General features: G+C 41.8%; 1 protein-coding gene across 2 annotated transcripts; it reads right to left on the reverse strand.

Annotated features, from left to right (window-relative positions):
• Nucleotides 1–23,993: 23,993 nt before the first annotated feature.
• On the reverse strand, nucleotides 23,994–34,907 carry LOC118552722 (uncharacterized). 2 transcript variants are annotated; one of them, XM_078065570.1, is made up of 4 exons: nucleotides 34,799–34,907; nucleotides 28,743–28,834; nucleotides 28,299–28,425; nucleotides 23,994–26,455 (listed from the first exon to the last, which is right to left on the reverse strand). In XM_078065570.1, exons 2-4 carry the CDS (start codon nucleotides 28,755–28,757, stop codon nucleotides 25,002–25,004), a joined length of 1,596 nt encoding a protein of 531 aa, XP_077921696.1. In that variant the 5' UTR covers nucleotides 28,758–28,834; nucleotides 34,799–34,907; the 3' UTR covers nucleotides 23,994–25,001. The 2 variants fall into 2 exon arrangements, with proteins under 2 accessions (XP_077921696.1, XP_035975231.2); XM_036119338.2 differs by having other exon boundaries at nucleotides 23,994–26,452; nucleotides 34,799–34,899.
• Between the last annotated feature and the right edge of the window lie 17,759 nt (nucleotides 34,908–52,666).

Consider the following 52,666-nt stretch of genomic DNA (forward strand, 5'->3'; position numbering starts at 1 on the left):
AAAAAAAAAAGAGTCTCTTATGGCTGAGGAGGGGGGAAAGATGACGGAGGAGTAGGGGATCCTATTTCAACTGGTCCCCGGAATTGAGCTGGATATCTACCAGACCACTCTGAGCACCCACGAAACCAGCCTGAGATGTAAGAAAATCTGGATCTCTACAAATAGAATATCGCAGGCGGTTGGTTTTGAGGTACGAAGCGGAGAGCCGTGATTCTGCGGGCAGATATCGGAGGATAAACGGCAGCGGGAGGGTGCCTGGACGTGAGGATCCTGCACCGCCGGTGAGTGACAGCCTTGCGTGCTGCGGACAGGGCACAGACTCGCAGACCGGTAGCATCAGGAAAGGACTTTAGGGCAGCCACCGGGGTGGAAAACCAGACCGGCAGGGTCGCGCGCACACGAACTGCAGCCCCCCGGACAGAAACCCGGAGCGACAGAGTCACGCGCATGCGAACTGCAGCCTCCCAGACGGAAACCCGGTGTGCCGGTCCCGCCGGTGAACTGCAACCCACCGGGTGGAAACCCCCAGCAGCGGAGTCACGCGCACGTGAACTGCAGTCGCCGGGACAGAACCCCAAGCGGCGGAGTCGTGCGCGCACGCGAACTGGGAGCGGCTGGCGGTTTTAGAAGCACAAAAGGCAGAGATGTGCCCCATCCTGGAGGCAGGACTGGGAGCGCTGTGAAGGGGCGCACAACCCAGGACGCTGCAGTTTATAGCAGCACGGACAGAAACGGAGTCGGTGTGGCCTGGAGAGCTCACTGAAGAACAGACTGAGGTCTCTCTGCTCTGAGGCAGAGGGTTGGAAACGGTCTCTTCTGCTCTGACTCACGGAAGAGACACGGAAAGCCGCCAGGGAAAGGCGCCAGAGAACAAAAGCCCCAAAGACTGATTCCCACTGAGCCCATCCCCCGCCACAGGGGCGCAGGGCAACTCTGCCCAAACAGGGTTGCCTGAGTAACAGCTCGGCAGGCCCCTCAGCAGAAGACAGGCTGGGAAAACAAGAGGCCAGCAACCCTAAGGTCCCAAGAAAACAGGTGCATCTTGCTTGGGTTCTGGTCAATAATTTGGACTCTATACATTCCCTCAAACACCCATCAACAGAATGACTAGGAGGAGGAGCCCCCAAAACAGAAAAGACTCAGAGATTATGACTTATGCTGCAGATTTACAAATGGATGCAGATATAACCAAGATGTCGGAGATGGAACTCAGGCTAGCAATTGTGAAGACAGTGGCTAGAATGGAGAAATCAATTAATGGCAACATAGAGTCTCTGAGGGCAGAAATAAAAGGTGAATTGGCAGACCTTAAAAATGCTATCAATGAGATCCAATCCAATCTAGGTAATCTAACAGTTAGGGTAACTGAGACAGAAGAGAGAATAAGCGATCTGGAAGACAGTATAATAGATAAAAAGGGAAAAGAGGAGGCCAGGGAAAAACAACTCAGAATCCATGAAAATAGAATCAGAGAAATAAGTGACACCATGAGGCGTTCCAATGTCAGAATCATTGGAATCCCGGAGGGAGTGGAGAGAGAGAGAGGGCTAGAAGATGTATTTGAGCAAATCGTAGCTGAGAACTTCCCTAATCTGGGGAATGAAACAAACATTCGAGTCCTAGAGGCAGAGAGAACCCCTCCCAAGATCAAGGGAAACAGGACAACACCCCGGTATGTAATAGTAAAACTTGTAAATCTTAGAGCCAAGGAAACCATCTTAAGGGCAGTTAGGGGGAAGAGATTCCTTACGTACAGAGGGAGGAACATCAGAATAACGTCAGACCTATCCACAGAGACCTGGCAAGCCAGAAAGGCCTGGCAAGACATATTCAGGGTACTAAATGAGAAGAACATGCAGCCAAGAATACTTTATCCCGCAAGGCTGTCATTTAGAATGGATGGAGAGATGCAGAGCTTCCACGACCGGCAGAAGTTGAAAGAATATGTGACCACTAAGCCGGCCCTGCAAGAAATATTAAGGGGGGTTCTATAAAAGGAGAAAGACCCCAAGAGTGATCTACAACAGAAATTTACAGGGACAATCTATAAAAACAATGTCTTCACAGGCAACATGATGACAATTAATTCATATCTTTCAATAATCACTCTCAACGTGAATGGCCTAAACGCTCCCATAAAATGGCACAGGATTGCAGATTGGATAAAAAGACAGGACCCATCCATATGCTGTCTACAAGAGACTCATTTTGAACCTAAAGATACATCCAGACTGAAAGTGAAGGGATGGAGATCCATCTTCCATGCCAGCGGACCTCAAAAGAAAGCTGGGGTAGCAATTCTTGTATCAGACAAATTAGATTTTAAACTAAAGTCTGTAATAAGAGACACAGAAGGACACTGTATCATTCTTAAAGGGTCTATCCAACAAGAAGATCTAACAATTGTAAATATCTATGCCCCCAACATGGGAGCAGCCATCTACATAAGCCAACTGTTAACCAAAATAAAGAGTCATATTGATAACAATACGTTAATTGTAGGAGACCTCAATACTCCACTCTCAGCAATGGACAGATCATCTAAGCAGAAAATCAACAGGGAAACAAGAGCTTTGAATGATACATTGGACCAGATGGACCTCATAGATATATACAGAACATTCCACCCTAAAACAACAGAATACTCATTCTTCTCGAGCGCACATGGAACTTTCTCCAGAATAGACCATATACTGGGTCACAAATCAGGTCTCAACCGATACCAAAAGATTGAGATTATTCCCTGCATATTCTCAGACCACAATGTTCTAAAACTGGAACTCAATCACAAGAAAAAAATTGGCAGAAATTCAAACACTTGGAAGCTAAAGACCACTCTGCTCAAGAATGTTTGGGTCAACCAAGAAATCAAAGAAGAACTGAAACAATTCATGGAAATCAATGAGAACAAAAACACATCAGTCCAACACCTATGGGATATTGCAAAGGCGGTCCTAAGGGGGAAATACATAGCCATCCAAGCCTCACTCAAAAAAATAGAAAAATCCCGAATTCACCAACTAACTCTACACCTTAAAGAACTAGAGAAAAAGCAACAAACGAAGCCTAAGCCACGCATTAGAAGAGAAATAATTAAAATTAGAGCAGAAATCAATGAATTAGAAACCAGAAACAGTAGATCAGATCGACGAAACTAGAAGTTGGTTCTTTGAAAGAATTAATAAGATTGATAAACCACTGGCCAGACTTATCCAAAAGAAGAGAGAAAGGACCCAAATTAATAAAATTATGAATGAAAGGGGAGAGATCACCACTAACACCAAGGAAATAGAAACAATTATTAGAAATTATTATCAACAACTATATGCCAATAAACTGAGCAATCTGGATGAAATGGAGGCCTTCCTGGAAACCTATAAGCTGCCAAGACTGAAACAGGAAGAAATTGACAACCTGAATAGGCCAATAACCAGTAACGAGATTGAAGCAGTGATCAAAAACCTCCCAAAAAACAAGAGTCCAGGGCCTGATGGATTCCCTGGGGAATTCTACCAACCATTCAAAGAAGAAATAATACCTATTCTACTGAAGCTGTTTCAAAAAATAGAAACAGAAGGAAAACTTCCAAACTCATTCTATGAGGCCAGCATTACCTTCATCCCCAAACCAGGCAAAGACCCCATCAAAAAGGAGAATTTCAGACCGATATCCCCAATGAATATGGATGCCAATATCCTCAACAAAATCCTAGCTAATAGGATCCAACAATACATTAAAAGGATCATCCACCACGACCAAGTGGGATTTATCCCGGGATGCAAGGGTGGTTCAACATTCGCAAATCAATCAATGTGATAGAACACATTAAAAAGAGGAGAGAGAAGAACCATATGGTCCTCTCAATGGATGCAGAAAAAGCATTTGACAAAATACAGCATCCTTTCCTGATTAAAACTCTTCAGAGTATAGGGTAGAGGGAACATTCCTCAAGCTCATAAAATCCATCTATGAAAAACCCACAGCAAATATCATCCTCAATGGGGAAAAGCTGAGAGCCTTTCCCTTAAGATCAGGAACACGTCAAGTGTGTCCACTCTCACCACTGTTGTTCAACATAGTACTAGAAGTCCTAGCAACAGCAATCAGACCACAAAAAGAAATAAAAGGTACTCAAATTGGCAAAGAAGAAGTCAAACTCTCTCTTTTCGCAGACGACATGATACTTTATGTGGAAAACCCAAAAGACTCCACCCCCAAATTACTAGAACTCATCCAGTAATTCAGTAATGTGGCAGGATACAAAATCAATGCACAGAAATCAGTTGCTTTCTTATACACTAACAACGCAACTGTAGAAAGAGAAATTAAAGAAACGATTCCATTTACAATAGCACCAAAAACCATAAGATACTTTGGAATAAACCTAACCAAAGAGGTAAAGGATCTATACTCTAGGAACTACAAAACACTCATGAAAGAAATTGAAGAAGACACAAAAAGATGGAAAAATATTCCATGCTCATGGATCGGAAGAATAGACACTGTTAAAATGTCTATGCTACCCAGAGCAATCTATACCTTCAATGCCATCCCGCTCAAAATTCCAATGACAGTTTTCAAAGTGCTGGAACAAACAATCCTAAAATTTGTATGGAATCAGAAAAGACCCCGAATCGCCAAGGAGATGTTGAAAAAGAAAAACAAAGCTGGGGGCATCACGTTGCCCAATTTCAAGCTATATTACAAATCAGTGATCACCAAGACAGCATGGTACTGGCACAAAAACAGACATACAGACCAATGGAACAGAATAGAGAACCCAGATACGGACCCTCAACTCTACGGTCAAATAATCTTTGACAAAGCAGGAAAAAACATGCAATGGAAAAAAGACAGTCTCTTCAATAAATGGTGCTGGGAAAATTGGACAGCCACATGCAGAAGAATGAAACTCGACCATTCTCTAACACCATTCACAAAGATAAACTCAAAGTGGATGAAAGACCTTAATGTGAGACAGGAATCCATCAAAATCCTAGAGGAGAACATAGGCAATAACCTCTTTGACATCAGCCACAGCAACTTCTTTCAAGATACATCTCCAAAGGCTAGTGAAACAAAAGCAAAAATGAACTTTTGGGACTTCATCAAGATAAAAAGCTTCTGCACAGCAAAGGAAACAGTCAACAAAACAAAGAGGCCACCCACAGAATGGGAGAAGATATTTGCAAATGACAGTACAGATAAAGGGCTGGTATCCAAGATCTATAAAGAACTTCTCAAACTCAACACCCAAAAAAACAAATAATCAAGTCAAAAAGTGGGCAGAAGAGATGAACAGACACTTCTCTGAAGAAGACATACAAATGGCTAACAGACACATGAAAAAATGTTCATCATCATTAGCCATCAGGGAAATCCAAATCAAAACCACACTGAGATACCACCTTTCACCAGTTAGAATGGCCAAAATGGACAGGGAAAGAAACAACAAATGTTGGAGAGGTTGTGGAGAAAGGGGAACCCTCTTACACTGTTGGTGGGAATGCAAGTTGGTACAGCCACTTTGGAAAACAGTGTGGAGGTGCCTCAAAAATTTAAAAATAGAGCTACCCTATGACCCAGCAATTGCACTACTGGGTATTTACCCCAAAGACACAGATGTAGCGAAAAGAAGGGCCATATGCACCCCAATGTTCATAGCAGCAATGTCCGCAATAGCCAAACTGTGGAAAGAGCCGAGATGCCCTTCAACAGATGAATGGATAAAGAAGATGTGGTCCATATATACAATGGAATATTACTCAGCCATCAGAAAAGATGAATACCCAACTTTTTCATCAACATGGATGGGACTGGAGGAGATTATGCTAAATGAAATAAGTCAAGCAGAGAAAGTCAATTATCATATGGTTTCACTTATTTGTGGAACATAAGGAATAACATGGAGGACATTAGGAGAAGGAAGGGAAAAATGGGCGGGGGGAATTGGAGGGAGAGATGAACCATGAGAGACTATGGACCTGAGAAACAAACAGGGTTCTAGAGGGGAGGGGGGAGGGGGGATTGGTTAGCCCGGTGATGGGTATTAAGGAGGGCACGTACTGCATGGAGCACTGGGTGTTATACGAAAACAATGGATCGTGGATCACTACATCAAAAACTAATGATGTATTGTATGGTGACTAACATAACATAATAAAATTAAAAAAATAAAAAAAGAGTCTCTTATGGCTTATTTCCCTCTCTCTTTTTTTCCCCTTCCCATATGTTCATCTGTTTTGTTTCTTAAATTCCACTTATGAGTGAAATCATATGGTATTCATCTTTCTCTGCCTGACTTATTTTGCTTAACATAATACACTCTAGCTCCATCCACCTCATTGCAAATGACACAATTTCATACTTTTTGATGGCTGAGTAATATTCCATTGTATATATACACACACCTCATTTTTATCCATTCATCAGTCAATGGACTCTTTCCATAGTTTGACTATTGTTGATAATGCTGCTATCAACATCAGGTTACCTGTATCCTTTGAATTTGTACTTTTGTGTCCTTTGGGTAAATACCTAGCAATGCAATTGCTGGGTCATAGGGTTGTTCTATTTTTAACTTTTTGAGGAAACTCCAAACTGTTCTCCAGAGTGGCTGCACCAGTTTGCATTCCCACCAACAGTGCAAGAGCATTCCCCTTTCTCCCAATCCTCCCCAACACTTATTGTTTCTTGTGGGTTTTTTTTTTAAAGATTTTTATTTCTTTATTTGACAGAGAGAGCAAGAGAGCACAGTCATGGGGAGCATCAGAGGGAGAGGGAGAAGCAGGCTCCCTGCTTAGCAGCAAGCCTGATGTGGGGCTCGATCCCAAGACCCTGGGATCATGACTTGAGCCCAAGGCAGATGCTTAACTGACTGAGGCACCCAGGCACCCCTCCTGTGTTGTTAATTTTAGCCATTCTGACAGGTGTGAGGTAATATCTCATTGTGGTTTTGATTTGGATTTCCCTGATGCCGGATGACGTTGAGCGTTGTTTCATGTGCCTGTTTGGCCATTTATGTGTATTTGGAGAAAAGTTGGTTCATGTCCTCTGCCCATTTCTTGAGTGGATTATTTGTTTTTTTGGTGTTGAATTCGATAGGTTCTTTACTGGTTTTGGATATTAGCCCTTTATCTGATAAGATACTTCTACCATTTTGTAGGTTGCCTTTTAGTTTTGCAAATATCGTCTCCCATTTTGTAGGTTGCCTTTTAGTTTTGTTGACTGTTTCCTTTGCTGTGCAAAACGTTTTTATCTTGATGAAGTCCCAATAGTTCATATTTGCTTTTGTTTCCCTTGTCTTTGGAGACATGTCTAACAAGAAGTTGCTGCGGCCAAGGTCAAAGAGGTTGCTGCCTGTGTTCTCCTCCAGGATTGTAATGGATTCCTCTCTCACATTTAGGTCTCATATGAAAGACCTAAATCTTTGTGTATGGTGTAAGAGAATGGCCCAGTTTCATTCTTCTGCATGTGGCTGTCCAATTTTCCCAGCACCATTTCTTGAAGAAACTGTCTTCTTTCCATTGTATATTCTTTCCTGCTCTGTTGAAGATTAGTTGACCATAGAGTTGAGGGTCCATTTGTGGGCTCTCTATTCTGTTCCATTGATCTATGTTTCTGTTTTTGTGCCAATACCATGCTGTCTTGATGATCACAGCTTTGTAATATAGCTTGAAATCAGGCATTGTGATGCTTCTAGCTTTGGTTTTCTTTATCAACATTCCTTTGGCTATTCAGGGTCTTTCCTGGTTCCATACAAATTTTAGGATTGTTTGTTCCAGCTCTGTGAAAAATGTCAATGGTATTTTGATAGGGATTGCATTGAAAATGTAGATTGCTCTGGGTAGCATAGACATTTTAATGATATTTGTTCTTCCGGAATGTTTTTCCATCTCTTTGTGTCTTCCTCCATTTCTTTCATAAGTATTCTGTAGTTTCTAGAGTATAGATCCTTTACCTCTTTGGTTAGGTTTATCCCTAGGTACCTTATGGTTTTTGGTGCTATTGTAAATGGAATCGATTCCTTAATTTCTCTTTCTACAGTTTCACTGTTAGTGTATAGAAAAGCAACTGATTTCTATGCATTGATTTTTGTACCCTGCTATGTTGCTGAATTGCTGTATGAGTTCTAGTAATTTTGGGGTGGAGTCTTTTGGGTTTTCCACATAAAATATCATGTCATCTGTGAAGAGAGACAGTTTGACTTCTTCTTTGCTCATTTGAATGCCTTTCATTTCTTTTTGTTGTCTGATTGCTGAGGCTAGGACTTCTAGTACTATGTTGAATAATATGGTGAGACTAGGCATCCCTGTTGTGTTCCTGACCTTAAGGGAAAACCTCTAAGTTCTTCCCCATTGTGAATGATATTCACTGTGGGCTTTTTGTAAATGGCTTTTATGATATTGAGGTATGTTCCCTCTATCCCTATACTTTGAAGAGTTTTAATCAGGAAAGGATGCCGTATTTTGTCAAATGCTTTTTCTGCATCAACTGAGCAGATCATATGGTTCTTGTCTCTTTTGTTAATGTGATCTATCACATTGGTTTTTCATGAATATTAAACCACCCTTGCATCCCAGGACTGAATCCCACCTGGTCATGGTGGATAATCCTTTTAAGGTACTGTTGGATCCTATTGGCTAGGATCTTGTTGAGTATTTTGGCATCCATATTCATCAGGGATATTGGTCTGTAATTCTCCTTTTTGATGGGGTCTTTATCTGGTTTTGTGATTAGGGTAATGCTGGCCTCATAGAATGAGTTTGGAAGTTTTCCTTCCATTTCTGTTATTTGAAACAGCTTCAGTAGAATAGGTATCAGTTCATCTTTAAATGTTTGGTAGAATTCCCCTGGGAAGCCATCTGGCCCTAGACTCTTGTTTTTTGGGAGGTTTTTGATTACTGCTTCAATTTCCTTGTCGGTTATTCGTCTGTTCAGATTTTCTACTTCTTCCTGTTTCAGTTTTGGTAATTTATAAGTTTCCAGGAATGTATCCATATCTTCCAGATTGCATAAATATTGGCATATAGTTTCTCATTATATGTTCTTAAAATTGTCTGTATTTCCTTGGTATTGGTCATGATCTCTCCCCTTTCATTCATGATTTTATTAATTAGGTCCTTTCTCTTTTCTTTTGGATAAGGTTGGCCAGAGGTTTATCAATCTTAATTCTTTCAAAAGACCCGTTTCTAGTTTCCTTGATGTGTTCAACTGTTCTTCTGGTTTCTATTTCATTTATTTCTGCTCTAATCTTTATTATTTCTCTTCTCCTGCTTGGTTTAGGTTTATTTGGTGTTCTTTCTCCACGTCCTTTAGTTATAAGGTTAACTTGTGCATTTGGGATTTTTCTAAGTTTTTGAGAGAGGCTTGGATGGTATTTCCCTCTTAGGACCACCTTTGTGGCATCTCATAGGTTTTGAACCGATGTGTTTTCATTCTCATTGGTTTCAATGAATTGTTTAAGTTCTTCAATTTCCTGGTTGACCCAATCATTGTTTAGTAGGATGCTCTTTAACTTCCAAGTGTTTGAGTTCTTTCCAAATTTCTTCTTGTGGTTGAGTTCCAGTTTCACAGCATTGTGTTCTGAAAATATGCAGGGAACAGTCCCAAACTTTTGGTATTGACTGAGACCTGATTTGTGACCCAGTATGTGGTCTATTCTGGAGAAAGTTCCTGTGCACTCGAGAAGAATGAGTATTCTGGTCTTTTAGGGTGTGTTCCGTATATATCTATGAAGTCCATCTGGTCCAATGTGTCCTTCAAAGCTCTTCTTTCTTTGTTGATCTTCTGCTTAGATGATCTGTCCATCACTGTGAGTGGAGTGTTCAAGTCTCCTACTATTAATGTATTATTATCAATATGTTTATTTTGGTTATTAATTGTTTTTTATGATTGGCTGCTCCCATGTTGGGTGCATAGATATTTACAGTTGTTAGATCTTCTTGTTGGATAGACCCTTTAAGTATGATATAGTGTCCCTCTACATCTCCTATTACAGTCTTTGGTTTAAAATCTACATTGTCTGATATGATGATTGCTACCCCAGCCTTCTTTTGAGGTCCATTAGCGTGGTAAATGGTTTTCCACCCCCTGACTTTCAATCTGGAGGTATCTTTAGGTTCAATATGAGTCTCTTGTAGACAGCATACGGATGGGTCCTGCTTTTTCACCCAATCTGAAACTCTGTGTCTTTTGATTGGAGTGTTTAGCCCATTTATATTCAGAGTAAGTATTAAAAGATATGAATTTAGTGTCATTGTATTGTCAGTAAAGTCCCTGTTTCTGTAGATTGTCTGTTTCTTTCTGGTCTATGTTACTCTTGGGGTCTCTCTTCACTTACAGAATCCCCCTTAATATTTCTTGCAGGGCTGGCTTGGTAGTCACATATTCTTTTATTTTCTGCCTGTCCTGGAAGGTCTTTATCTCTCCTTCCATTCTGAATGACAGCCTTGCTGGATAAAGTATTCTGGGTTGCATGTTCTTATTTAGTACCCTGAATGTGTCTTGCCAGCCCTTTCTGGCTTGCCAGGTTTCTGTGGATAGGTCTGATGTTATTCTGATGTTCCTTCCTCCATACGTAAGGACTCTCCTCTCCCTAGCTACTCTCAGGATAGTTTCTTTGGGTGTAACATTTGCAAGCTTCACTATTATATGTCAGGGTGTTGATTGATTTTTATGGATTTTGAGAGGAGTCCTCTCTGCCTCTTGGACTCGAATGCTTGTTTCCTTCCCCAGATTAGGGAAGTTCTCAGCTATGATTTGCTCATATATACCTTCAAGCCCTTTCTCTCTCCACCCCTTCGGGGATCCCAATAATTCTGACATTGGAACGTTTCATGGCATCATTAATCTCTCAGTGATTTTTTCATGGAGAAACTAGCTGCCTAGTCGCTGCCTATCTCTGTTTTCCTCAACTTCCTTCCTTTCCATCAGCTTATCTTATAGATCACTGATTCTCTCTTCTGCCTCATTTACCCAGTTAGAGTATCCATAGACTGCATCTCATTCATAGCATTTTTTAGTTCGGCCTCTTTAGATCTCATTTCTGCTGTTAGAGTTTCTATATTGTCACTAATGCTTTTTTCAAGCCTTGCTATTGACTTCATGATTGCTATCCTGAATTCTATCTCTGACATCTTGCTTATATCCATATCCATTAGTTCTGTGACAGAGGACATTGTCTCTCGTTCTTTTCTTTATTGAGAGTTCCTCCTCCTAGTCATTCTGTCAAGGGATGGTTGAGTGAGTGAGCAGAGTCCAAAATATCAACCATGACCCAAGCAGGATGCACCCTAGCAAAACCTGGAGTGGTCAGAAGCCACCACCGAAAAACAAAGCCAAAATTAAACACAAGAATAAAATTAAAAAAATTTTTAAAGTGGGGGAGGGGAAGGGGGACTATAATCTCTCAGTGTGGACAAAGCATGGTGTTTCAGTTGTTCCTGGGTGTATTTTGGTCTGTGTGTTAGAGGAAACTACATCCCAAAATTTCAGTGAATATATATATAAAGATAAAATTGAATAGAGTGAAAAAAGGACTAAGATAAAGCATATGTCTATAAAAAATATAGGTGTGAAAAAATACAAGTTAAAAAGCAACTATGAAATGAAATATAAGCTGATATAATAAACATCTGGTTGAAATGAGAAAAAGGTAAAAAGAAAAAAACAGAGAAAAAGCATAAGAAAAAGGAAAAAAAAGAAAAGGAGAATTTTATCTGAAAATAAACAAGTCATGAGTCAACACCTGGAGCTCAATATACTATTTTCCCCTGGCGTTGGGATTTTACAGTCTTGTGGGAGCCATATGCTTGTTGTCCACCTGTTCTTTCAGTCTGTCTTCTTGAGCAAATATTACTCTGTTGTTCTGTGCTGTTTCTCAGGTATCCCTGCTTGGCGGCATTGTCCCACCCCCTTTCAGGGGGATGGGCTCAGTGCAAAGTGGCCCTTTGTGTGCCTCTTGTTCCCCGGAGGCTTTCTGCGCCTCTCCCGAGGGTCAGAGCAAAAATGGCCGCACCCAAACCCCTGGCCCAGAGCAGAAAAATCGCATTCTGCCCTCTTTAATAAACCATCCAGTACAAACAGTCTCCACGTCTGTATGCACCGCCAAAAACCACAGCTTCCCCCAGTGCTCACCCACAGCAACTCTCTCAGAGGTCGTCCCGGGGCCTGGGAGTGCCACTGCCCTTTGTGATTCTAAAACTGCGAACAGCCATGGGCTCGTGCGCACCCAAAGCTCCTGGATCATTTCTGGGTGCCGCTCTAATGTCCTTCCAGGCCGCTACCACCCTGCGAGTTTTTGCCTAGGTGGGCGCAGGTTCCAGATTTTTCAGTCTGCTCAGGATAAGAGCAGTTATTGACAAGCCCAGCTCTCAGTTTATGGCAATCGGAGCTGAGAGTCCCCTCCTGGGCTTGCTGACCCTAACCTGCATCCTGGCTCCAGTGCTCGGGCACTCTACCCATTCAGGCTCCCCCTTACATTTTGTGGCTCTTTGTATCTGGAGACCACAATGCCCTACCTAGAATTCTGCCTTTTCATTTCCAGAGCCCCTTTCAGAGAGGGATGTCTTTCACTAGAGCAGATTTCTAAGGGTTCCAATTTTGTGCTCCAGGGTTTATCACTTTCCAGGAGCCAGCTTATGGAGACTCCCTCCCCCTTCTATTTATCTTCCGATATCTCCCTGCAGATTCATGACTCTGCACTCCTACCTTGCAAAACCAGTCGTTTTTCTGCTTGTAGAGATCCAGATATATATTCTTACATCTCAGGCTGATTTCGGGATGTTCAAAATGGTTTGCTAGATATCCAGCTAAATTCAGGGAACCAGTTGAAATGGAGTCCCCTACTCCTCTGCCATCTTGGCTCTCTCCCTATACTATTTTCACCAGGAGCTGAAGGTCTGCAGCCCTCTATGATCAGTAAACTTGGTGAAAGTGAATTCTTTGTGTTGGTCTTCTGGGGGAGGGGACTATTGTGCTGATTCTCGGTGAACTTGTCCTAGTGAAAAAGCGCCTGAGGAGAGAGGCGGAGCTTGGTGTATGTGGCTCCAGACTCCACTAGGTGGTGCTCTTTTGTTCCCTGAAAGATTTCAGCACTGATGGGCAGGATGGTTAAGGCCATGCCCCCTGGCTCTCTAGCCCCAGAGCTGAAAATTCACACCTCCCCACACACACTCTTCAGTGAGCCCTCACAGAAAAGCAATCAATCACTCTTGTTTCCCCAGTTTCTGTCAGAACTCTATGTTCACCTGGCCTGTAACCAATCATTTTTATCTCAAACATGTGACTGAGTTTCAAGACTCCAAGTTTTATGGCTCATGCAGGGCAGACCTGCGCTGTTCCTCCTGGGGGAGGGGGGCATCTTGCCACGCTTCGGCCTTTTGCTGGACCCCTGCCAGGAAACGGTTGCATGACCATGCAGTGGTGTGCAGACTGTAGCAACACAGAGCAGAAAGCCGGCACCTAGACTCGCTGTTGTCAGCCCCCTTCTCCATTCCTAGGCCTGGGAACTCTGCCACACTCAGGCCCCACCCAATCTTCTTGCAACCCTGGGGATCCTGAGCCCACACTGTCTCACCTGGGATTCTGCCCTGTTTCACCACCTGAGCACCTTTAAAGCCAGGCACATCCCCCATTGTAGCAGACTTATAACAGTTCTGATTTTGTGCTCCACTGCTTATAATACATTGTGGTAGACTCCTTAAGCAGGTTTTCTCCCCTCTGCCTTATCCTCAGCTACATCACATTTGATTCAAGTCTCCACACCTCCTACCTTCCAAACAGTGGTCGCTTTTCTACTGGTAGATTTGCAGCATTTCTTTCTCAGATCTCCAATTGATTTCTAGGGTGTTCAGATTGAGTTGATAACTATCCAATTGTATTCCAGGGACAAGACAAACTTAGGGTCCCCCTACTCCTCCTCCGCCATCTTAACTATTCCCCAAATCATAGTATTCTCTTATAATTGTTTGTATTTCTTCGGTATTGGTTTTGATCTCTTCTCTTTCATCCATGATTTTTATCTATTTGGGTCCTTTCTCTTTTCTTTTTGATAAGTCTGGCTCAGGGTTTATCAATTTTATTAATTCTTTCAAAGAACCAGCTCTTATGTTTGTTGATCTGTTCTACTGTTTGTTTGTTGTTGTTGTTGTTGTTGTTGTTGTTTCTATAGACTTTATCTCTGCTCTCATCTTTATTATTTCCCTTCTTCAGCTGGCTTTAGGCTTATTTGCTTTCCTTTTCTAGCTCCTTCAGGAGTAAGGTTAGGTGTGTATTTGAGACTTTTCTTGCTTCTTGAGGTAGGTCTGTGTTGCAATATATTTCCCTTTTAGGACTGCCTTTGCTGCATCCCAAAGGTTTTGGACTGTCATGTTTTCATTTTCATTTGATTTCCTGTAACTTTTAATTTCTTCTTTACTTTCCTGGTTAACCCATTCATTCTTGAGTAGAATGTTTTTTAACATCCATGTATTTGAGATCTTTCCAAATTTTTCCTTCTGGTTGACTTCAAGTTTCATAGCGTTGTGTTCTGAAAATATGCACAGTATGATCTCAATCTGTTTGTACTTGTTGAGTGCTGATTTGTGACCCAGTATGTGATCTATTCTAGAGAATGTTCCACGTGCACTTGAAAATAATGTGTATTCTGCTACACTAGGATGAAATGTTCTGAATATATCTTTTAAGTCCATCTGGTCCAGTGTGTCAATCAAAGCCCTTGTTTCCTTGTTGATTTTCTGTTTAGATGATCTGTCTATTGCCCTAAGTGGGGTGGTAAAGTCCCCTGTTATTATTGTATTGTCAATGAGTTTCTTATGTTTGTTATTAATTGGTTTGTGTATTAGGGTGCTCCCAAGTTGGGAGCATAAATATTTACAGTTGTCAGATTTTCTTGATGGTTAGACCCCTTAATTATGATGTAATGCCCTTCTTCAACTTTTATTACGGTCTTTGACTTAAAATCTAGTTTGTCTGATATTAGTATGGCTACACTGGCTTTTTTTAAAATTTAAATTCAATTTAGTTAAAATATATTGTATTATTAGTTTCAGGGGTAGAATTTAGTGATTCATCAGTTGCATATAACACCCAGTGCTCATTACATCAAGTGCCCTCCTTAACACTCATCACCCAATTACCTCTTCCCCCCACTCCCCTCCCCTATAGCAACCTTCAGTTTGTTTCCTAGAGTTCAGCATCTCTTCTGACTTGCCTCTCTATTTTCATCTTATTTTATTTTTCTTTCCCCCCATGTTCATCTGTTTTGTTTCTTAAATTCCACATATGAGTGAAATCATTTGGTATTTGTCTTTCTCTGATTGACTTATTTTGCTTAGCATAATACCCTCTAGTTCCATCCATGTCATTGCAAATGGCAAGATTTCATTCTTTCCTATGGGTGAGTAATATTCCATTGTATATATATACACCACATCTTCTTTATCCATTCATCTGTTGATGGACATCTGGGATCTTTCCATATTTTGGCTATCGTGGGCATTGCTGCTATAAACATTGGAGTACATGCACCACTTTGAATCACTATGTTTGTATCTTTTGGATAAATACCTAGTAGTATAATTTACTGGATCATAGGGTAGTTCTATTATTTAACTATGTGAGGAAACTCCATACTGTTTTCCAGAGTGGCTGCACCACTTTGCATCCCCACCAACACTATAAGAGTGTTCCCTTTTCTCCCCATCCTCATCAACATATGTTTTTCCTGACTTGTTAATTTTAGCCATTCTGACTGGTGTGAGGTGGTATCTCATTATGGTTTTGAATTGTATATCCGTGATGCAAGTGATGTGGAGCATTTTTTCATGTGTCTGTTGGCCATTTGTAGGTCTTCTTTGGAGACATATCTGTTCGTCCCCTCTGCCCATTTCTTGACTGGATTTTTTGTTTATTTTGTGTGTGTTGAGTTTGATAAGTTCTTTATTATTTTGGATACTAGCTGTTTATCTGATAAGTCATTTGCAAATATCTTCTCCCATTCTGTTGGTTGCCTTTTAGTTTTGTTGACTATTTCCTTTGCTGTGCAAAAGGTTTTTATCCTGATGAAGTCCCAACAGCTCATTTTTGCCCTTGGAGAAGTGTCTAGCAAGAAGTTGCTGTGGCTGAAGTCAAATAGGTTGCTGCCTCCGTTCTTCTGTAGGATTTTGATGGATTCCTGTCTCACATTTATATCTTTCATCCATTTTGAGTTTATTTTTGTGTATGGTATAAGAAAGAGGTTCAGTTTCATTCTTCTGCATGTGGCTGTCCAATTTTCCCAACACTTTTGTTGAAGAGACTTTTTTACATTGGATAATTCTTTCCTGCTTTGTCAAAGATCAGTTGACCATATAGTTGTGGGTCCATTTTTGGGTTCCCTATTTTGTTCCATTGATCTATGTGTTTGTTTTTGTGCCAGTATCATGCTATCTTGATGATTGCAGCTTTGTAATACCACTTGAAATCCAGAATTCTGATGCCTCAGCTCTGGTTTTCTTTTTAAACATTCCCCTGGCTATTCAGGGTCTTTTCTGGTTTCATACAAATTTTAGGATTGTTTGTTCCAGCTCTGTGAACAATGCTGATGGTATTTTGATAGGGACTGCATTGAATGTGTAGATTGCTCTGGGTAGCATAGACATTTTAATGATATTTGTTCTTCCAATCCATGAGCATGGAATGTTTTCCCATCTCTTTGTGTCTTCCTCAATTTCTTTCATAAGTGTTCTGTAGTTTCTAGAGTATAACTCCCTTATCTCTTTGGTTAGGTTTATTCCTAGGTATCTTATGGTTTTTGGTGCAATTGTATTTGGGATCTACTCCTTGGTTTCTCTTTCTTCTGCTTCATTGTTAGTGTATAGAAATGACTTCTGTGCATTGATTTTATATCCTGCGACTTTGCTGAATTCCTGTATCAGTTCTAAGCAACTTTTTGGTGAACTCCAACTTTCTTTTGACCTGCATTAGCATGATAGATCATTCTGCATCCCATCACTTTGAATCTGCCTGTGTCTTTATGTCTCAAATGAGTCTCTTGTAGACAGCATATAGATGGGTCTTGCTTTTTAAAAATACATTCTGATACCCTATGTCTTTTGATTGGAGCATTTAGTCCATTTACATTCAGAGTAATTTTTGAAAGATATGAATTTAGTGCCATCATATTACCTGTAAAATCACTGTTTTTGTAGGTTGTCTCTGTTCATTTCTGGTCTTTGTTACTTTTGGGCTCTCTCTTCCCTCAAAGGATCCCCTTTAATATGTCTTGCAGGGCTGTTTTAGTGTTCACAAATTCCTTTAGTTTTTGTTTTTCCTGGAAAAACTTTATCTCTCTTTCTATTCTGAATGACTGGCTTGCTGGATAAAGTATTCATGGCTGCATATTTTTCCCACTCAGCATGTTGAGTATATTCTGCAACTTCTTTCTGGCCTTCCCTGTTTCTGTGGACAGATCTGCTGCAAATCTGATCTGTCTTCCCTTGTATGTTAAGGACTTTTTTCCCCTCTTGCTGCTTTCAGGATTATTTCCTTGCCTGTGTATTTTGTGAATTTGACTATAATGTCTTGGCGATGGCTGGGTTTTGTTGAATTTAATGGGAATTCTCTGTGCTTCTTGGATTGTGAGGTGTTTCCTTCCTCAGGTTAGGGAATTTTTCAGCTATAATTTGGCCAAATAAACCTTCTGCCCCCTTTTTCTATCTTCCTCTTGTGGGATTCCTATGATATGAATATTATTACGCTTTAAGGAGTCAGAGTTCCCTAAGTCTACATTAGTGATCCAATACCTTTCTTTCCCTCTTCTCTTCACCTTTATTTTTTCCATAATTTTATGTTCTATATCACTGATTCATTCCTCTGCTTAAACCATCCTCACTGTCATGGCATCCATTTTGTTTGCATCTCAGTTGCAGCACTTTTACTTTGGTCTGAATAGTTTTTAATTCTTTTATCTCTGCGGTAAGGGATTCTCTAGTGTCTTCTGTTTTGTTTTGTTTTTTTCAAGTCCAGCCAGTATTCTTATAATTGTTGTTATCAATTTTAGTTCAGATGTCTTATTTATATCTGTATCAATTAAATACCTGGCCATCACTTCTTGCTGTTCTTTCTTTTTGGGTGAATTCCTCTGTCTTGTCATTTTTGATGCCAAAGAAAATAAAAATAAAAAAAATAGATAAAAATAAAAAAATATATAAAGGAAGCTAGATCCTAGGTGTGTTTTGGTCTGTTTATTAAGGGAAGCTTGATCAAAATTTTCTTTAAAAAACGAAAGATTTTAAAATTAAAAAAATTAAAAACAAATAAATAAAAAATAAAATAATAAAGAAATTGCTTTTTCCGTATCCAAAAAAAAAGGAGGCTAGATCCTGATTTCCCTAGAGCTGAAGCTTTGCAGCATTCCTTGATCACTAGACTTGGTATGTGCAAGGGTTTTGCACTTGTCTTCTGGGGGAGAGGCCTGCTGTTGATTCTCAGGTGGACTTGCCCTAGTGGAGATGCACTTGCAGGGCACAGGGCAGCGGGATTTGATGTAAGCAGCTCTGGCATCCACTTGGTGGTGCTGTTTTCCTCCCCGAGGTTGGTCAGTGCTGGTCGGTGAAAACAGCTCCCCCCCACCCCTTCTCCAGAGCGGGGAGCTTGTGCCCCTCCACTTCTCAGTAAGCCCTCAGAGATGAGCAAACAATCACCCCTTCTGTGTCCCTGGCTTCCATCAGATCCCCACCTTCACCCTGTCTGCGTCAGAGCGTCCGCCTGCCAGGTGGTGCAGCACTCTTGTGTTTTATCTCAGGTGTGGCTGGGTTTCAAAGCTCCAAACTTCAGAGACCCCCATAGTTCAGAACCATGCTGATACTTTAGGGGTGGGTTTTGCTGCACTGTGGCTGGTGCCGGCTTGTCCCAGAAAATGGTCGCACAACTGCACAGCAGTTCAGAGTTTATGGTAAATCACAGCACAAAGCTGGTGCCAAGGTTTGCTGCCCTCAGCCTGCCTCTTTGTTCCTATGCTGGTGAATGGGGCAGCTCAATGGCACCTGCCAGGTCTTTTACCCCTACAGAGGAAGTATCACCTCTACCAAGTGCACTCAAAGCAGGGGAACTATTTCTGCCCATGCAATTCAGGGGATCCTCAGAGCATGCTACCCCCTCTGGGTCTCCACTCTCCTTCCCCACCGGAGCACCACGCAGCTCTCCTGGCATGATCCTGGTGATGGTGCTGACCTTTGAAAATTCAGACTGTGCTCTGCTATTTATAAAAAACTTGCAGGATTTATTTTAGTTTAGTTTGGTTATTTTATTTGTGGTATTTAAATCCTCTCCTTTTCCCCAGTGGTTTTGGGAAAGAGTTTTTCTTGTGCAATCCCCTGCCCATGTTTTCACTTTTTTTCACTCCTTCTCTCTTGCTCCTCCCTCTGTGGTCAGGCATCCCTCCCCTCTACAATGCCTGTGGCTCTTTTCTCCCCCAAATCAACTCTGGGCAGTTCCTGCCTTCCACAAGGTGGTCCCTTTTTCTGCTTGTAGATGTGCAGATTTGTTCTCCTAGTCCACAGATCAATTTCCTGGGTGTCCAGAATGATCTGAAATTTATCTAGCTGTGTGCAAAGGAGGAGGTCTGTTAGGGTTGCCCTACTCGTCTGCCATCTTAACCCTCCCCCTGGTCTCTCTTTTCCAAACAGTCCCTTTTAATAATTCTTGCAGAGGTGGTTTAGTGGTCACGAACACCTTTAGTTTTTGTTTGTCTGGGAAACTCTTTATCTTTCCTTCTATTCTGAATGATAACCTTGCTGGATAGAGTATCTTGGCTGCAGATTTTTCTCATTTGGCACTTTGAATATATCATGCCATTCTCTTCTGGCTTGCAGTTTCTGTTGAAAATCTCCTAGCCTTATGGGTTTTCCCTTGTCAGTTACGACTTCTTTCGTCTTGCTGCTTTTAACATTTTTTATCACTATAATTTGCAAAGCTAATTACAATACATTTTGGTATTGGTCTGCTTTTGTTGATTCTGTTGGGGGTTCTCTGCCTCCTTCCCCAGATTAGGGAATTTTTCAGCTATTATTTCTTCAAGTCAATTTTCTGCCCCCTTTCTCTTCTTCTGGGATTCCTATAGTACAAATGTTATTACGTTTGATGGAATCACTGAGTTCCCTAAGTCTATTCTTGTTTTGCATAATTCTTTCTTTTGTTCAGCTTGATTATTTTCCATTACTCTGTCTTCCAGGTCACTAATTTGTTCTTCTGCTTCTTCTATCCTGCTGTTCATTCCATCAAGTGTTTCTCATTTCATTTATTGTGCTCTTCATCTCGACTATGTTAATTGTTATTCCTGTCTTAATGGCCTCACTCATGTCTTCCACTCTTTTCTCAAGTCTAGTGAGTATCCTTATGATCATTGCTTTAAATTCTCTATTAGGCATGTTACTTATAACTGTTTTGCCTAGATCTCTGGTTGTGGCCTTGTCCTGTTCATTTGGGATAAATTTCTCTGTCTCCTCATTTTGTCTATTTTTCTGTGTTAAGAAAGTCAACTGTGTCTTCTGCTCTTCAAATAGTGACTTTATGAAGAGTTCCTGGAGTGTCCTGCAGTGCAGTGTCCCCTGTTCATCAGAACCTGGCACTTCAGGAGAGTATCCTATATGTATTACTTATACCCCGCTGTTGTGTCTGTCACTTTTCCTTTCAATGCATTCATCTTTACTGGCTCTCTGCCTGTTGTGGGCTGTGCTTGCTCTCTGTGGTGTTAGTGGAACCCAGGCAGGCCACCTCTGGTTGGGGGTGGGGTGTGTGCCTGTGGGGGAACTTGGAGGAGACGGCGATGGTGTTAGCAAAATTTGCAGTGGACCACTAGTCCTTTGCAGGATCCCCTGAAGTGCTGCTTTGGCTAGGGATGTACAGCTGGGTGTGGTGTGGTGTTTGGAAGGCAGCTATGCTCACCACTATACCACCAACGCCGGCTTTGTGGTGTGGTGTTTGGCCCTGATGCAGTGGTTGGGCTAGGCAGAAGCTGTGTACCTGGTGGCTGTGCAAGGTGTGCAACTGCAACTAGGGACACACAACTGTAGCTGGGGCATGCAACTGGGTGTGGTGTGGAATGGTGCCTGGTGGGCCTGGGGGCACACAGCCAGTCATGCAGGCACAGCATGTGACTGTGGCTGGAGGCATGCAGCTGGGTGAAACACATGAGGGTGGTTGGAGGCACACAGCTGGGCATGGCATGGCAGATATGCATGGCACAAGGTGGCACCTGTGCAGCTTGTTGGCTGGGTGCCCCCACAGCTTTAACAAAATTTGCCGAGTCCACGGCCAAGGCTAGCTGGTTTGGAGTGGGTGAGTCCTCAGGAGAACTTGGGCATAGCCCACTGCTAGCAGGTTAGGTAGCAAGTGTCTGTGCCACCCCACCTCCCCCAAGTGTCTCTGTGCTTATACTGGGGCTAGTGGAGGAAAATGACACCTGCCATATCCTGTTTTCATGGTCTCCCAAACACTCCGAAGTCAGTATGAACAGATCTGTCTCCTGTTTGTCACTGGTGTTGTGTAAACTGTTTTTAAGTTCCTCTCTGCACAGGCTGCTGTCTCTTTAAGGGCAGCAACCCAGCTATCATGGCCTCCCAGCTTGCCCAGTGTTTAATCAGCTTACCTCCAAAGCTCCTCATTCCAAAATTCAGCCCTTCTGGTTTTTAAAGCCAATTGCTATGGGGATTAGTCTTTCCCATGTGAGCCTCCTGGTACAAGGGCCCATTTCTCTGCCCTCTTTGTGTGTGCAGTTCCCTCCCTCCTGCACGTAGTCTCCCTCCACCTTTCTGACCATCCTAAACTTTCAGATGCAGCTTCTTCTCTATATTTAGTTGTGGAGTTTGTTTCACTAGCCTTCAGATCACAGTCTAGTTTATTGACTTGGATATGGATATTATCTAGTTGAAAATGTGGTGAGTTCAAGGTCCTCCTACTCCGCCACCTTCCCAAGCTCCCTGGTTACTATATCAACATCGTATGATTGATTGCCTAGTTACATCTTTGCGTCTTTATGTTTCAGAAATTATGTAGACAGATAGATATGACTTAGTTATCATTACTTGATATCCTCCTGTCTTCCCAGATTTACTTCAATTTCCTAATTCTTTCTACCTTAAAGTGCCATTACCATCCAGACCCTTCTTAACAAGGTCCTCTCAAGAATTCCAACAGCCTACAATGTCCTGGTGGCCCCAGTCATACCCGCTCCCTCAGGCCTTCACAAAGGAGCCCAGGTGGGGAACCCTAGCACATGCCAGAGCACCTTCCCTGGCTTTCATTAACAAGAGAGATGGTAACCCATTTTTATAAAATTCTAGAAAATGCAAACAAATCTACAGTGACAAAAAGCAGATCAGTAGTTGCCTGGGACTGGGGCCAGAGCAGGAATGTGCTACAAGAGGACTCTTTTGGGGATGATGAAATGTTCTATATTTTGATTGTGGAGATGGTTTCCTACATGGAGTTATCTATCAAAACTCATTCAATCGTATACTTTAAAGAGATGCAGTTGTTACACATATTTCATGACTCAGCAAAAAAATCTGTTGTCCACTATTCAAAAGATTTTTTTAAATAGTTTTGCTAACACACAACTTAAGTGACATACAGATTGAAAATGAAGAGAATATTAACCATTATTTATTGTATACTTAGAAAAGCTAGAAAATGATACTAAAAAACTATTAAAACTAAAAATAACTTAGCAAGGCAATTGGATGCAGATAAAATTTTTAAAACTCAATACTTTTTTTAAATACTAGCAATAACCAATAGAAATTGAGGTGTGGCTTTCATATATAGCCCATTTTCCTCCATGCAAGAGCCTGAGTACTTTTCAAGGAAGTAAGGACATTCATTCCTACTGAACATGTACACCTGACTGGTGGTGGAGGGTATATACTTATGAATAGTGCTGGCTCTCACCCTCCAGACTCAGAGTGGTAAGAGGATGAGCAAACAACAAACAGAAGGTAAAATTATAGCATACAATAGGCAGGGGGTTCTACTGAAGACATGACTAATAATGTGCAAATCACAGTGGAGGGATGGGCCCTTGTGCTAATATGGGGTTGGGCTCCTTCTCAGGATCTGGGTGCTCCCAAGATAAAACACTTTTAAGAAAGTCCTATCTGCAGATCTTGTAAAGGAAAATGGAAACAAACAGCAAAAATATATCTGAAAACAGAAATTTAATTTAAAACACTTACAAATGGCAAATTTCTAGCTGTACCTGGGCTCCTTCTCAGGATCTGGGTGCTCCCAAGATAAAACACTTTTAAGAAAGTCCTATCTGCAGATCTTGTAAAGGAAAATGGAAACAAACAGCAAAAATATATCTGAAAACAGAAATTTAATTTAAAACACTTACAAATGGCAAATTTCTAGCTGTACCCTTGGTTCAGTAGTTTTACAGATCTCCCCAGTAACACTCTTTCTAATCTTTTCTGAGATGCCTCTCCACAAATCACATCTAATTCTTATTTTCTTGAGCCTCAATTCTCTTCCCTTTCTTCTCCATTGTCTCAGATATAAATCACAGCTCACAATAATCTCTCCCTTCCAGGTTACATAATCTGACATTCCCCCTCTAACCTCCTCCGCCACATTGTCAATCCTACTGTCCTGCTAAGAGATAAGGGGCAGACACCAGAGGCAAAGGCTCCCCTGCACTGGGGCACTCCTGCAATGGTGGAAGGGATAAGGTGTTCAAAGCTAATGTCTCCTATACGACTACTGGACTCTGAAAAGACCTCCTGATGGCACAGAGATAATTATAATAATTAAGGAAATCAGTCACTGTGAGCTCCAATCACAGAAAGCAGGAAAAAGTATGTATCAGTGGAATAATTGCTGACTTCAAAACCTAGTAAACAGCACTAAAACTCCCAGAGGTATATGTAGAAGATATGAATGAGGCCTTTGTCTTTGGTATCCTACGATATCCATCTTTAAAACACTTAGGTCCAGTGGTAGAAGATTGGAAAGGTGAGTTTAAAAAAATTATTAAACAACTAGGGGCGCCTGGGTGGCTCAGTCGTTAAGCGTCTGCCTTCGGCTCAGGTCATGATCCCAGGGTCCTGGGATCAAGCCCTGCATTGGGCTCCCTGCTCGGCCAGGAGCCTGCTTCTCCCTCCCCCACTGCCCCTGCTTGTGTTCCCTCTCTAGCTGTCTCTCTCTCTCTGTCAAATAAATAAAAATATCTTAAAAAAAAAAAATTAAACAACTAGCATATGAAAATTATCTATATGCTAAAAGAAATACATACTCAACCTCAAAGAACCTACATTAATTTGTTATGAAAGTGTACACCTATGCCTTGACAATTGTTCTGAATGCAATTTAATAACAACGGCAAATTGTAGCACAGACTAATTTGAAGCATTGAGGTCATCAAGAGAAGTTTAGGAGGAAAGAAAAAGCATTTCAAGAAGAAAGTCTTTCTGAGATGAGCTGGATCTTACAGGGTCTGAGGGATAAAGATTAGGAAACAGAAAGAAGAAAAGGTTTTCTAGATAGGAAATACAAGTGATGAGAATTTAGATTATAACAGAACTTTTTAAAAGGCCATACCCAAGATAGGAAAAAACCAGAGCATTGGAGAATGACTTTATGCAAATGTGAAATGAATTAGCTAGAAAGAAAGGAAGCATGTAATTACTGTCCTTGAGAAGCACACAATTTGATTATAGGATTCATAACTAAAACCAGATATACATTTTTAAACAAAAAAGAGAGGAGAGAGAAAGAGAAGGAAGGAAGGGAGGGAGGGAGAAAGGGCGGGAGGGAATCTACAAGTCCAAGAAATGTGTAGTCCTTACTTCCCTCATAGCTGGGAAGGAGGGCCCTGTGACTCTCCCACCTTCATTTTCAAGCAGAAAGAATGGAGGGAATGGCTCTCATTGATTAGTGATTCCAAGAGGAGATCAGGGTGAGTATCTTTCTTACAAGGAAAGATTAACTCAAAATATCTTGCTATCTTGGAGAATCATGTCTCAATAAACTGTGCGAGCCAGAGCTGAATGCTTCTCTCCAGTGTGAGTTCGCTGGTGGTGATTAAAAGTGGAACGCTGACTGAAGGCTTTCCCGCACTCAATACATTCATAGGGTTTCTCTCCTGTGTGAACTCTCTGGTGCACAATGAGCTGTGAGCTGTCACTAAAAGCTTTCCCACAATCACTACATTTATAGGGTTTCTCCCCAGTATGGGTTCTCTGATGAACCATAAGGCTAGAATTATGACTGAAGACCTTCCCACACTCATTACATTCATAAGGCTTCTCACCAGTGTGAATTCTCTGGTGTATAATGAGGTATGAGCTCTGATTGAAGGATTTTCCACACTCGTTACATTTATAGGGCTTTTCACCTGTGTGAAGTCTCTGATGTCGAATAAGACATTTACTCAGACTGAATGCCTTACCACACTCATTACATTCAAAAGGTTTTTCTCCAGTATGAATTCGCTCATGGTCAACAAGTTGAGAGATCTGACTGAAGGCTTTCCCACATTCACTACATTTGTATGGTTTTTGCCCAGTGTGTAGGCTCTGATGTCGAACAAGACATTTACTCCGACTGAAGGCCTTGCCACATTCATTACACTCATAAGGCTTCTCCCCAGTATGGATCCTCTGATGGTCAGTAAGATTTCTGTTAGAACAGAAAGCTTTCCCACACTCACTACACTTGTAAGGTTTTTTACCAGTGTGAAGTACCTGATGTCGGATGAGATTTTTACTCCGACTAAAGGCAGCCCCACACTCATTGCATTCATAAGGTTTCTCCCCAGTATGGGTTCTTTGGTGGTCAAAAAGTTTGGAACTCTCATTGAAAGCTTTTCCACATTCATTACATTTATATGGTTTCTCACCATTATGGAGTCTCTGGTGTTGAATAAGATGGGAGCTGTGTCGGTAAGTCTTTCCACACTCACTGCACTCATAGGGCTTTTCCCCTGTGTGGGTTCTGAAATGAACTATGAGCTGAGAGGTCTGCCTGAAGGTCTTACCACATTCATTACACTCATAGGGTTTCTCTCCAGTGTGGATTCTCTGATGCCCAATGAGGTGTGAACTCCAATTGAAAGCTTTACCACATTCATCACATTGATAAAATCTCTGTCCCTTCAGAACTCCTTGATGTTCTGCAGCACTAGAGGACAGATCTGGATGTTTCCCAAGTTCATTATATTCATCACATCCATCTTTTGTGGATTTATCCTTATCCTCGTGTGTTATTTTGAAGAAATCACTTTCCAGTCCACTCCCTTCTTCATCTGAGGATTGCCCTTCCAGCTGCTCTAAAGTACCTTCACAGGCAGCTCGGGTCTCTGGTTCCCCAGAAACTACTCCACAGAGGCCTCCTGATGTCCCATCAGATGACGCCGATCCTTTAGAAACTTCCTGCTTTGCAGGCAACTCTGAACGCCGCATCCTAGTCTCACCTGCTGCCAAAAGAAAGAAGAAAACAACTCTTATTCGTTTCTTGTCCTGCTGATGAAACAGAATCATCAGGAGTCTATGGACCTGAAAAACCTACACATTAAGAGATGACACATTAAGAACAAGAGAAAGATGGAAAATAGCTCAAGCTTTTCTTCAAGGACAGAAAGACAAAGAGGACAAAGGCAGTCAGTGGGGGAGGGTGGAAGAAGAGCTATCAGGACAGAGCTCTGTCGTGAAGCTCTTAATTTCTCCACGTTAATTGTCCAACTAAAAAGAGCAACCGGAAGGCAAGAGCACAGACTGTAAAGGTGGTGTGATCTTACAGAAGTCACTTGTAAAATGATGAACTCTAACGTCCTTTCCAACCATGACACTGTATGGTTCCATGGTTCCCAGTAAAGATACTGGGGAGAGAAAGGAGAGGCAAATACCTCAAATCAAATATGAGAAACAGTATGAGCAAACACAGTTAGGAAAAAACGTACCAAAAAAGTGATTCTCATATGTGAGGACAGTGACAAGATTCAGAGAAGTCACAGGTTCAGAAATGCTGGGGAAAAGTACTGGAAGGGACAGCAGAGCTGTAAAAGTGGGGATTCCCCTAGTCTCTGGTGCACTAGACTGGTAGAAGTCAGTACAGCAAGTACTACATTCCTATAAAAATTAAGAAAGGGATCGATAATTTGAAATAGGAATCAAAATATGTCTTTGGTATCTTGATAATCTGGAATCCTAGGAAACTGAACAGTTAAGTATTTCCTTTTGAATTTGGAACAGGTGGAAGTAGCCAGCAATCAGTCACGTCTAAAACACAAAACTGTTGGTTCCTTTTAATCGTATCTTAACCAGGCCCACAGGCCATCATATGGCATTTCAGCATATAGGGAAGATATAGATATCTGGCTCCTGGACTCCTAAGCCCACCCACCCTCTCTAGAGTTGGCTACTGTGCTAGACTTGCCAACCAGGGAACCTGCCCTGAAAACTCCCCTTTCCAGGAAGCTGTCCTGCCTCAGTCCTTCCCGAAGGGGAAGCTGAGGCAGCCATGCTTTGTGCCAAGTAACTGGTCTCAATACATCTCAGACCACGACTGACTAGACCAGGGCACCAGGCCCAAGTGTAGCTTCTCTGTATGCTACACCTCTGCTGTGGCCAGGGGCAAAGTTCTGCCCAAACAGAGATGATACTTAAAGGCTGAACCACCCTTGGAGTCCCTCTCTAAGTAAAATGTGAGCTGGAAATAGGGCAAAATAAAGAAAACTAAAACAAGAAGGAGCTCTAAACTGAAATGAGGCATGGAGAGAAGCCAAGCCATTAGGAGCCATAGCGTGCAGAAAGTACGTGGGAACGGAAAGTCTAATAAAGAAGCAACTATGAGGGGACAAAAGATACAGAATGAAGAAAATGGGTAGCAGTGGGAGGACAAAACAGATATGCGGGGAGCAACAGCATTACATTCCCTGGCATAAAAATTATTTGCTGTTGTTGCTGAGGGCCCTGTTTCCCAAAGGATGGTCTAGCTGGTGGGTTTGATCAGGGTTTCCATTCCTTCAGCCTTATTGTAAGTAACACAGCTCAGTACTTACAATAATGTGAGTGGCTCCCTATTCCTTACAACTACAAACTCTAACCAAACCACCCTAGGTCAATTAATAATGAAGTAAAGACAACGTTGATAACTTAAGGCTGAGTGATGGGCGCAGAGAGGTTCATTAGAGTATTCTCTCTACTTTATCTCATGTTTGCAACTTTTCATAATAAAAAAGTTGACAAAAAAAAAGAATATAGCAAAGAAAATGTAAAGAAAAGAATGCAGACTGTATTACTGGGGAACAGAATCATTACCCAATGAGGCCATGCTGCAATAATTTTCCGGCACGATGCTCCGGTACACGGCTCTCTGACTGAGGGCCGGACCTTTCCACTTCCTCTCAGTATAGTCCACAGACAGGAACTGGTACGCTGCAGATCCCTGGAATGACAAGCTTCTATTGCTCAGGGATATTCCCGGCCTGAAGGGCAGACACATCAGGGTACCAAGAGCCCAGGTCGGGCCCTGGTGGGGAAAGGGGTGAGGGAGGGAGAGAAGCTGGGATGACACATCTAAAAGGACAAGTTCAGGGCCAGACAGAATCCATGAACTCAGCAGGCAGGGCCCAATTCCAGAGGAAGCAATTAGGCAGGGAAACCGCAGGATTAATCTCAGAATTGGCCAGAGCCCTGGAGATGAGCGCTAGCTACTCCCAGGCCACAGACTTGGGAACTCAGGGAAGACAGAGTCCAGCTCACCTGGGGCCTGACCATCCGAAGCACAGTTGCCACTGCCTGGTCTCCTGACTTCCCAGCTTGGGAAAGGGCAGGCACCTGAGAAGCACACTGACCTGAGGGAGGAAAGAGAGCTATGAGAAGAAGCCCTGCCTTGGCTCCAGTAAGATCTGTATCCCAGTGAGTGGGTTCAAGAGAACCCAGGCAGCTCCACACACTGCCTCTCATCCCCCTTCCATACAGGCGTTATTCTGACTGTGCTGTGAATTTTCCATGCAGATGTTATTCTGAGGGTGCAGAGGGTTCCCTGGTCCAACTGAGTACTGGCCATTCCTCCCAGCCCTCACTCGCTTCAAACTCTCTGAAGGAAGCTATACTTCTGCCCACTTTCTTTCCCTATGGCTTCCCTAGCATCAGCCCAGCCTGATTTGCCCCTCACATTTCTGGCCCCTCATTCCTGATTTCCCTTCCTTCTCTTGGCTTCTCATTATGGACACTGCAGGTGCTCCGGCCACAGAGCGTCCCTTTTTGCTCTGTCAGAGATCTCACGGACTCTCAATGCTCCAATGCTGCTTTCCCAGTTCCAGCTCTCTTCTAGACCCCTATTACAGAATTCTAGTGGCCTACTGGACATATGAATTGGGTGTCCCTCATCACCTTAAATTCAGTCAAAAATGGACGTTCTTACCAACTTGCTTTCCTGACTACCCAAGTTCTGTCAATGATTCTAGACATCTCTCATTCCCTCTCTGTCCTGAAACTCGCATTCATAAATAGTCCCCTAATTAAGCTTTAGTTTCACCATGATCTCTATCAAATTTCCAACTGGCTCATTTTGGAAACTGATAATCTCATAATAAAATTCATATGGAAAATCAAGGAGTTCTAGCTAAGAGAATAGTGGGAAAAAATAAGCAGAGGATTCATAATTCCAATGTCTAGATTTACTTTACTAAGTAGCAGTCATCAAAGTAATGTAGTGCTGACATAAGGACAGACACACAGATCATTAACAGAATAAGCATTGAGTGATAAACCCATATATGCATAGTTACTTATTTTTGACAAAAGGCCCAAGAACACTGAAAGGAGAAGAACAGACTTTTCATCAAGTGGTGCTGGAACAACTAGATGTGCATACAAAAACAATAAACTTGGACCCTAATGCAGACCATTTATGAAAATTATATAGATAGCACAACTTGGCACCTGTTACATCATGGCCTCATAACTCAGTGCACCATGTCAGAAATGATGCTCATCTTCCCCTGAAACCACCCTCCATCTGCCACCATCACTAAGTACATTTAAACAAATCACTACCTTCGCCCAGAAGCCTTCCCCTCTTTGTAGTGCCTATTCAACATCTTCCTATTCAGTACCTATTGAACATCTTCCAGACTCAGCCAATGCTATCAGGACAGACAAAAAATAATGACTAAACACCGACGGAAAGAGGCTCACACCAGAAAGCACGCTGCCATCCCGCTAACAGAAAGAAACTACACTCTTGCTCTCAGGGCATGAAAAGTCAAATAAAGGACTACATTAAGGATCATGCACGCTGAGGAGTCTGCTAAAGTTCTGGCAGAGAAATGAAGCCTTGCTGTGAAAACTAGGGGAGAAAAAGAAGAGTAAGTATTTGAGAAAACAAAAGCAAAGGAAAAGGAGGGAAATGATAAAGTAAGTGGCTGAAGGCCCACAGACAGACTTGAAGACCAGCAACAACAAAAGAAGGCTGAGAGGAAACGGTGCTTCAGGAGCAAGAGGGGCAGGCTCCAGCCTTGCTGAGCCCCAGCAGCACAAACAGGTAGCAGAAACGACTGCTCAGAAGGAAGCTGAAAGTCAAGAGAAAGAGGGACAGAGACTTTCCCCGACAAACTTGTAGGACAGACTGGAGAAGAGAAAGAAACTGAAGTATGAAAGAACTGGAAAGCTGCTCAGGTGACCAGAAACCTGGCAGTGAGCCTAAAGAGAATGAACTTGAGGCCAGAGACAAATATTTTGAAGAAATGCATCCACCAGGAAATGTAAGCGGCAAGACCTATCTCAGGAAATGGAGACCCACAGTGCAATTAGCACCAAAAATAAGCCTCCAAGCAGACCTGTTCTGAAGCAGCTGTTACAGAAATGTTTGAAGAGATCAGTGAAGTATCTGGACAGAGGTGATGAGAAGACTGACAGACAGGAAACTGAGGGCAAAAGCCAGGAATTTGGCAAAGGATTCCAGGCCTTCAACCAAAGAAGGGGTTAGTCCAGCTTCTGCAACCATGAACCCAGAGAAGACCCCCAGGGCCTATTGGATTCTGGATGAAAGATCCAGAGCACAGTAAGGACATGGGGGCCAGTGAGCTGAACCTGCACGGTTAAATTCAGGTATCCTAATGCCTCAGGGCTTCTCCATGTCCCAACTAGCTTTTGAGAACAGAAGAAAAACTTCACTCATCCCAGGCCTAGGAGGAAACCTGAGCTCATCAGGCTTCTTCTCCCAGAGCTTCATACCTTAACCCCAGTCTCAATCCCACAATGAAAATGGCTTTGTAAAGAACAGGGAAAATCCCAAGCAATTACCTGGCCATTTCTCAGGGACATTCCCATCTTTCCTTCCTTCTTTCCTGCCTGCCTTCCTTCCTTCCTTCCTTCCTTCCTTCCTTTCCATCCTTCCTCCCTCCCTCCCTCCCTCCCCCACACCTCCTCCCTCCCTCTCTTTCTTTCTTTATCTTTTGTCATTTTGCTTCTTCAACTCATACACAATGTGATTTTATTTTCTTTTAAAATCCTCATTAAGCAGTCTCTTACTCTTGTGTTTTTCCTACCATTGTAAGGGTACATATGCTTTATTTCATACGCTGGTAAGGAAACAAGAAAGACTGCTTCCAGTACATAATTGGAATGTTACGTTATACTTAAATATATCAATTAAGAAATGACTGTCTGTCCTCAAACCGAGCACGCCAAACTTGGTTTCTCCATACCATTCTCCAATAAACGGAACTAGGGCTCTTTGGAGAAGTGGTGGTCTCCAGGGCTGGGGAAGGGAAGATACAACATGAGTATTCTGTGGTGCCAGAAAGTCAGGGAAAGACAACAAAAAGGATGTGGGCACTTCAAGAGGCAACAGGAGTCAACTGCAAAGAGGTCCCAATGGCCAAGGCTAGAATAATTTAAGCAACAAAATAAGTAATATCAGCACTGCATCATACCTCAAAGAATACATACCCAACATCACACACTGGTATAACTAACTGAATAAATAAAACAAAGGGAAACAAGACACAACTCTTCCTCAGAAAGTATTCCAATTAATAACTGCAGAGGGAATAACAGAAATGAAAGTCACCATTAGACCATTACACTAATAAGATCCACCAGGAAGTATTAAAGAGGCACATTCTGCACGGAGCCCTGGGTGTTATACGCAAATAATGAATCATGGAACACTACATCAAAAACTAATGATGTAATGTATGGTGATTAACATAACATCATCATCATCATCATCATCATAATAATAAAGATCCACCAGGAAGGCTAATTAGTGGGTGAAAGTTAAGGAGAAACAGGATATTGTTATGCAAGGTCTCAAAGTATCTTCCCCCAAACAATCACTAGTTACAAAGAGAAAGACAGTATCTTTACAGTGGTGACACGTGGCAGACACCACTAGATCAAAATTAATATCAACAGTAATAAGACATATCAACACCATCCTCAATCGAAGCAGGAGAAAACGTCCGACAAAACCAAAGTGAGAGGCATTAAAAATACCAGCACAACATACTTCAAAAGCTTCAAGGTCGCAAAAAACAAGGAAAGATGGAGAGAATGTCATATACTAAAGGAAAACAAGGAGACGTGACAACTAAATGGAATGAGGGATTCTAGATTGGATCCTGGAACAGAAAAAGGTTACTAGTGAGAAACTGATGGACTCTAATTAAAGTCAGCAGTTTAATTAATAGTACCGTGCCACTGTAAATTTCTTAAGTTTGATGACTGTACTATGGTTATGCAAGATGTTAACTTTAGGTAAACTGAGTAAAGAATATAAGGGAACTCTGTACAATTTCTGCAACCCCCTGTATGTCTACAATTACTAAAAAAAAAAGGTTTTTTGAATTGAGGAAGCGTGTTATCGTTTTTTTCTGATTTATTTTTTTAGCTTAAAAATTAACTTGGCAATCAAAGATACCATATACTGTCATTCTTATCTCCAATTCAGAGTCATTCTTTTATTAACTTAACAGTATCTACTGAGCACCTACTGTGCCCCAGGCACTAAGGTCTCTGTAGTGAATGAGACTAACTAACTAACTAACTAAATAAATAAATAAATAAATAGAAATACTGCCTTGCAGAGCTCATAGGAAGACAGACAACGAAGTGAAGAAAACACAGGTATGTTAGACAGTGTCCAGAGCGATGCAGTATAATAAAACAAGGAAGAAGGCTAAAAGCTTTAAGATGAGGGAAGGCAAAGTTTAAGCTCAAAAATTCAATCTTGTACAGCAATGATTCACCTGAGGGAGCTCCGTCAGAGCGTTTCTGATACAAAAATACTGAAGACTGCCAAGTAAGATTAAGTTACAGTTACTATACGTTACGTATATTTACTCTGGAGCAACTCTCCGATATCACAGAATGGTTATGATGCACTAAGACTTCCTGGACACCAGGAGCCACAGAAAACTTAAAGTGGCATAGTTAATATTTTTGATGCTGTTCTCAGTTTCCTTTATAAGTCTATATTGAGGTTTATCTTCAAAACATTCCCATCATTTCGACCTACAGGAAGGATTACGGCTTTTAACCAAAATTTGTCTGCCTTTCTCCAGCATTAACATGACATGTAAGAGCACCCTCATTCATCAGACCCTCAATACACACACAGATGCACACACGTCCACCCAGATGCAAGTTCTCTGAAATTCCTTCATCAAATTACAACTAAAACCACTCACTGACATTTCCCTGCAAACCATGTACCTAATACTAATGAGTTTTCCCTCTTGAACTACAAACAGTTTGAAACAGGATGGTGTTCTTTCCTGGCCACCACTTTTAACCTAGAAGGAGACCATTCTCTGGTTTCCGAGGCCTATGCAAGTCTGAGGCAGTACAGTGGTTTTAAGTTGGAGCTGTACCTTCTGTTTAAAAACTCCCCTTTATTAAAACAAAACCTGTAAAAAAAATATATTACAAAAATAAAAACTCCCTTTTTATATACTTCGCTTTCATTTTGAAAAGAGACAATCACCCTAATAAACAAGACTTTACTATTTTTCTGCACAAACGTCATTTGTTGAGCACTTACAGCTTTATGTAATGTGTACTACGGAAAATAAACTGAAAACAAAATGTTTTCTTGTCATTATACTCTCAGAAATATGTCTTAGTGATGCCATGATGCTGGCACCAATTTTGACCACCATGTGAACAAATGCATCCCGCCGGTTTAAAGTATAACTTTCAAGAAGCAAGAGTAGGAATGTACTTAATGCCACCGAATGATGCCACACTTTAAAATGGTTAAAATGGTAAATTTTATTGTATCCTATGGTAAATACTATGTATATCTTAGCACAGTATTTCTGTATCACCATAATACTAAAAGAAGTTTTTAAAAAGCAATGGTATGATCCAATTTCGTAATAAATAAATACATATATTTATGTATACGAGTCTGCATAAATATGAACAAATTTTAAAGTGTCAGGAAGCATCCAGACGAAACTCTGCGGATTGCGGTTACTCTTACTTTTCTGGCACTCACCCGCGTCATCTAATCGTCCATAATGAGTACGCTTTGTTTGCATAATTGGGAGAAAGGATAAAGCGCAGAAGCCATTACTCCCAACTCTGCCCCGGGCTGCAAAGCGCTTCCAGATACGCGCCTCAACGACGCTGGCATCGGATCCCCGGCTAGACCACCGCCCCGGGCGCAGCCTCCAGGCCGGGCCTCAGCCGGCCCCCCGCCCCCTTACTCTCAGCCCGGGAGGGGCCGAACGCCCCCGCCGCCCTCCCGAACCCTGCGCCGGCCAGCGGCCCCCGACTGCCCCGCGCCCCGCCCGGCCGCTCACCGACTCCCCAGGCCCCCGACAGTCGGTCCTCCGGCCACACCACCTGCCCAGGGCCCCCAGCTCCGCTCCGGTCTCTCGGTCGGCGCGGGTCGCGCACGCGCGCCGCCGCCCCGGGCCTCGGCGGCCTCTCTAGGAAGCTGGGAGGGCCAACGTCTCGGCTTCTCCGTGGCGCCAGTGCGTTGCTGGCGGGTCTGTGAGCACCTGGCTGGTCCCCAACACCCCCAGCTCCCCGCCGCAACGCCCTGGGCGCCTGCCCTCCACTCGCCAATGCCCTGTCAGGCGCCAGAGCTCTATGGGCCTTGCCTGATTTGACCACATCCCTTCCAACGTGTGTGCCCCCCCACCCCCACCCCGGGAGGAATAGGATCCAAAACTAGGGGTCAAAATAGGGAGCACTGAGTTCTAGCTGACTGGTTCTGGCCAAAGGGAGAGCTGTTAAGGGGGCCACTCATTACTCCAGGAGGGCCTCTTCCCTCATCACCACCACGTCTAGGGGTACTTGCTGATTTCCAACCACAGGCGCGCAAAACTGTACCTTCCCATGGCTTCCAGTTGTTTTCTCCCCGAACAACATTCAACTGAGTACCTTTTAAAGATCTTATTGGCTTTTATTCAGCAGTGCACCAATTGGGCAGCATCCGGTCTAGCAGACAGAAAGAAAAGAGCTGGAAAAACTATACAAGGCTAGAGATTTGACAGGCAGAAGGGAACAGGAAAAAAAAAATTGTATTAGGCGAAAGGGTAGACTGGTTATTTGCGATGTGACTTTCCTTATAGGGGATGCCAGGGTTTTATCAGGCCGATTACCTAACTCATGATAATGAGGAGAATCTTGACTTGTTAAAGACAACAGGCCCCAAATGGAGTTGCTTATGCTAAGAGAAAAACAAAACCAAAGAACCAAAAAAACAAAACAAAACAAAACAAACAAACCCACAAAAACCCTCAGGAGTGAGCCTATGAGGAAGGAAAAAGGAGACAAATCTTTATTTAGGTTTGCAAACCAGGAAGGGCAACCCAACTCAGTTGGTGTGCCCGTCTGAAGAGGACGAGGGGAGGTGGTATTTTTAAAGCTTAAAACCACACTCGAGGAAAAAATTCAGTTGGTATGGGTTTCTCAGTGATGGGTTGACCTTTTTGGCTCAGTATTGTGCGACAGGGGAACTTTTCAGGTATCTAAACCTCAAGATGCTTATCATGATTCCAAGAAATGTCTGCTCTTCTAAGGACTCCACAAAACAGTGCCTGTTGCAAGATGGAGTCAGAGTTGTCAACCCTTCCCTGGCCCCCTTTCTTCTGCCACCTCATGTCACCAAACTGGAACTTAGTTACAATTTTGGCTATCCCAGAAAGGGAATCTTAAAGCAGTCAATCAGGAATTTCCTGATCAGCATTAGTTACATAATCTGCCTGATAAAAACCCCTGCCATCCCCTATAAAGAAAGTAGCCTTGTAATAACCAATCCACCTTTTTGTCTAATGTAACATCCTTGTTTTTGCTCCCTTCTGTCTATAAAATGAATTGCCTTGTATAACTCTCTGAAGCTTCTTTCTATCTGCTACACTGGGTGCTGCCTATTTATGAGTCACTGAATAAAGCCAATAGGATCTTTAAAATTTGAATTTTGTTCTTTAACAGACTGGTTTCAGATTCCATGTCTGGGAAACCAAAATGTAAGTAAGTCACCAAAACTGTAAGTAAATTAAGTCTCATTTTGATGATGTGGGGCATAGCATAAGCAACTCCGTTTTGGTGTTCTTGTGTTGTCTTTAACAGTTACCCCATTTAAATCAGACTCTCAGCCTAATTGAGAGATGTGAACAAAAATTTAAGGCATTAGCACTACTCCCAGCTACTACTCTAGAATCCTCAAAGTTTTTGCTGAATCTCTGTGTGGTAATCATAGGCGACGATGTCAGGTTCACATTCTTTAAACTGGTTATTCTTTGTAACTTTTCTGACATTATAATATTAGGGAGATTATTCCCTTGGTGGTTAGTGGATGCAAGCATGCATTTAAAGCTTTTGAGTGAACAGAGTGCACCAGGCGGACTACTATGATTACTATAGGTAGAATGATTCCCAATGTCTGGAGTGCACTTTGGAGTCGTCATGGTCCTCAAGACCCAAACCAGTCAGAGTCAAATAAATCAGAGAAAGACCCCACCGAAGGAGTCGCTTTCTTTTTTTTTTTTTAATGTTTTCAAAGATTTTATTTATTTATTTGAGAGAGAGAGAGAGAAGGAGAGAGAGAGCGAGAGCACAAGCAGGGAGGAAGGGCAGAGGGAGAGGGAGAAGTAGGCTCCCCACCAAGCCCAATGCGGGGCTCGATCCCAGGACTTCAGGACCACGACCTGAGCCGAAGGCAGACGCGTAACCGACTGAGCCACCCAGGCACCCCAAGGAGTCACTTTCTTAAACCAATTGGCTGGGTCAGTGGTCTCATGTAGCTGAGACTCAACTTTCCCTAGAAACGTTCATCCAAGTGCAACAGGTGGTGTTGGCCACAGCACAAACACCTCCTTGCTCAGCTAAAAGATAATGAAGGACTATCCTAGTATCAGGAACAACTTTCCCCAGAGAGTTTAGGGATTTTTGTTGGGCAGTTACTGCTTTAACAGTAGAGTCTGCAATATCTTCTGAGAGTTAAATAGAGGTTCATGATCATAGCCTCATTTGCACTTGCTCCCAGCTAGGGGAGTGAGGATCTGCCAAAAGAAGCAAATTCTGAATCATGACTGCCTTCTGGCAATTCCCATTTGTTTCAATAATGCAAGTTGAGAGGAATTGGCCAGTGAGATGTCTCAGTTTGATTGTGGGCAGTTAGGGGTACAATTAGATAACCCAAAAGGCACTGTCTGATTAAGTGCCAGCCACCTAGGCATTCATAAGCCCAAGAAATATGTTTTTCCTCAAAACCGCCACAGAAAATAATGATCCCTGCTAGGGCACACACTCTTCCCATGAAAGTATTATTATTAATGAGTTTATTCACTGGGATTTCTCATTTGCCCAGTTAAGCCTTGGATCAGTTAGGCTTTCATTGCACTTGGGAAGGTAATTTCCTGTTCTACAATAAAAGGTAGTTCTAAAGGCTTTGCGGAGGTGGGTGCATGTGGAGAAATTTGCAGTTCTAGGCTAGGGGCAGTTTATGTTTAGAAAATCGTAAGAACGTGGTGGTGAGAATGTACGGATTTTGTTTTTCTTCTTCTTCCTCTTCTTTTTTAAACTTAAACTCATTTATTTAACATATAGTGTATTATGAGGTTCAGAAGTAGAGTTCAGTGATTTATCAGTTCCACATAATATGAGTGCTCATTACATCAATGCCCATCACTCAGTTGCCCCATCCCCCCACCCACCTCCCCTCCAGCAACCCTCAGTTTATTTCCTATAGTTAGGAGTCTGATATGTTTGTTATCTCTCTCTGATTTCATATTATTTTATTTTTCCTAAAATGTGTATGGAACCAGGAAAGACCCTGAATAGCCAAAGGAATGTTGATACAGAAAACCAAAGCTTGGAGACATCACAATGACTGACTTCAAGCTATATTACAAAGCTGTGATAATCAAGACAACATGGTATTGGCACAAAAATAGACACATAGATCAATGGAACAGAATAGAGAGCCCACAAATGGTCCCTCAACTCTATGGTCAACTAATCTTCAACAAAGCAGGAAAGAATATACATAGAAAGAAGACAGTTTCTTCAAGAAATGGTGCTGGGAAAGTTAGACAGCCACATCCAGAAGAATAAAACTGGACCATTCTCTTACACCATACACCAAGATAAACTCAAAATGGATTAAAGACCTCATTGTGTGACAGGAATCAAAATCCTAGAGGAGAACATCGGCAGTAACCTCTTCAACATTGGCCACAGTGACTTCTTGCAAGACATGTCTCTAAAGGCAAGGGAAACAAAAGCAAAAATGAACTTTTGGGACTTCATCAAGATAAAAACCTTCTGCACAGCAAAGGAAACAAGTCAACAAAACTAAGAGGCAACCCACAGAATGGGAGGAGATATTTGCTAATGACATTATAGATAAAGGGCTAATATCCAAACCAATAAAGAACTTCTCAAACTCAACACTGAAAAAACAAAAAATCCATCAAGAAATGGGCAGAAGACATGAACAGACACTTCTCCAAAGAAAACAAACAAATGCCTAACAGACACATGAAAAAATGTTCAACATCACTAGCCATCAGGGAAATATAACTCAAAACCACAATGAGATACCACCTTACACCAGTTATTTAACAAGACAGGAAACCACAAATGTTGGTGAGGATGTGGAGAAAAGGGAACCCTCTTACACTGTTGGTGGGAATGCAAGCTGGTATAGCCACTCTGAAAAACGTCGGAGCTTCCCCAAAACATTAAAAATAGAGCTACCCTATGACCCAGCAATTGTACTACTAGATATTTACCCCAAAGATACAGGTGTAGTGAAAAGAAGGGGCACATGCATCCCAGTGTTCATAGCAGCAATGTCCACAATAGCCAAACTGTGGAAGGAGCTGAGATGTCCTTCAACAGATGAATGGATAAAGAAGATATGGTTCATATATGCAATGGAATATTACTCAGCCATCAGAAAGGATGAATAACTACCATGTACATGGACGTGGATGGAACTGGAAGGTATTGTGGTAAGTGAAATAAGTCAGGCAGAGAAAGACAATTAAGATATGGTTTCACTCATATGTGGAACATAAGGAATAGGGTGGAGGACCACAGGGGAAGGGAGGGAATACCAAATGGGAAGAAGACAGAGAGGCAGGCAAACTATGAGAGACTCTGGACTCTGGGAAACAAATTAGAAGCACAAAGGGCAGAGAGGTGCCCCGACCTGGAGGTGAGGACGGGGGGCACTGCTGAGGGGCACACAATCCAGGACGATGAAGTTTATAGCAGCACAGACAGAAACAGAGATAGTGTGGCCTGGAGGCTCACTGAAGAACAGACTGCGATCTCTCTGCTCTGAGGCAGAGGGTTGGAAATGGTCTCTTCTGCTCCGACTCGTGGAAGAGATGCGGAAAGCTGCCAGAGAACAAAACCCCAAAAACTGGTTCCCACTGAGCACATCCCCTGCCACAGGGGGGCAGGGCAACTCTGCCCAAATAGGGTTGCCTGAGTAACAGCACGGCAGGCCCCTCCCCCAGAAGACAGGCTGGGAGAACAAGAAGCCAGCAACCCTAAGGTCCCTAGAAAACAGGTGCATCTTGCTTGGGTTCTGGTCAATAATTTGGACTCTATACATTCCCTCAACCACCCACCAACAGAATGACTAGGAGGAGGAACCCTCAAAATAGGAAAGACTCAAAGATTATGACTTATGCCACAGATTTACAAATGGATGCAGATATAACCAAGATGTCGGAGATGGAATTCAGGCTAGCAATTGTGAAGACAATAGCTAGAAGGGAGAAATCAATTAATGGCAACATAGAGTCTCTAAGGGCAGAAATGAAAGCTGAATTGGCAGGACTTAAAAATGCTATGAATGAGATACAATCTAATCTAGATAATCTAACAGCTAGGGTAAGTGAGGCAGAAGAACGAATCAGTGACCTGGAAGACAATTTAATAGATAAAAAGGGAAAAGAGGAGGCCAGGGAAAAACAACTCAGAATCCATGAAAATAGAATCAGAGAAATAAGTGACACCATAAAGCATTCCAATGTCAGAATTATTGGTATCCTGGAGGGAGTGGAGAGAGAGAGAGGACAGGAAGATATATTTGAGCAAATCATAGCTGAGAACTTCCCTAATCTGGGGAATGAAGCAAACATTTGTGTCCCAGAGGCAGAGAGGACCCCTCTCAAGATCAAGGGAAACAGGACAACACCCCGGCATGTAATAGTAAAACTCACAAATCTTAGAACCAAGGAAACCATCTTAAGGGCAGTTAGGGGGAAGAGATTCCTTACCTACAGAGGGAGGAACATCAGAATAATGTCAGACCTATCCACAGAGACCTGGCAAGCCAGAAAGGCCTGGCAAGACATATTCAGGGTACTAAATGAGAAGAACATGCAGCCAAGAATACTTTATCCCGCAAGGCTGTCATTTAGAATGGATGGAGAGATGCAGACCTTCCAAGACCAGCAGAAACTGAAAGAATATGTGACCACTAAGCCGGCTCTGCAAGAAATATTAAGGGGGGCTCTATAAAAGGAGAAAGACCCCAAGAGTGATCTACAACAGAAATTTACAGGGACAATCTATAAAAACAATGTCTTCACAGGCAACATGATGACAATTAATTCATATCTTTTAATAATCACTCTCAACGTGAATGGCCTAAATGCTCCCATAAAACAGCACACGGTTGCAGATTGGATAAAAAGACAGGACCTATCCATATGCTGTCTACAAGAGACCCATTTTGAACCTAAAGAGACATCCAGACTGAAAGTGAAGGGATGGAGATCCATCTTCCATGCCAGCGGACCTCAAAAGAAAGCTGGGGTAGCGATTCTTATATCAGACAAATTAGATTTTAAACTAAAGTCTGTAATAAGAGACACAGAAGGACACTATATCATTCTTAAAGGGTCTATCCAAAAAGATGATCTAACAATTGTAAATATCTATGCCCCCAACATGGGAGCAGCCATCTACATAAGCCAACTGTTAACCAAAATAAAGTCATATTGATAACAATACATTAATTGTAGGAGACCTCAATACTCCACTCGCAGCTATAGACAGATATTCTAAGCAGAAAATCAACAAAGACACAAGAGCTTTGAATGACACACTGGACGAGATGAGCCTCATAGATATATAGAGAACATTCCATCCTAAAACAACAGAATACTCATTTTTCTTGAGCACACATGGAACTTTCTCCAGAATAGACCACATACTGGGTCACAAATCAGGTCTCAACTGGTACCAAAAGATTGAGATTATTCTCTGCATATTCTCAGACCACAATGCTTTAAAACTGGAATTCAATCACAAGAAAAAAATTGGCAGAAATTCAAACACTTGGAAGCTAAAGACCATTCTGCTCAAGAATGTTTGGGTCAACGAGGAAATCAAAGAAGAACTTAAACAATTCATGGAAATCAATGAGAACAAAAACACATTGGTCCAAAACCTATGGGATATTGCAAAGGTGGTCCTAAGGGGGAAATACATATCCATCCAAGCCTCACTCAAAAAATAGAAAAATCCTGAATTCACCAACTAACTCTACACCTTAAAGAACTAGAGAAAAAGTAGGGACGCCTGGGTGGCTCAGTTGGTTAAGCGACTGCCTTCGGCTCAGGTCATGATCCTGGAGTCCCAGGATCGAGTCCCGCATCAGGCTCCCTGCTCAGCAGGGAGTCTGCTTCTCCCTCTGACCCTCCTCCCTCTCATGCTCTCTGTCTCTCATTCTCTCTCTCTCAAATAAATAAATAAAATCTTTAAAAAAAAAAAAAAGAACTAGAGAAAAAGCAACAAATGATGCCTAAGCCACACATTAGAAGAGAAATAATTAAGATTAGAACAGAGATCAATGGATTAAAAACCAGAAACACAGTAGACCAGATCAACAAAACTAGAAGTTGGTTCTTTGAAAGAATTAATAAGATCGATAAACCACTGGTCAGACTTATCCAAAAGAAAAGCCCCAAATTAATAAAATTATGAATGAAAGGGGAGAGATCATGACTAACACCAAGGAAATAGAAACAATTATTAGAAATTATTATCAACAACTATATGCCAATAAACTGAGCAATCTGGATGAAATGGAGGCCTTCCTGGAAACCTATAAGCTGCCAAGACTGAAACAGGAAGAAATTGACAACCTGAATAGGCCAATAACCAGTAACGAGATTGAAGCAGTGATCAAAAACCTCCCAAAAAACAAGAGTCCAGGGCCTGATGGATTCCCTGGGGCATTCTACCAAAAATGAAAAGAGGATATAATACCTATTCTACTGAAGCTGTTTCAAAAAATAGAAACAGAAGGAAAGCTTCCAGACTCATTCTATGAGGCCAGCATTACCTTCATCCCCAAACCGGGCAAAGACCCCATCAAAAAGGAGAATTTCAGACCGATATCCCCAATGAATATGGATGCCAATATCCTCAACAAAATCCTAGCTAATAGGATCCAACAATACATTAAAAGGATCATCCACGACGACCAAGTGGGATTTATCCCCAGGATGCAGGGGTGGTTCAACATTCGCAAATCAATCAATGTGATAGAACACATTAATAAGAGGAGGGAGAAGAACCATATGGTCCTCTCAATTGATGCAGAAAAAGCATTTGACAAAATACAGCATCCTTTCCTGATTAAAACTCTTCAGAGTATAGGGATAGAGGGAACATTCCTCAAGTTCATAAAATCCATCTGTGAAAAACCCACAGTGAATATCATCCTCAATGGGGAAAAGCTGAGAGCCTTTCCCTTAAGATCAGGAACACATCAAGGGTGCCCACTCTTGCCACTATTGTTCAACATAGTACTAGAAGTCCTAGCGACAGCAATCAGACAACAAAAAGAAATAAATGTATTCAAATTGGCAAAGAAGAAGCCAAACTCTCTCTCTTCACAGATGACATGATACTTTATGTGGAAAACCCAAAAGACTCCACCCCCAAATTACCAGACCTCATACAGCAATTCAGTAATGTGGCAGGATACAAAATCAATGCACAGAAATCAGTTGCTTTCTTTTACACTAACAATGCAACTGTAGAAAGAGAAATTAGAGAAATGATTCCATTTACAATAGCACCAAAAACCATAAGATACCTCAGAAGAAACCTATCCAAAGAGGTAAAGGATCTATACTCTAGGAACTACAAAACACTTATGAAAGAAATTGAAGAAGACACGAAAAGATGGAAAAACAGTCCATGCTCATGGATCAGAAGAATAAACATTATTAAAATGTCTATGCTACCCAGAGCAATCTATACCTTCAATGCCATCCCGATCAAAATTCCAATGACATTTTTTCAAAGTGCTGGAACAAACAATCCTAAAATTTGTATGGAATCAGAAACGACTCTGAATCGCCAAGGAAATGTTGAAAAAGAAAAACAAAGCTGGGGGCATCACGTTGCCTGATTTCAAGCTATATTACAAAGCTGTGATCACCAAGACAGCATGGTACTGGCACAAAAACAGACATACAGACCAATGGAACAGAATAGAGAACCCAGATATGGACCCTCAACTCTATGGTCAAATAATCTTTGACAAAGCAGGATTTTAAAACATGCAATGGGAAAAAGACAGTCTCTTCAATAAATGGTGCTGGGAAAATTGGACAGCCACATGCAGAAGAATGAAACTGGACCGTTCTCTAACACCATACACAAAAATAAACTCAAAATGGGTGAAAGACCTCAATGTGAGAGAGGAATCCATCCAAATCCTAGAGGAGAACATAGGCAATAACCTCTTTGACATCAGCCACAGCAACTTCTTTCAAGATACATCTCCAAAAGCTAGTGAAACAAAAGCAAAAATGAACTTTTGGGACTTCATCAAGATAAAAAGCTTCTGTACAGCAAAGGAAACAGTCAACAAAACAAAGAGGCAACCCACAGAATGGGAGAAGATATTTGCAAATGACACTACATATAAAGGGCTGGTATCCAAGATCTATAAAGAACTTCTCAAACTCAACACCCAAAAAACAAATAATCAAGTCAAAAAATGGGCAGAAGACATGAAAAGACACTTCTCTGAAGAAGACATACAAATGGCTAACAGACACATGAAAAAATATTCATCATCACTAGCCATCAGGGAAATTCAAATCAAAACCACATTGAGATACCACTTTACACCAGTTAGAATGGCAAAAATGGACAGCGAAAGAAACAACAAATGTTGGAGAGGATGTGGAGAAAGGGGAACCCTCTTACACTGTTGGTGGGATTGCAAGTTGTTATAGCCACTTCGGAAAACAGTATGGAAGTTCTCCTTTTTGGAGAACTAAAAATAGAGCTACCCTATGACCCAGCAATTGCACTCCTGGGTATTTACCCCAAAGATACAGATGTAGTGAAAAGAAGGGCCATATGCACCCCAATGTTCATAGCAACAATGTCCACAATAGCCAAACTGGAAGGAGCTAAGATGCTCTTCAACAGATGAATGGATAAAGAAGATGTGGTCCATATATACAATGGAATATTACTCAGCTATCAGAAAGGATGAATACCCACCATTTGCATCGACATGGATGGAACTGGAAGAGATTATGCTGAGTGAAATAAGTCAAGCAGAGAAAGTCAATTATCATATGGTTTCACTTATTTGTGGAACATAAGGAATAGCATGGAGAACATTAGGAGAAAGAAGGGAAAAATGAAGGAGGGGGGAAATCGGAGGGAGAGATGAACCATGAGAGACTATGGACTCTGAGAAACAAACAGGGTTTTAGAGGGGAAGGGGGATTGGTTAGCCCAGTGATGGGTATTAAGGAGGGCACGTACTGCATGGAGCACTGGGTGTTATATGAAAACAATGGATGTGGATCACCACATCAAAAACTAATGATGTATTGTATGGTGACTAACATAACATAATAAAATTTTAAAAATTAAAAAAAAAAATTTTGCTTTTGTTTCCTTTGCCTTTGGAGACATGTCTAGCAAGAAGTTGCCGCAGCCAAAGTCAAAGAGGTTGTTTCCGGTGTTCTCCTCTAGGATTCTGATGGATTCCTGTCTCTCATATAGGTCTTTCATCCATTTTGAGTTTATCTTTGTGTATGGTGTAAGAGAATGGTCAAGTTTCATTCTTCTGTATATAGCTGTCCAGTTTTCCCAGCACCATTTTTTTTTTAGATTTTTTTTATTAACATATAATGTATTGTTTCAGGGGTACAGGTCTGTGATTCATCTGTCTTACACAATTCACAGCACTCACCATAGCACATACCCTCCCCAATGTCCACCACCCAGCCCCCCATCCCTCCCACCCCCATCTACTCCAGCAACCCTCAGTTTGTTTCCTGAGATTAAGAGTCTCTCACAGTTTCTCTCCCTCTCTGGTTTTGTCTTGTTTCATTTTTTCCTCCCTTCCCCTATGATCCTCTGTCTTGTTTCTCAAATTCGTCATATCAGTGAGATCATATGATAATTGTCTTGTTCTGATTGACTTATTTCACTTAGCATAATACCTTCTAGTTCCATCCGCATTGTTGCAAATGGCAAGATTTCGTTTTTTTGATGGCTGCATAATATTCCATTGTATATATAGATACCATATCTTCTTTTACTCATTCATTTGTTGATGGACATCTAGGCTCTTTCCATAGTTTGGCTATTGTGGACATTGCTTCCCAGCACCATTTATTGAAGAGACTGTCTTTTTTTCCATTGGATACTTTTTCCTGATTTGTTGAAGATTAGTTGACCATATAGTTGAGGGTCCATTTCTGAAGACACTATTCTGCTCCTTTGTTGTATGTGTCTGTTTTTTGTGCCAATACCATGCTGTCTTGATGATTACAGCTTTGTAATACAGTTTGAGGCCAGGCAATGTGATGCTCCCAGCTTTGTTTTTCTTTTCCAACATTTCCTTGGCAATTCAGGGTCTTTTCTGGTTCCATACAAATTTTAGGATTATTTGTTCCAGCTCTTTGAAAAATGCCAATGGTATTTTAATAGGTATGGCATTGAAAATATAGATTGTTCTGGGCAGCATAGACATTTTAACAATGTTTATTCTTCCAATCCATGAGCATGGAATGTTTTTCCATCTCTTTGTGTCTTCCTCAATTTCTTTCATAAGTGTTCTGTAGTTTCTAGAGTATAGATCCTTTACCTCTATGTTTAGGTTTATTCCTAGGTACCTTATGGTTTTTGGTGCTATTGTAAATGGAATTGATTCCCTAATTTCTCTTTTGGGACTTCATCAAGATAAAAAGCTTCTGCACAGCAAAGGAAACAAGTCAACAAAACTAAGAGGCAACCCAGAGAATGGGAGAAGATATTTGCAAATGACTTTATAGATAAAGGGCTAGTATCCAAGGTCTATAAAGAACTTCCCAAACTCAACACTGAAAAAGCAACTAATCAAGTCAAATAATGGGCAGAAGATATGAAGAGATTTCTCCAAAGAAAACATACAAATGGCAAAAAGACACATGAAAAAATGTTCAACATCATTAGCCATCAGGGAAATTCAAATCAAAACCACATTGAGGTATCACCTTACCCCACTCAGAATGGCAAAAATTAACAAGGCAGGAAACAACAAATGTTGGAGAGAATGTGGAGAAAAGGGAACCCTTTTACACTGTTGGTGGGAATGCAAGCTGGTACAGCCACTCTGGAAAACAGAATGTAGATTCCTCAAGATGTTAAAAATAGAGCTACCCTATGACCCAGCAATTGCATTATGAGGTATTTACCTTAAAGATACAGATGTAGTGAAAAAAAAGGGACACATGAACCTCAATGTTCATAGCAGCAATGTCCACAATAGGCAAAGTGTGGAAAGATCCGAGATGCCCTTCAACAGATGAATGGATAAAGAAGATGTGGTCCATATATACAATGGAATATTACTCAGCCATCAGAAAGGATAAATACCCAACATTTGTATTGACATGGATGGAACTGGAGGGGATTATGCTAAGTGAATAAGTCAGGCAGAGAAAGACAATTATCATATGGTTTCACTCATATGTGGAACATGGTAGTTCGGAGGACATTAGGGGAAGGGAGGGAACAATGAAGGGGGGAAATCAGAGGGGGAGATGAACCATGAGAGACCATGGACTCTGGGAAACAAACTGATGGTTACAAAGGGGGGGAATGTTGGGGGATGGGTAGCCAGGTGATGGGTATTAAGGAGGGCATGTGTTATAATGAACACTGGGTGTTATATGCAAATAATGAATCATAGAACACTGCATCAAAAACAAATGATGTACTGTATGATGACTAACATAATTAAATAAATAAAACAATGTTTCATAATTCGATCCAATGGAAATACACAATTTATATACTAAAAAAAATTATATAACAGTATAAAAAGGGCACTGATTGCTTTTTGTGTCTGTAAAACATACTTTCTAAATTAAATTTAAAACTTCATGGACTAAATCAATACTTGGGCTCAATTTAGTTAGGCCAGTGATCCCACTAAATTTGCTCCTTATATTCTTAGGAAGATAACTAAACATAAAATGGAGGAAAATGGTTATGTCTCACTTTAACACTACTTTGCCTAAATTTTCCTTAGTCATTTTACCCAGTCCCCTAAAATATTCCATATTGACCTCTGACACAATATGCTCTGACACAATAAATAATGAATTAAAGTTAAAGTAAATCTTTGATTCCTATAAATTAGCTTGATAAAATGGGACCCATGAACTCTCAGTTAAAATAGTTAATATGGCCCAATACAAGTTAAAACAGGGCCTTCAAGGATTAAATTTATTATGTAAAACCTATTAATAAAGAGGTGATCATCCCCACTGCTTTTCCATTTAACAGACCATCTAAGTCTTATTCTTAAATCTGGAAAAAATAGAGTGCTTCTTGGAGGATTACTATGTCCCTTCCATCAAGACCTCTAGGTCCAACACTCAATATTATTAAAATTACCAATTCTACTCACTCAACAACCACTAAATATTTTGCTCTTACAGATCTGGCTAACATGTTCTGTTCAGTGCCTATTTAGACAGCCTCTCAAATGCAGTTTGCCTCTCCACCTCTGAAAAGATGCAATACACCTCTTCCAGGCTACCCATGGGGTACCTCAACAATTTTGCAATCACACACAGACTTTACAGACAGGATCTTAACTATATATACCTTTCTTCAGGAACACAGGTATGACATTACATTGATAACATTCTCTTCCAAGGAGAATTATTTGACATATTTATTAAGGAGGCATAAATCCAACATCTTTTAGTCATTTTGGATTTGGTGGCAATATAATCCTCATTTACAAATTTACTTCCAAATTAAAATCAGCAGGAATTCCTCTTAGTTCCCTCAGAAACTCCTTCACTATAGAGTCTTTGGCAATCTTTTCTCAGGCCTCTTGGAGTCTGGACTTATAACAGCCATTAGTTGCCCCAGGGTTTCTGATGCAAGAAATTGCTCCTCTCAGCCTTGCACCAGTAAAATAAATGACAGGCTACCTACTGGGTTCTCCAGGATATAGAGCCTCTCATGGACCATGAAGCCTGTGGCCCTTTATACCCATTATGCTTTGGGCCCTAACTTACCAGCTTGGAACAGCTGTGGAGACATCCTAAAGACAAGAGAGAGCCAAAGCTGGACACTCAGGTATATTCCACCTGCAGGAGGGAGTTGCTTCTCTTGTCCTCAGTCCCTTGACAGATGCCATGGTGCACCCCTCCCCCAGGCCCCTTGGTTATCTGAGAAGTGCTTATACAAATGACACTAACCATCATATGTAATGGAGCTCGGTGGAATGTTGTCATTTTCCATCCCTTAGCCAAGATATTCCTAATAAAGGACAGGATCCAAGAAATGATATACTTGACCAAACTTCAGGCAGTCATCTTGGCACTGGATGCCTTGGCAAACAAATGATCCCATCTTCACATTTATTATAAACTATCGAACCATTACCTAAAAACATTCCCCTTCAAGGTATAAAAAAAAAAAAAATTCTGGGAGTCTCCTGCCTCACAAATACCCACAATATAAATCTAAAATACATGTCTCTACATATACTAATGCCATAATACAAGGTCTTGCCAGAACACTCCTTACTCCCTCCAGAGTTAAGATATTACTAATTGTAACCAAGAAATACATTTCACTACTTGGCATATACATTGCTGGGCTCTTGGAAAAGGCATTTAATAGAACTTTCATGTCTCTAATAGGTCCCAAGTAGCTGGTTTAACTTAGAGACATAATGGTGTCCTCAAATAACTCCTTTTCAAATTCCAGTCTAACAAATAAACCTCCATACATCTCTATTTTGCCCGGCCTTAACTTACCTTGATAATTTTTTAAATCTTGTTCTCATCCCACAAGGGCTAGCAGCCAAATTAAGGTCATACTCTCCTGGGACCCATTAACCATAGATAATCCCACAGGCTAGGAAGCTGCTCATCTGAAATGGGACCCACTTGAATCAAGACTTCTTTTTTTTTTTAAGACTTTATTTATTTATTTATTTATTTGAGAGAGAGAAAGAGAGAGCGAGAGAGCACAAGCTGGGTGCAGGGAGAGGAAGAAGCAGACTCCGGACCCCAGCATCATGACTTGAGCCAAAGACAGACACTTAACCGACTGAGCCACCCAGGTGTCCCTTGAGTCAAGACTTCTACAAACAAAAAGATCTGTGAAGTACAACTACATACAATTCTGGTGACTGTTGATAATATTACTACAGATGGTACCCAACTTAAAATGGCTTGACATGATTTTTCAACTTCACAGTGGTGCAAAAGTGAAATTCATTTAGTAGAAACTGTACTTTGAATTTTGAGTTTGATCTTTTCCTGGGCTAGAAAGATGTGGTATAACACTCTCTGATGATGCTGGGCAGTGGCAGTGAGCCACAGCTTACAGTAAGCCACATGATCATGAGGTTAAACCAATACACTAACAACCATTCTATTTTTTACTTTCAGTACAACATTCAATAAATTACATGATTTATCTAAAACTTTATTGTGAAATAGGCTTTGTGATAGGTGATTTTGCCTAACCATAGACTAATATAAGAGCCTGAAGCATGTTTAAGTTAGTATAGGCTGAGCTATAATGTTCAGGTTAAGTGTATTAAATGCACTTTTGACCTACAATATTTTCAATTTATGATGGGTTTGTCAGGCTGTAAGTCCATCATAAATTGAGGAAGAACTGTACTGGTCTGGGTACTTTCATTGATTTATAATCCAGAGGCCCAAACCCTGCAAGGAAGTCATTGTTTCAACCAAACATAGCAAATGCCAAGGCTCCCATTAACTGAAGTGGGTTTTCACCTGGAAAGGATAACCCTGTCCATATCCCAGATGACATCAACCTAACACAGGAGCTCAGCACTCGAGATGATATAACCCCAGTCCAAAACATCACCATTGAGGATGAATTGCCCCTGCACCAAAGACAACTTCACTCTAGACACCAAGACATTTATCCAAACAATGCCCTGCCAAGGCACAAACTGGATACAGGACATTTTTGCTTTTCTTCCTTTGATATTAAGGATTCTATTATGTTCCTTTATTTTCCTGTTTACTTTATTTTGTTTTTTATTTTATTTTATTTCATTTATTTATCATGTTCAATTAGACAACATATAATACATCATTTGTTTTTGATGTAGTGTTCCTTTTATCTTTCTTCAAATTTTTATTTAAATTCTAGTTAGTAAACATATAGAGCAATAATATTTTCAGGAATAGAATTTACTAATTCATCAATTACATATAACACCCAGTGCTCAACACACCAAGTGCCCACCTTAATATCCATCACTCATTTAGCCCATTTCCACCCACCTCCCTCCATCAACCCTCGGTTTGTTCCCTATGTTTAAGAGTCTCTTATGGCGGGGCACCTGGGTGGCTCAGTCATTAGGCGTCTGCCTTAGGCTCAGGTCATGATCCCAGGGTCCTGGGATCGAGCCCCGCATCGGGCTCCCTGCTCCATGGGAAGCCTGCTTCTCCCTCTCCCATTCCCCCTGCTTGTATTCCCTCTCTCGCTGTGTCTCTCTCTGTCAAATAAATAAATAAAATCTTTAAAAAAAAAAAAAAAAGAGTCTCTTATGGCTGAGGAGGGGGGAAAGATGACGGAGGAGTAGGGGATCCTATTTCAACTGGTCCCCGGAATTGAGCTGGATATCTACCAGACCACTCTGAGCACCCACGAAACCAGCCTGAGATGTAAGAAAATCTGGATCTCTACAAATAGAATATCGCAGGCGGTTGGTTTTGAGGTACGAAGCGGAGAGCCGTGATTCTGCGGGCAGATATCGGAGGATAAACGGCAGCGGGAGGGTGCCTGGACGTGAGGATCCTGCACCGCCGGTGAGTGACAGCCTTGCGTGCTGCGGACAGGGCACAGACTCGCAGACCGGTAGCATCAGGAAAGGACTTTAGGGCAGCCACCGGGGTGGAAAACCAGACCGGCAGGGTCGCGCGCACACGAACTGCAGCCCCCCGGACAGAAACCCGGAGCGACAGAGTCACGCGCATGCGAACTGCAGCCTCCCAGACGGAAACCCGGTGTGCCGGTCCCGCCGGTGAACTGCAACCCACCGGGTGGAAACCCCCAGCAGCGGAGTCACGCGCACGTGAACTGCAGTCGCCGGGACAGAACCCCAAGCGGCGGAGTCGTGCGCGCACGCGAACTGGGAGCGGCTGGCGGTTTTAGAAGCACAAAAGGCAGAGATGTGCCCCATCCTGGAGGCAGGACTGGGAGCGCTGTGAAGGGGCGCACAACCCAGGACGCTGCAGTTTATAGCAGCACGGACAGAAACGGAGTCGGTGTGGCCTGGAGAGCTCACTGAAGAACAGACTGAGGTCTCTCTGCTCTGAGGCAGAGGGTTGGAAACGGTCTCTTCTGCTCTGACTCACGGAAGAGACACGGAAAGCCGCCAGGGAAAGGCGCCAGAGAACAAAAGCCCCAAAGACTGATTCCCACTGAGCCCATCCCCCGCCACAGGGGCGCAGGGCAACTCTGCCCAAACAGGGTTGCCTGAGTAACAGCTCGGCAGGCCCCTCAGCAGAAGACAGGCTGGGAAAACAAGAGGCCAGCAACCCTAAGGTCCCAAGAAAACAGGTGCATCTTGCTTGGGTTCTGGTCAATAATTTGGACTCTATACATTCCCTCAAACACCCATCAACAGAATGACTAGGAGGAGGAGC

Source organism: Halichoerus grypus, unplaced genomic scaffold (assembly GCF_964656455.1).
Source record: "Halichoerus grypus unplaced genomic scaffold, mHalGry1.hap1.1 HAP1_SCAFFOLD_156, whole genome shotgun sequence".
Lineage (NCBI taxonomy): Eukaryota > Metazoa > Chordata > Mammalia > Carnivora > Phocidae > Halichoerus > Halichoerus grypus.

Coding starts and splice junctions, on each gene's coding strand:
- LOC118552722 (XM_078065570.1), bottom strand. Junction 26,456..28,298: donor TTGCAGCATGGCCTCATTGG/GTAATGATTCTG, acceptor TTCTTTTGGCAG/CAGGTGAGACTAGGATGCGG.